The sequence below is a fragment of the Papaver somniferum genome, chromosome 11 (genome assembly GCF_003573695.1).
Source record: "Papaver somniferum cultivar HN1 chromosome 11, ASM357369v1, whole genome shotgun sequence".
NCBI lineage: Eukaryota > Viridiplantae > Streptophyta > Magnoliopsida > Ranunculales > Papaveraceae > Papaver > Papaver somniferum.
The window spans coordinates 23,777,341-23,849,429 of NC_039368.1; the positions used below are offsets into that span (position 1 = coordinate 23,777,341).

Here is a 72,089-nt window from a genome sequence, read left to right on the forward strand (position 1 = left end):
GAGGGCTGGACAAAAAGCCCCTTCAAATATTCATTTTGCATCCTTTTGCTTGCAAAATTGGCTCATACATGTTTTGGTGTTCTTATGATGGATTGTACTTACAAGACAAATAAATACAATATGCCGTTGTTCAACATCACGGGGCAAACATCGGACAAGGTATCATTCACACTGGCTTGGTGTTTAATGGAAAACGAAAGGGATTACAATTGTATTTGGGAATTACGACAATTGAAATTACTTTTCCGGGTAAATCATCTTCCGAGGGTCATCATAACCGATAAAGATGACGCATTAATGAATGCAGTATCCGACGTCTTCCCGGATGCACAAAATTTCCTATGTACATATCATATACGTAAAAATGTGACAAAAGCTTGCCATGCCTTGTTTGAACCCACTAAGGAGGATATTAAGAAGAGAATGATTGTTCAACTAGAGGAAGACGTTCGCACAAACAAACTATCACCCGAAGAAGAAGAAGAAGAAATAGGCAAGATCAAAGAGCGAGTGGACAAAGAACATGATGAAAATCATAAAAATTGCTTGGAATTTATAAGAGATTGGGAGAAAGTTTATTGGTCTCTCATCGAGGATATGTACGAAAAGAGTTTGGACAAGTTTATTGCCAATTGGAACGAAGTTTGTCCCACTGTCGCGTCGTATTGTTGGAATCAATGGTTGGATAAGTTCAAGGAAAAATTTGTGCGTGTATTGAAAAACTGGTATAGACACTACGAGAATGAAGCAACTAGTATAGTGGAATCCGATCATGAGAGATTTATACGTATCATCGAGTCTAACCAAGGAAACGTGGTTACGGTCACCGAGGATATGGAGCAATACTTTAAGAGTGATATCGATGGGATCAAGCAGGCTTCTGAGAAAAGATCAATGGAAATGATGACTCCATTTCTTCAATATGGTAAGTTGCTCCAAGGAATATAATTCAACGTCTATCATTGGGAAATAAAACATATGATCAGAGAAATGAAAAAGGAGATAAACTACGGAAAACCAGGTGATGTGTGTATTTGTCCCGACATGTCTTCATTGGGGCTTCCATATCATCTATGCTTGTGAAGTATGAAGAAGTAATAACTATTGAGGTTATTGATCCGTTTTGGAAGCAACTATCTTTCACCCCTCCCCATACGGAATATTCCGGACAATCACCATGGGATATTAACGAAGCAAAGGAATTCTTTGAAGCTTACTCACGTGGAAACTCGGCTAGCCGGCAAGTCTTGTTGAGCCAACTAAGGATAATTACTCGCCCATGGATCGCACAAAGTGAAGAGCCAACAAAGGGAGATCCTCCTAGAATACCACAAACCAAACAAAGAGAAACAAATGAAAGAATTAAAATAAATGAGTCAACGTGAATGTGAACTCAAGGCAAGTAAGAAACGAGATCCAACCGCTTGTGAGATTTCAGAAGCAAGGTTCACGGAAGCGCCGGTTGCAAACAAAAGGGGTAGGCCGAGAAAGGAACCGCTATCAAGTCAACACCAAACGGAGGATTCCCTATCCACACCAATAGCCGATGGATCGGAGGTAACAAAGAAAAGGGGTATGTCGAAGAAGGTACCCACATCGATTGAACAAGAACAACAAGGTCAACATTCCGAAGCCACACCCACAGTCGATGTAGTGGAGGTTCTAAAGAAAAGGGGTAGGCCGCCAAAGGTGCCAAAATCAAGTGACAAAGAACAACAAGGTGAGCATTCCGAAGCCACACCCATAGTCGATGTAGCGGAGGTTCAAAGAAAAGGGTTAGGATGCCAAAGGTACCAACATCAAGTGACAAAGAACAACAAGGTGACGAGGCAGCGATGCCAAACAAAAAGGGAAGGCCAAATCGGGAACCTACATCAAGTCAAGTAAATCAAGGTGAAAATTCTGAAGCCACACCAAAAATAAGTGATAGCATAGGTAAGCGACCCATATCTAGTCAATAACAACATGATGGTGACAACTTCGTAGTCACGAAAAAAGTTGATGTAGTTTCGGTTCCGAAGCGAAGGGGTAGGCCAAGGAAGTACGGACTCCCATCACATACTGAAGACATTGGAAGTGTAGAGATTGCAGAGGATGGATTGAATATAATTAAGTTAAAAGTTGGTAACATGAAGATGTTTAAGGATTCCAAAACAGGTAAGACTTATAGACATTACGATACCAAAATAGAGTCTTTTGTAGAGCAACTTCTCGAGGTTATTCGCGAGTACATTGTATATACAGATGATGTCGATGGAGATGGAAATTGTGGCTATCATGTGGTGACCGAACAATTAGGAATCTTTGAGAAGGAGGTTAGTAAAGGGATGACACCATGCCGATATGTTATAAAGAGGATGACCGAACAACTTATGAAAAATAATAGCTTTTATGAGAAATTGGTTGGTGATGATGAAGGGTTTGATAATATGTATGCTCAAGTGTTAGGGCCGAGCATGAGATGAAGTTCCTTCCTTCTCAGTATTGGATGAGAATGCCGCTTTGTGGGCATCTAGTGACAGATACATTTAATTGTGTTGTTCATTATTTTACACCCATCGTAGAAGTAACATTTACACCAAAGTGGCAAAAATGCGAAGGATCCCTTAAGAAGAGAAGAGTTGTTTTGGTGTTCGTGAACGACAATCGTTTCATTATTCTAAAACTCAAGGAAAATTGTCCATTGCCACCTGTTTGTGGGATGATTAAAAACAAGGATATATATTCCAATATCTGGAAGGAATGGATGGCATTGTATGAGGATAATCACCAATTTTGGGATGCATTGGCCTTATCGAAAAAACCTCTCCAAGAGAAGATGCAACTTCATACGTGTGGAAGCGATGATGAGTAATTTGGATATATGTGGTTCACTAATACGCAATATTTTGTGTTTTTCTTTTGGAAGTGTGGATTGTAAACACTAAATCATACTTTGATGCCAATGCCGACATGATTATGTTTCATCATTACAACGCCGGAACACCTGTACCGGCGTAGAACTTAACTTTTGAAATGGTGCCGGAAATTCAGAAAAATATCCAGAGAAATTAGTAAATGTGTCGGCATTGAAATTAAACTAAAAACATTGCCGGTACTCTGAAAAAAATATTTTGCACCTGGAAATTGTAGACTGCCGGCATAGTAGCCAAAAAAACCTTCAATGCCGAAACTCTGTAATTTTTGTGTTTTTGAAAATTCAAGGTGCCGGCATTGAGTTTACGCTTTTTGACCACGGTACTTAAGAGAAACTTATAACTTTATGTGATCTTGGCACATTCAAACTCTATAAAAGAGGTAATTTGACACTGATTTATCAACATAGTAAATCAAATAACAATACTGGATTGTATAAAAAACAATCGCAAGTTAAGAGGTTCCAAACCTAAAACAAATCAAACATAAACCAAATCAAGAAAAGAGTTTAGCAAGACACACAAACAAACACATTGTTTAAGACACACAAACAAACATAAACCAACCAGATTGTTCAAGACCAAACTAATACTACACAAGAAACACACTATCGCTCGGTCCTTGGCTTCTTGTGTACCATCTTCTTCCTTTATCCCCACAAGTCTTTTTCCTCCGGATCTTCAATTTTGTCTATCTTTTTCTCGACTTTCTCCATTTCTTTCTGGGTCAACACCTCTCCTTTCTTGTTCTTTTTCTTAAAGAAGTTTGACAAATTTCCTATCCGCTGACGCTGTGGTCGTATTTTTAAACATGTGCTTAGTATGTACACTTATATAAGTTCATATATATAGATTAAAAGAATAGGAAATGAACAAGGAGTACGTACCAACAACGTAAAGATCTTTTGTAGTCTGGGTACAGTATTTTCAGTCGGAGTAGTGGAGGGAGGATCTGGTTGTGGAGGAACTTCTACAGTAGTTGGGCGTATAATATAAAGATGCGAGTACTTCCGATGACCTCTGAGAAAGGTTGGTTCGTTCTCATAACTGTTTTCCGCTAATTCCCAACCAACCCTATCCAACACAAGCCGTTCTTCCCTTTCCCTTCAATGGGAAAGAATGGGATTTGGGTTGTAAACTACCAGAGTGTGGTTCTCATTTTCTTGGCATTGAGGAAAATCATGAGAGAATTTCTGATAAGATATATCCGTAAGATATTTCTGCTTGTACCCAAGTTGGCGCATTACACGCCGAGGGTTATGCATAACAAAGCCTTTTGGATGAAATAATGATCCGTTGTAAAATGAAACATTGTCACGCCTTGCAAAGTGAACTCCTCTGGCATTCCTATATGGGTCAAACAAAACATCTTGGGAAGTCGCGGAGTCCAAAGATATTCTCATTACGAATAATTGTTTCTTGTTATTGGGCTTCAGGGCATTGTTGAAGAAGTATTTCTGAGCTATAGGCTCATGCTGTTGATACTCACGTACAGCCTTTAATCCTTTATAGTTTATGAACAATTTTGGGAAGTGTCCATAAGCCCACACCTATGCCAATGAAATATCGTTAAAATGAAATGTATAAGTAAAAAAATAATTGGAAACTAACAAAATTAATGACAATGATGAAAAAATAACTTGTTCACTATACCTGAATTAAAGTGAAAGAACCATTAAATTGACAAGTGTTCGCCTTAGAAGCTCTACGCATTTCTGCCAAAAAATGTGCCAAGAAAGCAGTGCCCCATGAATACTCATGGACCTTATCCAAGGGATCCAAGTATTGTAGATTGTTCATATGCACCCTGTTACCATTAGCGTCAGGGAATATAACGGAGCCCAAGGTGAACAACAGATAAGCAACGACAGTTTGTCGAATTTGTTCGGGATTCAATTCCTTGTCCTTCGTATCCCCAAACAATCTAACGATATTGACGAATGTGATAGTCTTTGTCCGGAAATGGTCTGTCTTGGCTGCCATAGTCGTTTCCTTGTCCCACCCAAACAACTTTTTAGTCAGCTCATAGATCTTGTCCCATTCTATGTCCTTACAGTGATCTCTTTCCTTAACGGCTTTCCAAAGAACCTCTAGACCTAGTATTCTTTAGAAATCTTCAGGTATAATGGTCATCTCGCCAAAAGGAAAATGCATGGTATCAGTTTCACCAAAAAACCTCTCCAAAAAGCATATTATCGTGACGGAATCAGTGTTCACGTAATTTTCTACCGCGGGATACAACCTAGATGCTCTGACTATTGCTTGAACTTCGGGACACTCTAACTCCAAAGGCCATATATCACTTGATTGATGGCAGCTAACACGTAAGGATTTCTTGTGGTCCTATAAAAACACACCAAACTAAATTAAATTCACTTGATCACAGATAAATAATGTAATAACAAGATGCAAACATCTTACATAAGTTTGATAGATCCAACGAGCTCAAGAGTGCTTGTAGTCAATAAGAGTTGCGGGTTTATCGGTTGACCCCACTGTTTGCCATCATCGCGGTATGGAATCATGTCATATCTTATAGGAAGATTGGATGGGGTTCCCCTTTCCTTTTTCTTAGGGGCTTCATCTCCGACATCAGGTTGTCTTAAGCCACCTGCTTGTGAGGATGAGCCACCTTCTCTGTCCAGTTTAGGAAATTTTCGCCACTCATCATCATCATCATCACTGCTTGTGTCCCCCGTACGCTCCCGAATGATAACCTTAGCACGATCCGGATCAGATTGACTACGTCGAGCCCGAGAAGACTTAGGTTTTACTTCTTCAACAGCTTTGCCCTTTCCTTTCTTCATTTGTGCTGCTCTAGACCTACGTCCCAATATGTAAACTAAGTTATAAACAGGAAGTCGGCATGTATATTAAACATACAATCAATGCCGGAAGTTGTGCCGGCGTACTAAATGATTAAAATCCAATGCCGGTTTTCATGAATTTTATACAAAGAATTAACAAATTACGGGAATGAAAATCGGCATGGTTAGTAAACATATCGACATTGCCGGCAGTGGTGCCGATATCGTGAAATAGAGATATCATATGGTCGGAAGTAGTTGAATTTTGTACAGAGTTTCTAACAGAATAAGCAAATTAAGACGGCATGGCATTGATTAAATATACAAAACCGGCACAGAAAACCGGCATAGTATGCAATTAAATTTATATGCCGGCAGTTTCATGCAATAAAAGAGAGATACAAGACATATAATCCGGCATGGTTTTCAAATTGAATTTTACCGCGAAACAAACATGTAACTCAATTTCAATTGACTAAATTGCAATTTCAAAAAAAAATAAATTAGTGTAGTAGAAAGATTAATCAAGCAAGTTTCAATTTGTGTTTTCTAATATGGGATAAACCCTAAAAATGCTTCAATTCAACATAGACATCACTTACCGCATCAAATTTGTTATTTCCTCCTCACCAACAGACTCTTCAGGCACTTGTTGCGCTTTTGATTTCGATTTACCATCATCATCAACCGATTCTTGAGGATTGGGTTTGGGTTTGGGTTTGCGACGACCCATTATCTTTGGTATAAAAGATGAAACAAAAAGGGAGATTGAATACTTTCATTTCTATAACCGTCACTTAAATAGAATTAAGGAGTTTGTAACTGACGCATAAATGGTGTTAAGGAATTTGTAACCGTCACATAAGTGGGATAAAGGAGTTTATAACCGTCACGTAAGTGGAATTAAGGAGTTTGTAACTGCCATGTAACTTGAGTTTGTAACCGTCAGAATGTCGGCATAGAAATATGGTAAAGTTCAATGTCGTCATTCTGACAAAAAGTTTAAATTGAGTCCAGGATACCGACATTGTATGTTGACCATAATCAACGCCGACACCTGTGCCGGGATTGTCCTTCGTTATTATACGATGTCGGTATCCTGACGATCAGTTTAGATTGAGTCCAAAGGTTTAAGCAAGCGAACTGACCCAAACTGGCCTTCATATTAATCTTAAGGGGATGAACTTAAAAACATTAACCACATAAACAACGTTACACATAAAATGAAAGATCTTAAGCTAATTGCAACTAACATCACTTCTTGGAACGAGATTCAATAAACAAAGCAGCTTCGAAATGCCTAAAAGGCTCTTTTCTCCACTTGGTATATGCGTCCTGAGCTTGATACCTATTACCTCTGTGTCTTGCGAGAAACTCGTTGTATTTGCGACACAATTTTATGAGCGCAATTGTTCGATTCGATACAAATTCATCCCCGTAATCCATTTTGCGTATCTTGCACTTACCGTCCTCAAACTTCGGCATATAAGGACCAAAATTAACAAGACCCCAAAAAAGGTTTAAAGGGCGGTGATCTTCCAGAAGATTCGATACTATGTAGAAATTTTTAATCCATTCAGTTTCTTCCTCAACATCCGCTTTTGTCTTCGCTTGTTTTACACGTTCTTATATTTCCTTAGTTTCTTTGCGATATTTTGCTTCTATTGCTGCTTTTTCTTCTCTTTTCCTTTTAAGTATCTCTTCTTCCATTGCGGAAATTGACTTGATGACTTCCTTCCTTCTAAGTTTTTCTTGTAGAATGACAATTGAGTTGGTGGTGGATGATTATTGATTTTCTATCAGATTAGATAATTTGTTCTTCTAAAGTTTTTCTTTTTCCATGGCAATGATGAAATCGGTAGTTGGTGTTCGATTTTCCATTGGAAATATGTGTTGGATCTTACTTTTTTTTTGGAGGTATGAATCAATTTCTTTAAATAGATGAGGACACAACGGCTCTTTTCCCACTTTATCATGCTGGCATTGTCAGTGGCCTAACATCCACGCCGACAGTTCCCTTTACAGGTTTATGGTTTAAAAAAATAGACGTTGGGCATTGAATGTTTAATGCCGGTGTTGAATGGAGGACAAATAGAATGCCGATACGTAGTGCCGGCATGAAGACATATATACATTCTATGTCGGATTATGCGTTTATTATACATAGAAAACATAACATTTTGACAATCAATTCCGACATAAGATTATATATAATGTCTATGCCGGAATTATAACGGCATTGAATTATGTTAACATAGTAAGCCGGAACCATAATTTATTTCAAATGTAATCCTTGTCGCAGGAAGCACGGATGCACTTAGCACGTGCGTCAAGCCTTTAAACCACTTGGTGACCCAAGTGAACGAGTTATAGTCTCGTGAGGGTTTATATAGAGATCTACTCACAAAACCTTACCAAAAACTACCCTAAAAACCTAACCAAAAACCAGTAATACTATCAATCTTCTTAAGAAGAGTCCGTCTCCGATTCATGTAGCTGATGATACTCTGTGACTTTGGTAACCATGTGGTTCACGTTTTCGTCAAACATGAATGCTTCCCCCTTTTCATGTAAGTAACACGCTTTCAAGGCTTCATGCTACAAAAACAACACACAAACTTAGTTTGTTACACAAAAATTGAAAAGAGTTGATTGTGTCGAATTAATCATAAAGATACTTACGAGTTGTTGAGGGGACAATCTATTGTGGGTAGAGTGCGCGATCCAGTGTTTGATTTTTAAATACTCAACCGTCGTATCTAGGATGATGTCGTGCCGTTACTCGATTTGTTGAGCAGTTTTTCCTTTAGGGTTACCATGATCGTGAGTAAATTTGTTAAAAATCTTCAACCACATGGAATCCCGCGTACTGTTATCTATAGTTGGAGGACGAGTTTCAGTGTACCATGATTGGGTGATAGCTAAATCTTCCTCGGAGTCAAACTATGTCATTTGTTATATGTGGAGTAGGTTCTATACTAAGGTATTTATAGATGAATCTTCTAGGGTTTCATAAGAACACACGAGTTTTGGGAAATTAGGTCCAAGTATTAGCTCTCTTTATATAGAAAAAACCTCAACGGCTAGTTTTTTAGAAATCACATGTGCCGGCATTGACGCAAATATGAACTCTGACGTCGGTACCATCTTCCGGTATTGATTACTGTTAAATATCCATGCTGGTACTTGATTTTTTTTACAGAGATTGAGCCAAATCTGCAGATAATGCCAGCATCTTTCCAACAACATCATACAACGCCGGAATTAACTACCGGCAGGGATTATACTTCTGCGACCATGCCAGTACTGTGAATTAAAAAAAAACAGCTAGTTTTTTGAAAAATAAGACCGTTGGAGCTTCATTCTATATAAAACCCCCACATTCCTTTGGAAAAATTTCACAAAGAACCCACCAAATAACAAAAATTCTTCTCTCAATAAACCAAGCCTAAAAAAATAGATCAAGAAAGCACGGTTCAAGCTTCACAAGCGATGGGAGATTCATCAACAAGCTCTATTTCCAAACCACCATCAATCTCTACCTGCAAAGTAAGCAGATTCAACATTACTAAGAATATATGGATAGTTAAAATCTTCTCTACTGTGACGTATCACTAATATAATCTTCTCTTACAGAGTCATCATTGCACATGTCAAATTTGCAAGTCACCTTCTCATCTAGCCATTGGCTGTCTTTTTATTTATTCGAAGTGTAGAAATTATGATGGGACACGCCGGTTTTGCATTGCAAAAACTGATGATGCTGAAAATGGAAGAGTCTTTCTACGGTGTTTAAATCACCAAAATGCGAAAAGTTTCAATGGCTAGACAAAGCTGTTGAACTATCGGAATCAAGAGAAAAACACAAAGGCCAATGCAAGCCTATTGATGGGTGTGATGGGTGTTATATGAAGGGAAAGGAATATGTTGAAAGAGAAGATGAACCAATGAAGATGATCCTTGACACCGAGATTCCAGACAATGTCTTTGAAGATATTCGCGAAAGGCTCAAAGGTTCTGCAATTGTTGAAAAGGGATGAAAATAGATAATGAGATCATCTTTCACCAAAATTACTCCATTCCATATGTTTTTTTAGTATGTTTTAATTTAAAGTTTCGTGTTTTTTTTAGTATGTCTTAATTTAAAGTTTCAAATGTAATGTGATAGATTATCCTAGGAACGAAATAAAAAGAGCATTCGTAACGGATCTATGATCAATCCCGGCATTGTAGCTTTAATTTCCGAAGAGTTTTCAGAGTACCGACATATAAAGATATCTAATTTACCATGCCGAGTTTCTACTAAACTATCCAAGTTAAAAAAAAAAAACAGGTTTCCGGCATGGATATTAATATATATTAGCATGCCGGCACAGTTCAAAAACTATATAGGAACCTGGACCATTCATCTCCAATTCTCGACATGGTTTTAGAAAAACCTTCTATGCCGGTACCAGTTGTGGCATAGAATTATAATCAATAATCAACGCCGAAAACAGTGTCGGATCTGTGCAACCTAAACATTTTAATGTCGGCACCTTAGTGGGAATAAAACTTACAAGAAAAACAACATTTTACTAGAAATCTAAACATAAACCAAACAACTAAATTGTTCTTAAATGTTCTTGATCAAGGTATCATAAACCAAAACAACTAAAGAGTTCATCCAAAAACAAGTTCGAAATTGTGCAAAACGTAACAACCACCATCCAAATGAAGAAACACAACTAAAGAGTTAATCACTTGGTCTTTTGATTATTATGGACGACCACCTTCCTCGTTTTCCCGAACAAAGATTTTGCAACTGGGTCTTCAATTCTATCAAGCTTTTCCTCGACTTCCTTCATTTCTTCAAGGGATAACACCCTCCTTCCTCGTACCTGCAACCAAATATCTTCTTCAACTTGCCAAGCCGACGCCGCTAGTTTCATACATCAAACACATAATTATTATATATATAAATATATATGGTAATATAAGATTATGTATACATTAATTGACTAAAGAATTAACAATACTTACTAGCAATTCAACAGTTTTATTAAGCTGGGCCATCGTCGGTGGTGCCTCTGTAGGAGTTGGAGTGGGAGGGTTTTCCTGGGGTGGAACTTTGACGTTGTACGGTCGCACGACAAACGGATGTGACCCTTATAGGTAATAATACATGTAGTCGGGGTGAGCTTCATCACCGTTTTCTGCAAGTTACCAGCTAATAACATCTACCAAACGACGTGGTTCCCTATCCCTCCAATGTCTTGGTTCTGGAATTTCATCATACTCTACCCTCAACTTCGTCTTAGTTGAAAAGCTCAGAGAACGGTCAACTTCGTACCTTTCAAGAGAGGCTGTATCTGGATAAGGTAATTGCTTATATCCAAGTTTTCGCATGACACGTCGGGGATCAGCCATAACATATCCCTTTGGGTGGAACAACGGTCCATTGTAAAATGCAACGTTATAAAACCTCAAAATTTGGTGGTTCTCACTAGCCTCCTTGTAACGGTCGAACACAACCTCTTTGGTAGTCATCGCGTCCAGAGCCAATCTCATATTTTTCAATCGACGATTGTTACCGGGCTTCGTAATATTGTTGAACTCGTATCTCTTAGCTCTAGGATCCTCGGGTTCGGAAAGGTTTTTGATCTTCAAGAAGGGGTAGTCCGTGAACAATGTTGGAAAGTGTTTATAATCCCACACCTATACCAATGAGGAATGATACATATAAGAAGCAGTAAACTTTGTTTCTAAGTTCATAATAAGGGTACATGTGAAAAATATACATAAGAACATAAGTTTAAAAACAAAATTACCTGGAGTAGAGTGAAATTCCCGACAAATTGGTTTGTAACAGCCTTGGAGGCCCTTCTCATCTCCGCCATCAAATGTGCCATTACCACGGTACCCCAGGAATAGGTAAAGACATCTTCCAACGGATCCAAGTATTGAAGGTGGTTTGCACTAACCCTGTTTCCAGTAGCGTCAGGGGACACCTTAGTGCCCAAGATGAATAACAGGTATGCAGCGGCTGTGTAACGAATTTGTGCAGGGTCCCATCCATCCTTCAAAAAAATTTCCTGCGTGTTTTCAAAGGTCTTCTTAAGCAGCGTCTTTGCCATACTATTCTTAGATACACGGAAGTTTTGTAGTCCCAACCCAACAGCTTGTTAGTCAAAGCATGCAACTTCGACCATTCTAGGTCCGGAAAGTTGTCTCCTTCCGCAATTGATTTTCCAGTAACACTTAAGCCTAAAACGGGAAGTGCATGGTATCAGTTTCACCATGATACCTTTCGACGAAGCAATTGATTGTCACAAAATCACACTTCACATAATTTTCAACCAAACAATATAGACCAGACTCCCATGTTTGGATCTCTTCACACTCCGTAGACAAATCCCAATGAGACGCGACTTGGTTTCGGCAAACACGCACATCCTTCTTATGATCCTACAATTAGGAGATAAAACGATTAAGAGATTTTACATAAATATAAAACAAAACATATGCACAAAATAAAATATTCTTACATAGGTTTGATAGATAGTACGAGCCCACGTGTCCTTGTAGCCAAATAAGATTATCGGATCGTCAGCTTCACCCCAAATTTTACCACGATCAAGGTCAGGTATCATGTCATTAGTACGAGGAAGGTGCAAACCTTTAACTTTTACTTTGACTTTGCCCTTGCCTTGTGTCGGTTTTTGACTTGGCCCACCATCTTCCTCTAAAACTTGACTTTGGGTTTACTTGCATCAACCTCATTATCTTCCTTCTCAGTTTCCTCTTCATCTTGCTTATCGTGCTCAACTGTTCCAGTAGGTTCACGAATTACGAGTTTTCTACGGTCACGATCACTATTCCAAACTTCACCTCTTGTATTCGCCCCCAAACGCTTGTTGCGACCTTGTTCTTTCCCTCGAGGAGGCAGAGACCGAGGAGTACCAAGACCGTACTTCTTTCTTTTCTTAATGCCAACATATTTAGTTTTTCCTTTGTTAGCTTCCTTTGCTCTAGCCTATATCAAAAGACACACGAATCAGTTTCATTTTTAATACCGACATAAATATACTAAATAACGGCATAAAATCATCAGTATCGGCATTGATTCACGAAATATCAACCATGTCGAGACAATAAATGGCATAGTAAATTAGCAAATACGTTATGTCAGTACACTATTCCGGCAGTGCAAAGTAACTATCGACAATGCCTGTAGTCTTAGGTAATTCCTAAGCAGTTCCTGGATACCAAAAGAGCATTGGCGACATAAGCGTAAGAATTCATATTCATGCCGTAACCAAGCACCGACATGGAATTAACCTAAATCAGTACCGGTACTGATAACAATTTCAAGGGTTCTCCTGGATACCAAAAGAGCACTACCGGCATACTCGAATAAATGTAAATAAATGTCGTAACACACTACCGACAAACCTAATTTCAATGCCGGTACATGACATTTAGTTTCAGGTGATTTTAGCTTTGTTGGCGGCATTGTATTCATACCAAAATCAATGCTGTAACAGTATACCGGCATTGCCTTCGTACTAAGCCGTAACTAAGAACTGGCATTGTATTCATACAAATTTCAACGCCGGTACTCACTGAAACTCAACTGTTTGAGTTAGGGTTCGCGATTCTAACCTAAACCCTCCAAACACTTATAAACTAGTTCAAAATCACTTACCTTCTCACAGAAGCCATTTTTACGAGAGGTTGATTGTCCGAGTTCTCTTGTTCTTCTCCTTCTTGCTCTTGAGCAATCAAAGCAAGCCTTTGGTTTAATTTTTGTTGAGCAATCGATTTTGACTTCGATTGGGCATCTGATTTCTTTCGTGGAGGCATGGTTATGGATTCCTGTAGGTTAATCGATGAAGAAATTTTTGAATCGACGATCAATCGTCGATGAATAACGATGAAGAAGATAAAGAAAAAAAATTCGAAACCCTAAACCTATATGAGTGCCGGAACTGATTAAGAGAATGGGGAATATGAATTTGGTTTTTAGATTTTAAGTTTTAGGGGAAAGGGTAGTATAGTCTTTTAATTAATCAAAGGGTATTTTAGTATTTTCATACCCAAAAATCACACGTTAACATACATTATTGGTTGGGGAAAGTAATTTATATCCCAGTTAAGTTCCAAAATAACCATCAAATAATCACTTGCATTTACATTTATCCAACCTACTTTGCTACTCTTGATGTTCTCTATATGCCATATATTGTAGACTCTACGGTCTACACATGTATAAAAGATCTTTGGCAACAAAAGCAACCAAAAATTAAAAGATACTCCAAGAAGAGCATGTAGAATAATCCCATCGGCATATTCTTAAACGAAAGAAGAGTGATTATTGCTTTGTTGGCAAGTATCCTTCTCTTTATTCTCTTTCGTTGCAAATATTCGGTTGAAGTGAATGCAAATCGAATTATCCCAATATAAGAATTTTGATCCGCTGATGTTGGATCACTGATCCAAACGTGTTGCAATCCTAGAATGCATATGCGCCAAATGTTTGTTAACAGGTTAGCATGAACAGAATAACATATGCTATCAACTCAATACAGTGGAGACTCCGGCCCGGGGACGGCAAATTGCCTAGGATGGTGCATTATTAAAAAGAAATCATATCTCAAAGTAACGCGATTATCGACGATAAATTATCCACATTAGATTAGCACTAATAATTGAGTTAGTAATCATATTTCCTATAAAACTTCAGCCTTTCTAAGACTGAGTCACTGACGACTTCGTACATTCTACACCTGAATCCCGATGGCTTCCGATTTTTTTTATTAAAAAAAAAAGCACCAAACTTTTTTTTTCAAGTAAAATTGCGGTTAAACGAGGTGATATTGCACCTTCCGTTATTCTGCGCGGTGGACTAGTCTACCATTAAAGCCCTTCTTCCCCTCTCTTGACCTCTTTTTCTCTCTCAGAAAAACTTCTTCCGGAATCTAAACTCTTTCGTATATTTTGTTTCTTATTAGATCTATAAATATCAAACAGATTAGATTTTGGGTATTCTTTTCTATTTACTAAACATGGCATCTACAGAAGGGTTGATGCCAATAACTAGGGCTTTTCTTGCTCAGTATTACGATAAGTATCCATTAACTCCTGTTTCTGAAGATGTTGCTCGTCTTACTTCTAAACTCCGGTCTATGTCTGATGATTTGATTAAGGAACTTCCATTGACTGAAGGTAATTTCTTTTTTCTTTTCTTTTTTTTGAGGATTTAGTACTTGATTTTGTGATTTTTTCTGTTGCCCATGTTTCGAAAATTTTATCGGGAAATTGAGAAATGGGATTCGAATATAGTTTATTTACAATAGAAATGGTGATTATGATTTTTGAATGTTTTGTCGAAAGGGGAAAGTTTGACTTACTAGTGGAGATAACCCAAAATTGTCTACTTTAGGCATTCTACTGAAAACCCAATCACGAGAAGCAAACCAACCATTCGTTACCATTGGGATAGTTTTGTTCGAGAAATTGAAATATAGGAAAAGATGGAGTCATTAACTGAGATTGATCATCTTACTCAAAAATCAAGTATGAGCCCGATAATAAAGGAAATACTAGAGGTGTCTAATAGAAACACTTTTTTAACCTTGGAGTTAAGCTCATCTCTTGGATGGGTATCACAAATGTGATCATTCTGTGGTTAGAATGAAAGAGGTGTAGCCTCATAAACTCTTCCCTTATCAAAAGTGCATTTTGAGCAATTGCGCAAATCCATTAAGGGCAATGCTTTTAAATTTGATGCCATTACTTGATGTGATTGAATGGCCCATGCCATGAGGCGTATACCTGTAAAACATTCGTTGTTCTGGTATTCATGCAACAATATTAATTGTGATATTTATTTATACAAGTTATCTTTCTCCATTGTCCATCTACCTATGTGTCATTGTCCTTTATGTTTCAACTGCACATTCAGCTAACGTTGTTGCATATCCAAAACGGAAAACATTCAACTTTGCATTTAAGGTTGATGGTAATAATGCCTTTTTTATCTTTCAGCTGAAAGTGTTTTAGCTCAGGAAGTTGAATCCGCGACTCCACATAAAATCGACCAGAACATGTGGAAGAACAGAGAACATATAGAAGAAATACTCTATCTAATGGAAGGATCTCACTGGCCCAAAATGGTAATTATCTATTCTGTTAATTCTATAGGTTTCCTCATAGTGAATAACCAATTCATATCTTTTTGATCGTTTTAGTCGCTACTCCACTAGTTTGAAGAATTTTTAAACCCCAATTTTTTTCTTTGTTTTGAACCTCCTGGAGGTTCCTTTGAATTTTGAACCTCATCGTGGACATATTTTGCAGCTTCAACAGCAGTCTACTCCCGAAGAAATTGAAATTGGTGCTACTCTCAGAGAGCTCAAAGTTAAATTGCAGAGCACATTGAAAACAATTGAACAGTTCCACACTAAAAATTCTGATAATGTATTTAATACAGGTTGGTTTTTGTTTCTAATTTTTGCACCAGTCGAAAAAACGTTCTTTTTAAAGTTGATTAATGTTTTCTCTTTCTATATGTTTTGGTTCTGCAAAATTATACAATCTTGGGTCCACTTCCAGTTTGAGTGGCTTCTCTTTTTTGCTAATTCATTAAAGGCTTCAAACTTTAGTTTATTTAATTATTTCCTAAGCTTCCCTATTCCTGTATAAGTGTGGCTTGACTGAGTATATATATCTTTGCAATTAAAAGTGTAGATGAAACTTCCTACTAGCTTGAGTGTTTCTCGGTTTCAGCTAGATCTTAATCTAGAGGAACTTACAAAGAAAAACTGCACAAGTTAACCTTCCCAAGTTCCTGCTGGGAAGATGATGTATTGTTAACTATGCTAGATGTGTTAAATTATTAGCTGATGGTGCTAGTGAGCGCAAGGAAAATTGAGGTGTTTTTATTTTACAATCTGAAACCACCATGTAAGATGTGAAACATCTTGGAATTACAAATTGCTGTTTAGTCGTATTCACATTGATGTCTCGAAGGGTTCCTAATGTGTAAGGAAATGAAACGGAACATCAAAAAGATTTTACTGGTCATGTTGTTTCGTGCGGAGCTGCTAGTCTCGATAATGTGGTGCTAGTGTTGATTATGAAGATATCTCTCAGCCTTTGAGGTGAGGAAGAGAGGAAGATTTAGTAACTAGTTCAAAAGGAAAAAAGATAGTATGATACGGGTATAAGATTAAGTTATTAAATGAATGACAATAACTTTATAACCAGGCCTTCAAGCTCTAACCTTAAGTGAAATTCCAGCAATGCAAAAAATAGTTTTAGATATTATAGGAAGAATAAGACCTCAGATACATCTCTGTTGGAGTGGTTTTCTTAGAATTTATGATTACCATTGGCAAAAACCTGTGTTATATCTCTTTTTTTCTTTGGTTATTGCTATTAATATGGATCCTTTTTTTTATAGCTAATATTGATCCTTGCTCATACTTCGGTCTTTTTATTTTTTCTTGAGGACTAAAGAGTCTTAATTTTTAGCCTAGTTTCTATTTCTTAGTGTCCTTGTTCAAAATGTTTGCCAAGGTAGTATAGTTTGACAGGTACTTTAAGTAAAGCAGTTTCGCCTATTGCTAAGGTTACTTTCCTGACAATTGATCAGGGGATCTGTGAATATGTTTGCAGTTATGACTTACATGCCTCAAGATTTTCGAGGAAAGCTCATTAGGCAACAGAGAGAGCGATCTGAAAGAAATAAGCAGGCTGCGATTGATGCTTTAGTTAATGCCGGTGGAAGTATACATGATCGATTTGCTTTACTATGGGGGCAACAAATGGAAAGGTCAGTTGTTTATTGGATTTAATTTATCACAGTTTTCTACGGGCTGAGTTTATGAAGCTTTAACTACTGATGGATGTCCTTTTTTCAGACGAAGACAATTAGCGCAGCTTGGCAGTGCAACTGGTGTCTACAAGACGCTTGTGACATACCTAGTAGGGGTGCCACAGGTATATCCTGATTGATTGTTTGGTCATCTTGCTTACACATTAAATTTAATGTTCGTTTTAGACATCTTGGATAACCATTAATCATCACTGCTTTTCAACTTCACATCTGGTATCTCTAGCCTTCCCCTGTTCTCTTGGGAATACTAAACTAATTATTTAGAGGTTCACTAAATTACTCTATACATTTTCTCAATTATTATACTGAGGTTCACTAAATTACTCTATTTGATGTTTTCAATAGATAGATATGTTGTACATGATTTGTTTGTTCTTTGATGAGGCACTGTTATTGTTTTGATTGTGGGGTCTATATCAGTACTGAACTGTGTTATTTCTCTCTTATAAGTCCACTGTAGGCCTGTAATCCTTTATCCTGTTTAGTTTCTGGCATTATGTGGCAGTTTTGTCTTTTCATATTACATGTTACTGATGATTTACATAGTACGTCTGTCCTTTGGTTGCAGGTTTTACTGGATTTTGTTAAAACAATAAATGACGACGATGGGTAATCTTTCTCTTCATGTGAACTACATACCCTTGCCTTCTCTCTTTTTCTCCCATTAACAGTGCTTCGTGTTCACAAAATATAAACTGCTGAGGAGCTTGTACACGCAGGCCCATGGAAGAGCAAAGACAACGTTATGGACCATCTTTGTACACCCTTACAGACATGGCCATTTCTATTCGGTTTTATCTTCTTATCTCTTGGGGGCGGTATGAGACTAGGAAATTGTAAGTTATCGTATATTATCGTTCAGTTTATTGAGCTTTAATGGCACTAAGTGGTAAGTAGGTCATTCTCTTAATTTACCTGCTAGTTTTCCTAATAATACTTTCTTTAATTTTGAATTGAGCAGACAAAAGGATGAATTTCTTGTTCTAAAAGAGGCAGTGCATACATATACATCTGAGATGAATAGACTAGCTGAATTTTTCGGGTACTTTATTCGACACTCGATCCCAAAATTTCTGATCTTTTTCTAAGTTGTTCTTAGTGGACCACAAATAGTTGTTCATTGTTACTTCTGCTATGCTTGCATTCTCGAATCATGCAGTTCATCTTGTGAGTGCTGGTGTTTATTATACAGAAACTGTGTTACACTTGTACAGTACATATATATAATATTTTTATTCCTTCAGTAGAATTATCTGTAGGGCGAACTGCCATTGTTTTTAACTTTTAAGATGTAGTTTTGCTCTAGCTTGGTGGCATACTACTGAAGTGTGGCAGAGATATATCATTATATTGTTTCCCGAGAATCATACGGGTATTCTCTGCTGATTATGTGTTGTTTTTGTCTTTCACTTGTGGCTGTTGTAACAACTTAAGGCATACATAACTTTTTCTTCAAAGAAACAACAGTTGAACATAGATAATCAACTGGAATATACAGTTTACCTTGCATCATCTGCAGGTCGACAGTAGATGCACTGCCTAGATGTGAGTATGATATATCTGTAAAAGAAGTTTTTCTTCTTCGGTACCTGTCTTGGAATTTCTGTACTGAATGCTGTGTAAAGTGTAGTAGTTCTGGTTAAGTCTTTACCTTTAAGGTAAGGAATTATAAGTAGGTTCACCTTTGATAGGAATTTCTGTACTTAATGCCGTGTAAAGTGTAGTAGTTCTGGTTAAGTCTTTACCTTTAAGGGAAGGAACTATAAGTAGGTTCTCCTTTGATAGGAATTATAAGTGTAGTAGTTCTGGTCAAGTCTTTACCTTTGATAGGAATTATACGGAAGCTAGGTTCACCTAATTTCAATTCCCATCTTTTGTCTTGATTGTATTAAATTATACCTTCGATGAACTCTTTTTTTCTTAAAAAAGTCTGAATTTACCATCTTGTGATACATTTTTATTATGCGTTATTCGTTCCTTAACGATTCTGCACATTCTTTCAGAGAGGTGTTTGCAAACTCCCCATTCTTTATCAAAGCGGAGGATGCTGGCATTGGAGAGAACAGGTTGGCAATATCTTTCTGGCTTTCTCATGTAGGCTTGCTTTTATGATTTAAGTTTTACCTCCGAAACTTATTAAGCCACAACAAAGGATTTGATGCCGGGGGTATAGGTTTTCAAGATAACATTATTCTTTTTACATGTGCAGTGATGATTACAAGGAGACCATCATTCCTGTGGGGAAAACTCATGAGGTCCGTCTGTCTTGCTTGCAAAGTCTCTTTTTTTTCTTCTACCACTACTATAATGTGCAGTTTTTTATTTTCTGTGAGATACGACCAACAGGCAAGATAGCAAATCTCTATATGAGCAACTTAGCTTTTATTAGAATTTGCTAATATACAATATGTTTGCAAGTCTAATCTTTCTATGTTTAGAACTCGTTTATAATTTTTTTTTGTAAATTTGGCCAGTGTGAGAAACTGAGAATTACGTCTAGTTTAAAGCTCTTCCAGAACAATTCCTGTTGACCATTTCTACTATGGTTAATATATTATTTGGTCGTTGCAGAATCCATTTTCTTAGTTTGATAAAGTTGATTACTGCTGACTCTTATTTGTTATATATTCGGATCTGGGTGGATCTTTGTAGGAGTTAGCAGTTCACTTTGTTGTTTTGATATGCGTACACACATGGGCATGCTTGACAAAACCTAAGTTATGTGCTTGTATATATAACACAGCTAAATCCATCCAAAAATGTGGAACTCTTGTGAACGATGGAATTGTAACCACAGGGCATAGATTTGCTCGACTAGGTTATATTGTCCTAGCAGCCTAGCATTCTAGTTGAAACTGAATCTAGTTTGAGGTTTCATCTTTGGTATTCTTATAATTCAGTAATTGCTGTATCTTAAATATATTAATACACACGTGGGTTTTGGGGTTTCATTTTCAGTATGCTTATTATTTAATAATTATTAGTTAACTTATACTAGATTGAATATGTAATTGGCTGTGCATAGTTTTGCAACTAGTATGTACCTCTCTTCCCATCATGATGATGCCACACATGGACCTGTTCCCCTCTGAATGCATTTCTTAGGTTGTGAAATTTTGATATGAATCTGATTTGTACTTGTCGTGTATATTTTGTTTTCCTTGTCTCTTTAGGTTTCACTGCAGGTGGACTCTGTTAACTCGTATATCGGTTGGGATTTCTCATTAATCCAAAGCAAAGTAACCATGGTAAGGCCATGGAAACCTTTGCATTATCTTACTAATAGTACTCTAATATCTAGGCACTTGACATCTCATCTACTAGGTGGTCTTGTCCGTGTATTCTTGACTGATGAGCTTAGGTAATCATATATTTATAACTTCTGGATGTACCTTCTACATACAACTTGTGAAGGTAGATAAGATATGTCGACTACGATCAAGAGGAAGGTTATTATATTTATGCTTTCGTGAAACCATATATTCTATATTTAGTCTTTGCACAGGGATGGTTGTCATTATCCAGCTTTGAACATTTTTAAGTTTTGCTAATTTCCTGCATATCTTATGTGTACTTTATCTATTGATTACTTAATAACCTACTAACCGATGGCATTTCCATCATTTTGGGCAGGATATTGGTTTCAGTGTGGAGTACATTGGCCCCTCCGGGGAAAAAATAGTAAGTGGTTCTGTGTGTCATTCTGACTATTTCTTTCTACCATCAAAAATAAATTATAACTGTTCTGTGTCTATCTCTTCTCTTTTATCTTAATCTAATGTTGCTTGGTTTTGTTCTCAGATGATCTTACCGTACAGGCGTTGTGGTTCTGACCAAGTGAGTAAATGCTTCTGGTGGTCAATTTTTTCACACCTTAGTCCCTTGTTTGAAAGATAATGGAATAACATTGTTCATGCTATTTGTTTCAGGGGAATTTCAGCACACTCATGGCTGGATGCTACAAACTCATCTGGGACAATTCGTACTCGACCTTCTTCAGAAAGGTATGATTCTGCCATTTAGTGTTCACTTGTTGGCAGTGTAAACAAGTCCTTTTCTGTCATTTTTTGTTGCTTATGCTTTGAAAATCATTAAGATGGGATATCTTCCACTTGTAATTTCACCAAGATGAGAGGAGTTGTAGCTAATACCTCATGGAATCTGTAATTAGGACAAAATTATCTTGCTCAAGTTTTGATTTCCTTCACTCTTTTTAAAGAGTATGCCCCTTTTTCTGGTGTGGTGATCAATACCATTTTTGTCAAGCCACCTGTTGTTTTGTAAACATTCATCCTTTGACCGCATAACATCTTACGATCGGATGATGACAGAATAACATCTTCACAACCTGTTTTAGGTGCTTAGAACAACAATCGTATTGTGAGAAGACAGCCCACAATGTTGACGTGCTGTACTCATTTTTTGGTTTTCCTTTGAAATCTTATGTTCAATAAGCAATCACTTTGTGGGTTTTGCTCTTTAGGATTATGATCTCTGATATTACCACAAGCCTTTTATCTAATCATTATTCCTTTTGTTGCTGACAACCGTCTTGTGTGGATTTTCGAAACAGACTCTACGATTCAAAGTAGATGCTATTCCTCCTGTTGCAGATCCAGTGGAACCAGAAGTAGTAGCTGAAGCTGAAGGATGAAGAGAATGGGAGCCTTCTCTATATTTCTGACTGCTGTAATACAGTCCTTGACCTGATCTTATTGATTTCTGGTCAAATTCAAATGTACCATTGAAATTTCTCCCTCGTGTTTCCATATCCCGAAGATTCCTTTTACTTGACATATATGAGGTTATTACCTGGCAAGATTATGGGAATTTGTAATTTTATAACTCAAATAATGCTTTAGAGGCTGCAGGATGTTCAAATTATGAAAATAGTTACCGGTCAAATTTGGCATCTGCAAATGGCACAAATGCTTAGCTGACGCAAATCAAGGTTCATATAATTTTTATGGTGGTTATTATGAGACTCCTAAACAACACACTTCAATTTGAATCTTACCAGAACAAGGTGATCCCGGAATCATTTCATTCTTGAGGCTGTGAATCTACCAACACATTACCCGACTTTAACACAATGATCATAGACTTAATTTCAGAAAAGAGAGGTAGATATACAAAGAACGTGTTTGATACAACTTTCGGTATGCTGTGTACCGTTAATAGGCATATTTGTATTATCTAGAGTACTGATTCGATGAAGCAGAATATCTGTTACCGATGAAGCTACTTGATTCGTCTTCAGGGCACCCAAGCCAAAGCATCCTAAACAACATTTACATACCAAAGACGAGCAATTAGCAATATTACACAGCAGATTGTGCCAAATACACGTCTATGTTTATGGCAATGCTGTAATGCTTTACAAAAATGGTGAACATCAAAAGGGAGGAGAAAGACGTAGGATTACATAGCGGAACATCACTTAAAAGTATTACGAGCAAAGTTGGCGCTAATGGTCAAGGGAATCTGTATGCACGTTTGGCAGAGTCGAGAGTGTTTGAAAGAAGCATTGCGATTGTCATAGGTCCAACTCCTCCAGGCACTGGGGTTATCGCTGATGCTACCTTAATTGCTTCTTCATAGCAAACGTCTCCTGTGAGGGTGTAACCGCTTTCACTATCAGGGTCCTGCACATCATCCAAAATATACATATTTTGCACTTAAAAAATTAGGCTAAGATAATTCTTCAACTAATTTTACTTTTTTGAACCCTGTGTAATGTCGGTCTATCATGTGTAATATTCATCCAGACCTGCAAATGGACATTTTGCTTTTGTATGTTATTTACTTCACATAAGTCCTCGAGCAACAAACTTCAGTGGTTTTCACATGCCATGTTTATAAGGTTTTAGTCGCCTACATACGAAAACTAAGAAGAGTTGGAATATGAGCATTATTCGGTTGACATTGCGGTGGTTAAATGGCATGCATACAAGCACACATCTTAATTAACCACAACGATTTTAGCATCGATATTTTCATACTTAAATACTTTAATTTACGGAGTGCTTTTCGAGTTTTTACCTCAACCGGATTTGTCCCCACATCTATCACGATTGCACCTGGCTTTAACCAATGGCCACGGACTAGGTTGGCTACTCCAGCAGCAGAGATCACAATATCGGCTTCACGTGTGATTTTTTCAGGGTTTTTAGTGAAGGCATGCACGACGCTGACTGTCGCATGGTGCCTCTGTGCAAACGGAAAAATAGTGTTACGCAGCTGATGGACTGAAAGCTTCCCTATGATGAGCTATAACGGAATTACCTGCAATAGTAAAGAAGTAGGCAACCCAGCAATATTGCTCCTCCCAATCACCACTACTTTCTTTCCCATGATTTCCACATTAGAGCGGAGCAGTAGCTCAATACAGCCCTTTGGGGTGCATGGGATGAACAACGGATCTCTTCCTGTCATGGCAAGATTCCCCATGTTCACTGGATGGAAACCGTCAACATCTTTTTCAAGGCTCACATCATTTAAAATCTTCTCCTCGTTCATATGCTGTTGTCAAACATTTAAGTCAGTCGTTGATAACTAGAAAGAAGCTAGGTAACATAGTCAGAAGCACAAAAAGTAGTAAACCGAAGTCAACCTTTCTCCTTGTTTTGTTAAGAGTAAAACATATCCGCTAAAATGGACATTTGCAATTAATAGATATAAGCCGTCCCCAGACAGGGTATGCGTGCACGGCCATACATATGGTACAGGTAGGTCAGAATGTGAACTGCAAGCTTATTATTAATCTAGCCAAAATTTTGGCTTCAGCTTTGGTCGATGATTTAGGAATATGGTGGTTTGCCTACTAGATAGCAAGAATTTTAGATAAAGACAGAAGAAGTGAGGGAAAGTGAACAAGACCTTAAGAAGTTATATATAGCACAGTTCTAGAAATTACTTGGGGCAGAGGAAGTTGCACAAGAATACCGTGAACTGCTGGATCCACATTATAACTTGAAACAGCATCAAGCACTTCAATTTCTGTGCAATCCTCGGGTAGCTCTGTCATTAAAGACATGATTCCAACTTCTTCGCAAGCTTCTATTTTCTTACGGACATAAATTTGAGAATCTTTTCTTTCTCCCACCAAAACAACAGCCAAACCAGGAACCTTTCCGATTTCATTTTTCATCCTGCTAACTTCATTTGCTATTTCTGATCTTATTTCGTCTGCCATCATCTTCCCATCGATAACAGCAGCAGTCTGCTCTGAATATGTCAAAAATTGCAGGAAGAAACCATGCATTAGACACAATTCTTAATAACAGGTCGAAAGATAAACTAATAGAACCGCGATACTACTTCTTTTGATTTTTCTATCATATCATAGCAATTCATGGGAACTTAAAATTCTATCTTAATCATCTAAAAAGCTACATTATAGAACATTTACTAAACGCTAACGTATATCCACGCAAACTAATCAAATCAATGCCTGACTTGGCAAATTGTAAACAAATGAAAACCCCTTCTTTTATTCTGTTTATCAAATACTCAATATTCTAATTACAATTGAGGAAACTGAATTACATCTAGATGTGAATTTGATATAAAGAGAACAAAATTAGGTTAATAAGCAATGGAGGTTTCATACCCTGGTGATTAAAGATAAAAGGAGAGCGACGAGTATTAATCGGAGGTCGAGAAGGAGATGAAGGATTGGGAATCCAAATTTCAGGAAGATCAGGACCAAGGATTCGCAGAGAGTTATTGAGAAGAGTGGTTGAGAGAGAGTTTGTTGAATATGAATATGAATATAAAATCCTCGGATTTAAACACATCTTCTTCCATAGATTTCTACTGCCATTATGCATCATCATCATCATGATTTCTCTTTTGGTTTGAGTTCACAGATTCTAAACCCTCAGTAACTAGGTTTATGGAGGAGGAGGAACAGATGCAACATTGGGGACCTGGAATGCAACGTACAGAAACTCTTTTTGGGTCCATCCGTAGATCCACTTGATATTTGACTTCATTCCTTTGTTGGACAAATGCCATACAGGACCATCTCTCACATAGTGCAAGTCAAGTCTAGGGTCGGGAAGATTTGTTTCCAAGCTGTGTGTCAAAATTGATTCGGTCTTATATGAATCCCAGTTAAATGTTTCGATTATTACTAAAATTTAGTGATAGTGAACTAATGACAAAAATTGTCTTGTCATGTTAAAACAGACAAGGAAAGAACGTTAAACAATGAAATTGTCAAACACCAGCAACAGTTTTAATTGGCACTTAGCTACAATTTGATAAATGGTAATTACCCGATGTATAAACGAGGTTTTTAACTTTAGCAAATTAGAAGTAAAAAAAATAAAAATGAATCAACTTTAGAATGGGAATTCAAAGTATATTTACATTCACCTCAAATAATTAATCACTGCTTACTTAATATTTTTTTGATAGAGAAATCACTGCCTAATTAAGTTAGCGGTTGAGTAGAAACTGTAAAATTGTTGGACGGGTGAGATCTTGAAAACTGCATGCCCGTATCAATTTCTAAAACAAAATGGAGAAACTGTTCACCTAGACTCCTATAGCCTGGTGGAAAAGATGACACAGTGCATCGTCGAGGCCTAGGGTTCAAGTCCTGGTATTTGTGGTGGTGGTGGTACATCCATATGAGGTATTCTAAAATACCTTTTTTACAGGTACTACAATTACTGCTAGAGCCTAGAGGTGAACATAAGTGGGATAAAGGTTAATGGAGAAGAAGTTGGAGCTATGGAAAATATGTTTCTAAAAACTCAGAAAGGGGGGAAACCTAAGTCCTCAAGTACTACCAAACAGGAGGGCATGGAGCTTAGAAACATGTGCTAGGTTTTGTTAAAAGGACAGAGATGCTATGACTCTGTTGCTTCATTGTGAAAGCACATCACTGTTCAAACGTCAAACCTGGAATCATTTTGCTAAGGCCCCAGAAAATGAATGGGTGATGGCGAACCCAATGTGGCAAATGCTTGAACGATGGAACAGATGATTGTCATAAACAAGAGAAACAAACAAAAACGAAAAACAATCCTTAAGGGATAATTGGAACGACCAGTTTGCAATTTACACAATCATGCACCAGAGGGTTAGCATTAACTGAAAACAGACAGAAGTCAGTTGACCCCCACAATAAAAAAAATCATGAATTCTTTCACTTAGTAAGGTGAAAATCTAATGTACATAGATGAGAAAACACTAAAAATAAATAAATAACCAAAATAAAGTTGAAAATAAAAACTCTATGTACTGGTTATCGATAAAAGCTACCGAGTAATTTCTTCAAAGGAACTAGCAAACAACCGAGAGTTTCAACAGTCAGATCTCTGAAAAATATTTCTAGTGCAGCATATTGTAACTACAGTTAGGGTCTTAAAAAGCTCATTTCTGCCTGAATTTTCTGATTCATACTACGAACCATTTCATGTAATAAGACGCAAAGTATGTTCTTTTCCTTCTCATTCTACCAAGTTATGCTACTTGTGTGCCATTGAAAAAGTTATAGTACTGCTTCAGTGATTCTAAAAATGCTTTCAAAGTTATCATTTTTCATCTACAATTTTGTCACTAATATATACAAGTTTTCCACCTTTGTAGCATCCACAGGCAAGAATGGCTTGGAAGCCCATCTTACCAACTATTTCTGGAAAACAATAGATAAAATCTCGAACCTCATTGGTATCAGCAGCGAGAGATAACTTCAAAAGGAATCTTCTAAGACCTCATTATAACTTAAACCACAGCTTTCTTAATACATTTGATATCCCTGCATCATTGACACAAGAGTTGCGGGTTTAAACTGCAACAAGAAGAAGACTGCAAAATTTCACATAAAAGTATAAAACAGAACAAACAGGATGAAAGTGAAACCAATAACGCATGTCCAGAAGAAGTATTTAACGTGCATTCTGGTATAGAACATTAAGTCTGACAAGAGTATGAAGTAAATAAAGAATAAAATAGAGAAAACAAAGAGAAACCATGTAACCAAAGAAATCCACGGAACCCTTCTCTTTTGTATTTCCCAAGGACGAAGTGCGCATCTAAATTCCCCTTGATAAACTACATCACTTGCATTCACTAATTTTCTTCAAAAATGCGCAAAAGAAACTGATAGAAACATGAAACCTAGAAATTCTTACCCAAAACCATGGAACCATGAACATACAAAGCAGCTTCACAATATTGAAACTAAAGATGAGTTGACAATTCTTGACACTGGGTTGTAAATAAAGTGAACAGTTAGCAGTTTAGCATATAGATTTAGATTTACAGATCCCTATATATCTGGTCTCTGTAGTTGTTAATCCTAATCTTTCAATGTATTTACCGGGGTATCTACGAGGATAGTTCAACAACGTCAAGTCAACTGAGTAAAACTGAGATCCTCACAACACAGAAGATCTTGATTGCTTACACCATACTATGAATTTGAAAGCAGACATGAATAACTTAAGGGCAAGTGTTTCAACAAAACAAACTTTAGTTAAAAACCTTACATTGGCCGCTAGATTACTTCAACTCCTGAAGTTCTGATGGGAACATCATTCCGCCATCTCCACTGCGTCCCTAAGCATTCTCATCTATTAAGATAAAAAAAGAAAAGAAAAAGGGTGATGAGTGAAACCGAAGGAGACGACCACAAGCTTGACTCAAACCTTATAGAAAACTAAGAAAAGGGTTCAACTGAAACCTGATCAACTATTTGTAAACGGAAGATCTCAAGTTGTTCCACTTGCGCCTCATAAAAAGATTTTCTTTTCTTACACTCGAGTACGGCTGTTAGAACAAAAAAGTTCAGGTTTCAGCCAAAGTCCATAAGACATGAATTTTACCAAATTCAACGACAGTGCTTTCAATGTTTACAAAGAAACAAGAACCAATAGTTGCAATAAATAAAAAGAACATGTGGCAATTCAAATTTGGGAACACTTAGTAGCTACAGTTTAATGTTTCTCCGGAGGTCTCATTATCTACAAGGATTTTGGATCAGCAGGAAGAATAAGTACAAATGATCCGGCTGGCATTCAATGCATGCAATCTCACAACAATTATAACCAGTTTTAGGTTTTCAAGGAATTGTCATCAAGCTGATTCTTTTGATCTTCATTGTTTTCAATCACTTACATAAACGAAGTTCTTAGTTGTACATGAACCAGGGACACTACACTTGGACGCTCTAATAAAGATCATTGATGAACTGTACACATACTATGTTTTGAAAAGCCTTATTAACCTCATACAAGCCATCTAGAAAGATCGTGTTGCTTTGCTTGGTCGATGAATAGATAAACCTTGTCTAATTTGTGAGTCAAGGTCATAGTTATGAGTTCTAGTTTTATGGATTTGTTTATTCTAAATTTACAGAGTCGGATATTTCAAAGTTTGTCCGAACAATTTTTGAGTTCAAACACATATCAGGAATTTAAACAGCATCTACCAAAAAAGAAAAAGGGAAATATTTCTATGGGAGGTTGACAATACGAAAACCATAATGAGGAATTACTAAGACATGAATATTAGTCACATACCTTTGTTGTTTCTAGACTTGGTAAAATTCTTTGTCCTTTCATTCTCAATTGAAATTTTGCTCTGAAGAATTTTTTCTTTATCTTCCAGCTTCACTAATGACTGAACCAACAGAAACACACAATAAGTAAAAACAAAAAAATCTTTGAAAAATCCATTTCATAATTCAGTATTATATACATCTCAAATCTCATTGTAGTTTTCCAATAGTAATATACAAACAACTAAGAATAAAGATTAGTTCACTCCCACACTAAAATCAACCCCTACTTGGTTTAATTAAGCATCAGATTTGGTTTTAAATGGTGAATTTTAGTGTTCTTTTGGTGATAATAGCTTAAGTTAGGGCTTCTAGTTTAATGAAAATAACAACAAAAGGAAAAAAAGAAGAAGAGAAAAACCTCATTTAACTTAGAAAGACATTCACGTCTTCTGATCTCATCTTTGCTAGCATTGCTGCTGCTAAACCATTTCTTCAACTTCAGCATCTCTGTCCAGATATGGAAATTGTTTCGAAATTTCTTCTTTACAGACTTTTGCAATGGAAGAAAGGAGAAAGAAAAGAGAAAAGGAGAGTTCGATGTATTAGGCGGACTAAATTGACAAGTAGGAATTACCAATAGGTACTATTATGGTAGTCTTAGTTAATGGCAGGTCCATCCACTAAAGCCCAGTAACTAGATGGTGGTGCTATTCACAGCACAAAAACACCACACTACTCACAGCTCAGGACATCTAAACCCCACATCTCTAAAATGGTGAACCTTTTTATCCAGCGGTGGGTCCTGGCTGAAAGTCATGAACCAATACTCTTGCAACACCTAGCGTTTGAGCTGTGAATAGAGCTCTAAGTGGATCTGTGAATAGCATTTCCGGTAACTAGAGGTCCATAATAAAAAGAAAAAGAGAAAATTGGACCAATTTTTTTATCCCCTGGTCCGGTACACGTGCGGGATGTCATAATCCACTTTTAAAAATACCCAAACTACCCATTCCCTGATAGTACATATATATTTCTTTAAAAAAAAATCACCATTTTTTCCAAATCCGAGATCCGCTCTCCTCCTCTCTTTCTGCTTCTGCTCAAATTTTGTTTCTGCTTTTGGATTACGAGCTAGAGTTTTTCTGAAGATCTATTTGAAGATTTACAGGTATGTTATGTAATATCTTCTTCTGCTGCTGTTGTTTGTTTTTTTCAACTGAATCTGTGAAGATCGGATTGTTTTGATTACGTTTTCACTTTCTTGTTTCGTTTTTTGTTTGTTTTTTGCGTTTATTTTTGTTTTGGTTTGTTTTTGATGAATCTTGATCGTAATTATTCAATTTTTTGGTTAGATTATGATGTTTTTAACATATTTGAACTTTCGATTTGATTATCTTGTTGTTTTCGCTTTTTTATTTTATCAAAATCGTGCTTGTTTGTTGTTTCAGGGGTATTATCCAACAGTACATATGTTGCATACTGATACAAATTGCTTTTGATTCTGTTTTGTTCTTAGTTTTATCACTTGTTGTTGTTTGATTCATAAGTACATATCTTCGATACTGAAATAAGACTCTCTCGATTATGTTATTTTGATAGATTCTTTACATACAATTATTTTTTAGTTCATGAATCAGCAGTATATATGTGGCATACTGATACAAACTGTTTTTTTTTGTCTAATCGTTGTGGTGTTTGATTAAGATTTTGATCTCCATGTTTGATTTCTTGATTATTTACTAGATCTAGATGAATAATCACGTTTTTGGTTCATTTCGTTATTAGCTTTGATCATACTAGTTCCATTTTGTTGTTTTTAGATTTGTTTTTTTGTATGAAACAACAGTACGTATATCATGTATTGACAGAAACCTAGCTTATTTTGAATGAAGAAGAACAAGATGGTGCATCGTTATGATTTACGAGGAGAATATTTGTTTTCTGTTTCCAGGTATGCTTTCTAATCATCTTGTTTGATTATTTTGTTCGGTTTTTCTTCTTTTGATTTGTTTTTTTGATTGTATTCTGATAATCAAATCGATTTGATTGACGCTTTTATGGTTTTTAGGTTTGTTACAGTTGTTTTTCGTGTATGAATTGACAGTACATATATGGCGTACTGATACAAAACTCTTTTAATTTTGTTTTATTTGAATTTTTTCCAATTTTTTTGGTTCGATCCATGAGTATGTATGTATAATACTGATAGGAAGTGCTATTTGTTGTGTTTTTGCTCCTTTTTTAGTCTTACCCTTCAGTACTTATGTGAAATACTGTAATATGTCTTTCGATTCTCTTATTTTTCATAGATCTGTCACCTGTTGTTGTCATACTGTTGATTTGTAGTTCATGAATCTTCAGTACATATATCGCATACTGATAGGAAGTGCTCCTTGTTATGTTTGATTCAGTACGTATATGAAATACTGAAATAGATGCTCTTTGTTACGTTTGATTCAGTACTGGAATTGGATATGGAGATGATCTGGAGTTGCAGTTCAGAACTTATTGCAAGAAATGACATATTTTGAATGATAGGAACATGAGTTGTTGTTGGTTCAGATTTGCAAGCTTGTGAAATTGGTGGTGGTCTTGATGAAGTTACAAATTGGTTGTGATGTGTGTTTGAAAGAAGGTGTGCTGCAAATGGATTTGGAGGAACATAGAAGGTTGGGTTGCTGATGTAAACTGAAGATACAGATGAGATAGAGGAGGAATTGTAGGTGGTGATTACTGTGAACAAAATCAGTGCATACATTCTGGTTGGTGTGCACTAACTTGTGATTTCACTGTGATAGATACATTTTGTAATTGTGTCATTTTGAAAAGCACCAGAGCATCAAAACACTTATTCATGTCATTTTCCACCGGTAAATCTCATGTGTGTCAGTATAATTGCTAACGTCTCTTTCTGGGCTTTCTCGTCTCAACACTGTTTTGTTGTTGTTGCGGGATTAACTTCTTGAAATAGGTTGGGGATATTGTTGATGGGTGTCTTTATTATTACTACGGTAAGGATGGCAAGTCCAGAGTGTAATGGGTGGCTATATAAAGTTTGCAACTGAAGAAGCTGCAAAGAAGGTATACTTCCCAGCTTATGCTCTAGAATTAGTCAAATGTTATGTATATCTTAAATTGCACTCATGATTAATTTATTGTTGCAGGCAGTAAATCTTCGTGAATACTTGTTGGGTCCCCGTATTAAACTTATCCCTCGACTGGAAGACCCCGGAGCATCGAAAACACTTCTCATGAAGAACATACCATTTTACACTGTTAGATCTGATGTGTGAGTATATATATATGCGATTGTTGTACCTTATTCTTTCTAACATTTGTTACATTTCATCTTCTTAACACGCTTTTGTTATTGTTGTTGTTGGATCAAGTTCTTTAAACAGGTTGTGAAAATTATTGATGTGCGTTTCTTTTACGATAAGATGAAAAGTTCGGTTGGTCTGGCCTTATTGAGTTTGCAATGGAGAAGCTGCAGAGAAGGTAAACTTCCCAACTTATGCCCTAGAATTAGTTGAAAGTTCTGTATAGATTGTACTCGCAATTAATTTACTGCTGCAGGCAGAAAGGCTAAGTGGGGTAGAATTATCGGGCAGTCAAGTTGGACTTTGCCGTCAAGCAAGAGGCACTGGAGCATCAAAAACACTTTGTCTTAAGAACCTGCCATTTCACATTATGAAATCTGATGTGCGGGTATATATGCTGATTAACCTTACCCTTTCTGACCTTTACCACATTCCACTGTTTTAACACTATTTTTTTGTTTCTGCCATAGGATCATTTTCTTTGAAAATGTTGGGGATATCGCTGATGTTCATTTCTCTCGCGACAAGTATCAAACTACTTTAAGGAGAGTTTCCCATGTTGAGTTTGCATCTGAAAAAGCTTCGAAGGAGGTAGATTTCCCAGCTTATGCTCCAAAATTTGTTGCAAGTTCTGTATCTTAATTGTACTCATGACTATTGCGGCTACGATGTGGTTGGGTGACACGTACCATAAAGTAGTAAAAAACTTGAAAAACAGTTTTATTACCTAACTGTTTTCCTTTTTGTTTTGGTTTAACTTCCTACTTATTCTCAAAAAGAATAACAGTCAAGGGAATTTGGAGGGACAAGTATTTTATTTAAATAGGTGTCAAACAATAAAAAGGGGCCACATACAAAATGTGTATTTTAATTAAATAGGTGTCAAACAATAAAAGGGAAAAATATCGTTTGGTCCTTTTCTAGGTGGGTCCATGTCTGTTTAGTCCTTTTGTCAAACGCCTTTACTGTTTGGTCCATAATTATTTAAAAATATTTAAATGGACAAAAATACCCTTCCGTGTTAATTTTTTTCTTTTTTTTGTAGCAGTTCATTCTTCAAAATGAACTCCTGTTAATTTATACTTATTTTTTTTCAGAAATCACCTAAAAAAACAGAGTTCATTCCTAGAAATGAACTCCATATAAAAAACCTAAAAAAACAGAGTTCATTCCAGAAACGAACTCCATATAAAAACCTAAAAAAACAGAGTTCATTCCTAGAAACGAACTCCATATAAAAACCTAAAAAAACAGAGTTCATTCCAGAAACGAACTCCATATAAAAACCTAAAAAAATTCCTAAAAATGAACTCCATATAAAAACCTAAAAAAACAGAGTTCATTCCAGAAATGAACTCCATATAAAAACCTAAAAAAAAAAGAGTTCATTTATGGAATGAACTGCAGCATCATCATCTTCGTCGTCTTCAACAACAAAGCACGAGTTCATCTTCACCAACAACATCTTCATCACAAATCTTCGTCATATTCATCGTCTCCACCATCTTCAACAACACTAGTAGCAAGAAAATCAAGAAAATCAAGAAAAAAAACTCGTTTTCATCGTCGTCTTTATCAAACAGATGCAGCAGCAGATTACAATCAAGAAAAAAAACTCGTTTTCATCATCGTCGTCTTCATCAACTCGTGTTGTTTCTTTATCAAACAGATTTGTTTCGTCGTCGTCTTTATCAAAACGGATGCAGCAGCAGATTAAAATCAAGAAAAAACTAGTTTACATCTTCAGCAGCAGCAGCGACGAAGATGAACTTCAACAGTAGCATCATCACAAACCAGAGTTCATTCCTGAAAATGAACTCCGTCATCTTCATCTTCTTCATCAGCAGCATCAACTCATCTTCATCAGTAGCAGCAACTTATCTTCATCATCTTCATCCTCTCCATCATCAGCAGCAATAACAGACGAAAAAACATCAAAAAATCTTCATCACAAACCAGAGTTCATTCCAGAAATGAACTCCATCATATGCATCTTATTTTATGGATCCGAAACTTACCCAAGCATGTGAAGATGATAAAGGTTCATCATCATCGTAAATAGCAGCAGAATGTTCAACCTCACCGTCTTCATCATCAAAACAGAGCAAAACATCAAAAAGAACAAAGAAAAAAATGCAAAACCTTCATCGTATTCATCATCATCATCATCATCATCTTCATATTCATCACTAGCAGAGAAAAAAATAGAGAGAATAGAGAATCGTTCATCATCATCTTCATCTTCTTCACCACTAGCAGGAAGAAAATAAAAAAGAGAAAAAAAGAGAGATAAATTCTAGAACTGAAAATATAGGAGAGAGAAAGTAAATCTGAGAATGATTTCTTTTCTCTTACTTTTTTGACTATATATATGGTCCTTATCCAAAATGGTATTTCTGCCACTACAAGATGATATTTACATCATCCATGACATCACCCTAGGACCAAATTATAATTTTTAGGACCAAACTATAATTTATATTACCAAATAGGACCAAACAAATAATTGATTAGGTCAATCGGACTAGACTCTCTCTAATATATTATTCCTAGGACTATATGGTATTTCCTTGACAATAAAAAGGGGCCACATACAAAATGTATGTGGCATGACCACATCGTAGTCGGACTACCCGCACAGTCGAACACAACTTCAGTACAGACGACACCAAAGCTCTCCCACCAACAAAACAAAAATTAGCGAATTATTTTGAACACCAACAAAGGTACAAATTCTCTGCCACTTGAAGGCAGCTCGAACCAGACACCCCAACTTGCTATCACAGTTAGGTCGGACTTGTTGTGTTCATAACCATCTATTTTGATTCAATCCCCCTGAAGTTTTATCAATCCCAACTGACAGATGCATGCATAAGTAAGATGTGGTTATTAACGTATCATATCAAAAAGTTTAAAAAGATGAATTATTAAGGTAGGCTACCTGTAAGTATACCCCTGGGAGGGCATTATGGTGTGAAATACAAATCAGTTCGTATGTCACGTCCTTTGTTTAAACCCCTCACTGGATGACAACAGAAAAAGGCATAGGAATACAATCCAGAGATTTTACGAATAAAAGCCGATCGTGATTGCAAGTCTTAATCGACGTTAACTTGTCGTGCGATCTCGACGGGTGATCAGTCCTGTAAGCATCCGATGGCCATATATATATACAGACCGGTCGAAATTTAGATCAAGAGAAAGTTAGAGCTACAGGTTCATGAACATAGATGAGCACGTTGCGTACATGAGTTTGTAATCAGATGCGCGCAAAAGTTTACATTAATATTACCCTGTCTAGAAAACATAAAGTTGTCTCATAAATATATTAGGTGAAGAAAGTAGCGGTATTATGAGAAGAGAGATGAAGCATCGAAGTCACCGAGGAAAACAACAACGTAAAGATGTCAAACATGAAAACCTAAACGATAGAATGGAAATGAGAGCAAAAATCCACTAACAGTTACGTCAATACTGTGATTATATGTAGATCTCGATCTCATCATTCATAGATTATTACTATATACACGTCGTTTTGTTGAGTATGCATGTGCAAGAACATCGCACCCTCCTATATATGGACGACAATATGACATGACTACATGGATTACAACAACTAGATGGAAAAAAGAAATTTCCTAGCGCTACGGACATATGGCCTAGTAATGCAGGCACAAAAAAAGCCATGGCCAGGTATGTTTGGAAATTTGGAATACAGACAGTACGGGACGGGCGCTCGAATCACTCTTTAAATTCTTCTGCTAGAGAACTTGTGTAATTGCGCATCTCCTTGATGAAATCCTCCGGTACTAGCTTGGCATTAGCAAAAAAACAAGGACCTAGAGCAAATTATTTTTGTTGTTAAAAGAGGGACCAATAAAAATCTTAGTTCTGAAAGCATAATTAAATCGAAGCAATTTTTACGAACTAGTTTTGGTTCCACTACTCTTGAATTGATTGCTAGGAATTTCCTATCGAAAGTAATAATGGTTCATAAGCTTTTGTTTGATATCAATCTTTTCATGTACTATCATCGACTTATCCACTTCTCCTTTCAATCATATATGAATGATTCATCTTTTGAAAATCGTATAACACATGATGATTCCATGTATTCAATCGGTTGAACTTTTTTACTAGAGTTTTGTGTTTTCCTAGTGTGATATTTGGTTTCCCGGATATGTTTGCTTTGTTGGTTCATGGTTGGGTGATCTCGTTCATCTATTTTGGACAAACTAACATTAAATCGTAACACTGAAAGGCCAATAAAAGGTTTTAAAGTCGTTTGAAAGGCCACTTACAACACCAGTCTGACCGATCTTGGCCAAGGCCCTTGTAGGGTCGTCATATTTTGTTTTTCTAAACCTGTTCAGAAATGGTGCAAAAACCCCAGCGCGTGCAAACTTCATTTGTCTTTTGAAAGGTATTTCATAGAACTCAATTCAAAATACACATCAGGGATGCATTTTTGATTTGGTATGCGCGGGGCTTTGTCCCGTCCAGTGGGGATGTATTTTTGATTTGGCGTCCGCAGGGTTTCGGTCCGCCCCGTGGAGATGCATTTTTGATTTGGTGTGCGCGGGCTTCACCCCGCCCCATGGAGATGCATTTTTGATTTGGTGTGTGCGGGGATTCGCCCCGCCCCGTGGGGATGTATTTTTGATTTGGTGTGCACAGGGCTTCACCCCGTCCTGTAACGATGCATTTTTGATTTGGTGTGCGCGGGGCTTCGCCCCACCCCGTGGCGATGTATTTTTGATTTGGTGTGGTGGGCAAACACTTTAATAGGTGGATAATATGTGTATATTTTATTTATTTTTCATTTTATTTTCGCAGAAAATATGTGGATTTTTTTCCTCTTTAGATACTACATGCATCACTGATTTTCGAGTCTTGTCCAGGCATATGGAAATGCATTGGACTTGTACATAAGTCATTGCAAGCCTATTTCCAGCTTCCACAGTTCGCTTCACATTTATTTGAATGCGTGCATTGATCTTTTTCGTGCCAAGGATGTATCAGTCAGGCTTATGCTGTACTTATCTTGCAACATCCTTGTGATGCAAGTGGGTTTGTTTAAGATCCTCTAACTTGTATATCAGTTTAGCTTCCATTCCTGGTCATGCCCAATTCACAATTGGTGTATACCTACCCTGTGTAGCTTGTTAGGAAGTATGAGCATCCACTAAATGGGCTGCAACTACCTCATCAAGTATCGCGACAATCATCTCTTGCCTCGTATTGCCGAGCCAGATGATATGAGTTAACAAAACGTCGCAATCACCTCGTAATTAGATGATATGAACGATAAGGTGATAGCTGCAACTCATTGCGACTGCATGTGTACCATACTTCGTAACATGAGCGGATCAAGCACGGGCCATGGTTCATCTGTGTTGAAACTAGAAACTAAATCCAACTCGTGTTGCAAGGCGATAGCCTAGCAAAGCCTAGCCCGTATAGAACAAATGGTTATTTCACAAGGTATGAGAAAGATCGTGAATAATTGATCATTTCTTCGTAATGCATCACTTTGATGCATTCTTAGTTTAGCAACCATGCATCTTGAAGCTATTTCAAGTAAACAACCGTCATAATGATGCCTCCGCACCATATTTGATATATCGGCTAAGTTTTTATAGCTTAAGGATGCACCTTCAACCAACACCTCTTCCCTATATATGTCTTATTGATATTTCTATAAATGGAAAACATGAGAGGATAATCATGTATCAAAGTACACCTACTTTCGCTACAGCTAGTTTCCGAAATTGCACCATAGTGGTGTAATTCTAATTCTCAGCCAACGTTCAACTTGCGAATTGCACCATAGTGGTGCAAATTCGTTCTTGACCAGCATACCACTAGTGTGATACACCATGTTGGTGCAGTATCTGTTCCGGGCCAATATGCCTTGCACACGCAATAAAAGCTTGAGATGAAGCTTCCTCTTATTCAACGACGTATCTTTGAGCACGTGTCTGATAGACACATTTTTGTGTCCGATTTGTCTCGATTCTATATATTGTTAGGGCTCATTTTTGTACTTATTATGGTGTTTTATTTATTTGTAGGTATTTTTGGCCAATAAACATTTTTGGAAAAAATTGGCTCGAAAAATTGTCGGAAAGCACCCGGAGGACATTTGCTATACGAACCCCAGATTTGGCTAAGGGACACCCAAGGTTATGCGTAGCCCAAATTCATCCTCAGCACCCAAATTTGTCTATAGCACCCATTTGCTGAAGGCACCCCGAGACCGGATAGGGGGCAACCCTTCTTCTTCATTTCAAATTTCATTTTTGGCGGGAAGAAGAGTCTCACCCCTGGCAGATTTTTTCGATCAGATTTTGGATGGGTTAGAGGTAGACTGAATCGCTGAAACTTCATGGGTGGACGCGATATGACTATATAACGTTGGTATGGGTTTTATTTTGGACAAAATTTGGCAGAATCGTCGCGTGGAGAAAAACATAGCTTCATGAAGTTTTCACGGGTTTAGTTGAATTGCAGAGAGTTTCTCACGTGTTGGAGAGAGTCTATCCTGTTATGGAACATGATATGAATGAGATAAAGTGTGTAATACATATCTAGGCGCGTGGAAACAACAAAACAGGAAAGAAAATCTCCCCGAAAATAATTTGTATCACCCGAGTAATGAGATAATATTTGAGAGTTTAATGCGATATTTGGAGGTTCTGTTGGGTATATATAGGGTGTTGGGGACTCAGAGGGGTCTGGAGAGTTTTGGGAGAGTTAGAGAGCATCACAGAGCTGAAAAATCGAGTTGCAGAGAACACCATTTCTGCTGCTGTAGAACTGAAGAACACGAAGAACAGACTGACGAGGACAGTCGTTTATCAACAGTGACAACGACAGACACTTCAGGGTCGCAGAGAGACAACAACAACAATTCTCTTTTATCGTTCTTTGTAACAGTGTTTTGCAACAATTATAAACGTTGCAAATACCCGATTTTTCATTATTTTCTCTCCATTTCATCTTTGTAAACAAATTTTGAGCATGAATCAATACTTTGAGCAAGTTTATACAATGATGAGCTAAACCCATCCTCTGGGGCGACGGAGGAAGCTATTTCGCCAATAAAATGTGGTAATCTCTATTTTATTTAATTTATGCAATTATTATATGATTATTTGCCTTGATAAATAAATAGAAAAAAATGGTTTTTGTTAAACAATTGTTATTTCAATTGATGGAGCATGCTAGCCTAGGGTTTTGATGTCCCATACTTTCGATTTACAATTGTTATTTCTAAAAAAAAAAATCAACTTTTACAATATTTAGAATCAATTTGAATGAAGGATTTGCATAATTATAATTAGAGAATATAAAATCACTTTGATATTGGTAATTAGTGGAATCCATAGCCCCAATCTTCTCCATATTTTTCATATCACTTTTATTTAAGTTTCCTATATTTTTATTTAAAATTAAGTCTAAAATAATCTTCCTTCACAAGTCTCAACGAACCTTTTTATTACAACAACTTTGAAATTACACCAGTGTCATGCGAAAAGTACGGCTTTAAAAAAACAAAAACAAAAAAGACTCTTGGGAGAGTAGAAAACCCTTTTGAAAATCCATAACAAAGTAAAAGATTGAATTATAAAACCTAATTAACTTCAATTCTACTAAATTCGCATTCACAATAGCAACTAAACTCTATTTTTCAATCAAAGAAGCATATGCAGCATCGCCACAAGCTTTTTTTCTCCTGAAAAAATTGGATTCTATCTGATGTCGCACATGCACAAAATGCTAGCGTTAAAGAGACATGATAAACCTCACCATAAATTGAACAATGCCTTACACTAAAACTAATAGATGACATTAGATTTAGTTAAACTTGATAAGATAAAAAAATATATGACTGAAATTAAGGCTGCGGCCTGCATATGGTACGGTGCAGCTCAGGGCCGGCCATGAGGCAAAGTCAACAAAGTTTTACTTTGGGGCATCAAGGTCAGGGGGCAATAAAAAAAGTTTTCTTAGCAAGGGATGTTTGATGTCACACAAAAGAAATGAAGTCTGAATCGTGATAAATAGAAATATATATTATGACATTAAAGGAGGTGCATAATATAAATATAAATTCATTATGATGGTTTAATAGTAATTACATAAAAATGAGAAACAAAAATTTTCCTTACATCGTTCTCACTTTTCTCTCTCGGCACTCTTTTTCCCTCTTGTTTCGTTACAGTTAGAAAGGGTTTTTGGGTGAATGTCTCCACACTTGACCTGTGGAGGCTTGAATGTTATTTATACTAGAGATTCATACAAGCAGTTATAGAGATTAGAGGAAAACAGTTCAACAGCCTAACAAGTATATAGCTAACTTAAGAGACCGAGTTACTTGGCATTAGACTAGCACAGCTAAAAATATATGACGACTGACTTGACTAAGCACACCTAGACGTTGTATGTCTAACACCTCCTCTCAAGTTGTACTGGAGTTTACGGATGTGCAACTTGTCCCTGATGAAGTGAAATCTTGGTGCAGACAAGCCCTTAGTAAAAATGTCGGCTAGTTGATCTCTGGAACTGATGAAGCGTACGTTTAACTGCTTGTTAGCGACCCTCTCCCTGACAAAGTGGTAGTCGATCTCTATATGTTTCGTCCGAGCATGGAAAACCGGATTCGCAGTAAGATAAGTAGATCCTAAGTTATCACACCATAAGATAGGCGGCGAAACTGTGATACCAAGCTCATGTAACAGTGATAGGACCCAAATTAACTCTGATGTGGCAATAGCTACTCCCCTGTACTCAGATTCTGTTGATGACTTGGAGACAGTCTTCTGTTTCTTGGAACTCCAGGATATCGGATTACCCCCAAAATACACGCAAAATCCACTAGTTGATCTGCGGTCATCGAGATTTCCAGCCCAATCCCCGTCAAGTAAGCATGAAGGGAGAGATCTCTACTTGACCGAATATGTATCCATAATCCACAATGCTCTTTAGATATCAACCGATGCGTTTAACAAGTTCCCAATGCTCTATATAAGGTTCATGCATATATTGGCAAACCTTGTTAACCGCCACGGATATGTCAGGCCGCGTCAGATGAAGGTATTGTAGTGCACCTACTACACTCCTATACAAAGTTGGATCTTTGAACCTCTCTGAGCCTTGCTTGCGAAGTTTCGGATTAGGCGGCAATGGACTACAAACCGGCTTAGCACCATCTAGTTTTGTCTTCTTCAGCAGATCAATAATATACTTGCGCTGAATCAGAATCAATTCTTCCTCTTTCCATAGAACTTCAATACCCAAGAAAAAAGATAGATCACCCATATCTTTTAACGCAAATGCTTCTCCGAGTTCTGTAATAAGTTTATTAATCTGACCAGAACTCGAGCCTGTGACAATTATATCATCCACATATACCAGCACATATGTAACTGCAGTTGGAGTTTGAAGAATGAAAAGAGAGCTGTCTGCAATAGAGGCTTTGAAACCCAACCGAACCAAGTAATTACTAAGTTTCGAATACCAAGCACGTGGGGCTTGTTTCAGTCCATATAAGGACTTATGCATCTTACAGACATGACCAGAAAAGTTAGGATCCACATAGCCCGTAGGCTGTTTCATGTAAACATCTTCTTCCAATGTTCCATTCAAGAAATCATTCTCCACATCGAGTTGCTTTAGCTGCCAATTGTTCATTATTGCAATAGACAGAACAAGACGGATTGTGCAGGGCTTGATGACAGGACTAAAAGTCTCTCCATAATTAAACCCCTCCTATTGGTAAAATCCCTTAGCTACCAAGCGAGCCTTATGACGCTGAATAGTACCATCTGGATTTTGCTTCACCCTGAAAACCCATTTAGAACCTACAACATTCATTCCCTTCTCATACTTGACCAAAGAGTAAGTACCATTACTTTTAAGTGCATTGATTTGCACATCCATAGCAGTCCTCCATTTGGGATTCTTGACAGCATCAGTGAAGCATGTGGGTTCCATAAAATCAGACTCTGGCAAAGCATGCTTTGATGCATTCAAGCACAACTTCTGAATTGGCTTATTAATACCTGACTTGGCGCGAGTTACCATTGGATGAGACACAACATCTGAATGAGCTGATGTCACCTCATTCTGAGAAGTACTTGGTGCAGAAGACAACTCAGCTGAATTCTGCACAACAGCTGGTGATTCGTGAGAGTGCACATCACCATCAGACGCAGCTGAAGGACTTTGTAAAGTTGGAGAACCAGGCAGCATTGGTAATGGTTGCACAGGTGAAAAACTAGCAGATGTTGATGGCTCAACACCCTGCAACTGAGAAACTGTTATTGAAGCTTTCCTAAAAGGTGGAGATAGTAAAACACTAGTATCAGACGGAATCATACCTTGACTGCTTCGAGGAATTTTATGTTGCGTTGACAAGAACGGGAATGAGCTTTCTTCAAAACGAACATGACGCGAGATGTATATTCGATTTGTATGTCTGTGCAGGCATATGTAACCTTTCTGAGCACTGCTATAACATAGAAAAACACATGGCAGCGACCTTGGTTCTAACTTATTTGAGTTATACTGCCTAAGACATGGATAAGCTAAACATCCAAAAACCTTTAGGAACGCGTAATCTGGTTTCTTATTGAAAAGGAGTTCTAAAGGAGTTTTATTTTCAGAGTTTGATTTAGGGAGCCTGTTAATGAGATAACAGGCGGTGGTGAAAGCATCAGACCAAAAAGACACCGGCATATGTGCATGGAATAGGAGGGCTAGGCCAGATTCAGTAACATGACGAAATCTACGCTCAGAAAGACCATTTTGGGGTGATGTATGTGGACAGGAAAATCTATGTTGGATCCCTGAATCATTTAGATAGGCAGTAAATTTCTTAAACTCCAAGGCATTGTCACTTTGGAAAACTTTGATTTTATGCTCAGTAAGATTTTCTACTTTCTTACGAAAATGTATAAAGGTTTGCAGAGAATCTGAGCGTTGCACAAGAGGAAAAATCCAGGTGAAATGGGAATACACATCCATGATAAGTAAATAATATTTATAGCCATTTCTTGATAGATTAGGAGAGACCCAAATGTCAGAAACAACTAAGCTCAAAGGTTTATTATAAACAGTACTGCTAACAGGGAAAGGAAGTTTCTTACTCTTGCTTATGTGACAAGGGTGACAATAATCAAATTGTTTATTGGAAACAGTAAGGCAAAACTGATGACAAACTTTCGAAACAGTATGTAGCATAGGATGAACTAATCTCTGGTGCCACAGCGGAAAAGAAGATGAGAGGTAGGATTGTGGGTATGTTGGAGAACTGATCTTCTCTACTCCAGCAAGCATATAAAGCCCATTCCTATTCTGTCCTCGCAGCAGTATTATCCCCGTGCACTTGTCCTTCACAACAAAATAAGATGTGTGAAATTCAAAGAAAACATTATTATCCTTACAGAACTTTGAAACTGACAGTAGGTTTGTTTTGATTTGTGGGACATGGTAAATGTTGTTTAAATGGTAATCTCTATTCTTAAATGTAAAAGAAGCTTTACCAATGTTTGCAATGTTAAGCGCACTGCCATTGCCAACATGAACCTGTTCCGTACCATCATACTCATGTGGAATTGTTAAGTTCCTCATGTCCGCAGTCATGTGATGTGTGGCTCCTGTGTCGGTCACCCACTGATTATCTTGATATCCTCCAGGTAAGGCAATGTAAGCCGCTGGGGCTTTTCCTTTGTTGGTGTTTGGTTTATCATAACGAACCAGCATCTGTCACCTTTGTGGCCTTTCTTTTTGCAGATTTGACATGGTTCATCAAATTGACCGATTTTTTGAGGGTGATCACGACGATTGGATTGGTTGTTGTTGGATTGATAAGACCCTCTATTCTGATTGTTGAATCTCCTCGGATCACATCTGCCTGATAAAGTTGAGGAGGACGCTGCTACATTAGCAATGAGTGTCTGCAACAATGATAGTTGGTGCTCGAGCCGCAAGTCAAATATGATAAGGTGAGAGCAGAAAGTATCTATTTCCATCCCATCCAATGTACTTAAAGAAGTTACAATAGGATCGTAACTCTGGTTCAGTCCATTGCTGATAGCTTGCTTCTTTTCATCTGCAGGGACCGTGTATCCGGACTCTGCCAACTGAGCAAATAAACCCTTAACATCAGTTAAATATTGTTTCAAAGTTTTATTACCTTTGGACAAGCTGTGTAGCTGTTTTTTTAGACTCATCTGATGAGCAAAAGTTTTTGGTGCATACTCCGACTCCAATTTTTCCCATATTTCTTTGGTTGTGTCAAGACGTGCAACCGTACTTAACACTTCAGGTGTTAAAGTTGAATTCAACCACCCAACTATCAAGGAGTCTTGTTGTTCATACGCAGTGAAAGCAGGATTTATAGCTTCACTGTCTGGTAAAGTTCTTGCTGGTTTTTCTTTGCTTCCATCTATGAAGCCTGTGAGATCATGACCCTTTAGGATAGGTTTAAACTGAGCCTTCCAGAGTAGATGATTCGTCTCTGTGTGTTTTAAGGTAACCATATGGTGGATTTTTACTTGGCGAAGACTGTTTGTAACGTCTGCCATTTTTGATAATTAGGGTTTACGTATTTGGGGTGTGGGTTTTGTGATTTATTTGCGGAAGGTGGCTTGGATCAAGGCTGATACCAAGTTAGAAAGGTTTTTTGGATGAATGTCTCCACACTTAACCTGTGGAGGCTTGAATGTTATTTATACTAGAGATTCATACAAGCAGTTACAGAGATTAGAGGAAAACAGTTCAACAGCGTAACAAGTAAATAACTAATTTAAGAGACCGAGTTACTTGGCATTAGACTAGCACAGCTAACAATATATGACGACTGACTTGACTAAGCACACCTAGACGTTGTATGTCTAACAGTTACATTCTCCGCCTCTGATTACATGCAGTCAAATTAATTTTATGAATATATATAATCGATTATCATTTGTATTTTATCTAGTATTTTGACTAATTTAATCAAATTAATGCTTTCAAATGTTCTAAAATGAATTATCTAATAATTACGCATACGTATCGATACTTTTCATCGTTACATGATACAAGAAAATCAACCAAATCTCTTGTAGGTTCTTTGATGATCAACCAATAGTTGAAACTAAGAGCAATGAAAATGGTTGCTCAACTGATAATGGTATGAATAAGGACCTCTGGAATCATGGAAATAATGTGAATCAAAATAAGAATGAGGGCAATGCGCATAATGCTATAAATGAGTGCATTAAGAATGATTCTGTTCGTGACGGGAACAAGGAGAATGAAAATGTTGATGGTAAAAATAGAGATGCAAATGAGGATAGTGTTGATATTGATTTGAACAAGTGCAATAAGAATGATTTAGTCCATAACAAGAGCAGTGAGGATGAACGCGTTGATGGTGAAATATGTCAAATGATGCTAACATAGTTTACCTTATATATATGCTCTTAGACTATATTTTCTTTCATGGGAAGGGGCAACACTTTTTGTATCTGCTTTGGGGCAGCAAAATCTCGGGGCGGCCCTGGTGTAGCTGGTTTTTTTTACTTAATCATAACTAAAACTAGAATTTGGCTTTAATTAATGATCTTAAAACCGGTGTTGACATTAGTCGAATATCGCATGGTTTTGGTAAAACGATACAAAATTAAACTTTTGAATTTGTTAGGGAGGATGAAATACACAAAGTAATCAAAAAGAAAAAACTCGTAGTGAATATTCTTAGAATATTACACTATAACGGGCAGAAGAATGTTTCGCTGAAAAAATATGAAAGAACATAAATTGGTTTGACTAATTTAAGATTTACCGAAAAAAGATACCTATTGCGGTTATAATTTCTAACATCTACCATAATGTCTATTAAAATCTATTAATCGGTTTAAAGTTTAAACAGATAGCTTCACTTTGGTTTTAGGGATAAACCAGAACTGAATTAAGATATGTCAGTTTCCCATTATCTAATACTATTGATTATCTGGCGGTGCTATTTAACTCCCTATTCTCCACCTCTCTATTCACGTCCCTACAATCAAAACACCACATTAGGGGAATGGTGAACTCTATTTAAATCTGAATGTAGATTTCGATACAGATGTGTGACTTAGATTGTAGGGAGGTGAAGAATAGGGAGTTGAATAGCATTTCGGATTTACTATCATTGTAAATAATGATTTGGTTCAGATTGAGCGACAAACGTCCGATTCGGTTGGTTTCTCGATTTTACCTGTACCATGTATAGGTGGTAAAGAAGGGTGTGCAAAGGATTTGAACAAGAAGGAAAGCAACAAAAAAGACCAACTGTGACCCTTATCAGTAAAGAAGGGTCCGCAAAGTACAATTGTTCCATCCACTGACCCTTCACATCACCCAGATCATCTCTTCTTTCATTTTCGCGTCTCTTCTTCAAATCGAAATCGCCTTGACAAACTAGGTCCCCAGTGTAAGGTAGGTGCGCTACAACTACAAACTACAAAAATATTTGGATGCTCCAATCAGATGGAGTCAGAAAGCAAACAAAATTCTGAAAACCGTAGAGAATCTTTTTGATGAACGGTTAAAATTCGAGAGACTTGGACTTCTAATTTCATATGGCTGCTAATAGACAATTAGATGGTCGAAAATTTTCTTGATGAAAATTCAAATCGGGTATATTGAGATCCACTGAACAAGTGTACGAGGTGAGTGAAAAGCAAAGAGTTGAACAGGAGTGGGCCTGCCTACTACGACCGAACGTATACGTGAGAAAGAGAGACATGAAGTGGACGAAGCAAAAGACATTCGACTTTTTAAACATGAACCAACGTTATGGCAAATTAGATGAAAAGAATCCACTATCCAGGCAGTATTATAGATGACGGCCATTTACCATAGGACAAAAACCAAGTTTATTAATTAACTAACTAATAATAATATGTCTTGCAATATTTTAATGTTGAATTGAAAAATAAGCATACACATCGAGAAAAGCAAGAAAGGAGAAAGACAAAAGAAAAAAAAGGTCTGAAAGCAAAATGTCAAACACCACGTACGCTGCATAATTCTGGGGAAGGACTAGTCCACCGGGAATGCAAATCATAAAGAAGGGTGCATGTAACGTGGTGGTGGAAGGCCTAGTAGGACCACTTTGTTTTTGACAAGTGGCCTCTGCCTTGACCGTTCGCCCCACACATCAAATTTGGCCGCATCAGAGAATACGAGGCCCTGGTTTGCGTCCATCTTCTTCCCGTCCTTGAACTCATATTGGAAACTCAGGCGAAGCAAGCAAATTCCGGATTGTTGTAAACCATTTTTCACGCGGAGACTTATATGAACTCGGGATCCATCGAGATTCTTTCTTGGTAGAATAAGAAAAACAATTGAGAATGTTTGGATCATTATTTGGTGATGATGAGAATGAGAACAAACTTCAGCATTATTGGCTTAGGAAACATGTTTGAGCATTGAGCGCCATGTGATTGATATAGGGAGGACTAGTATATAACTATAATCTAATCTGCTATGCCTATGATCTAGTATTAACTAGTATAATATTTTTGAACCTCTCCCATTTATAAGGGAGTCGTTGTCTCTGAATCTTTTCTCCAACTCCATCTCTACTTTGACTCATTCGCGATCTTCTCAGCTAAATCGCAAGCAATGCCTACCTATACGCACATGCAAAAACGTCATTTAGTAGTGGGATTTACGAATGAATTCTGGAGCCATACTCCGAGACTACTCTACTCTCCCAGTAGACCGCATTGGAGCCTATCGAGCTTAGACATCTCGCCGTTTAGGCTACTATGTTTCCACTAACTTGAAAAACAATGCTGCTTGATTTAAGATTTAGGTGGTTGTGAAATTGAATGTTAGACACCCACTTGAGAACCCAATGTGAAAGTGCACATAATTATCGAGCCACCAAAGTCTACTTTAACTTATTTTGGAACCCATAGATCCACTTTGGCGAGTCTGATTTTGGAAATTTTCAATGAGTTCCAACCCCAAACGATTGAGATAGATTAGTTGAATGTTGACCTTAAGCTCAGGATATTGATTCATTGCATGCTGCCTTTTTGGAACCTTAAAAGTGAACTTTGAAAAAAACTCGACGGACAACTTAAAGTGGTTAATGCATATTGCGCTGCAGATCTATCAAAGTCTAGATTGGGAAATCATATGTATAAAAGGATATAGCTTTTCAAGAGATTCAAACATGTTCCCATTTTAACAAGGAACATATCTAGAACTGGGGAAAAGATAACATTCCCCGATGAGTGTAACTTTTCATACTGCGTAGCCTCAATAGTAAAAAACAAAATCAACTACTTAATTTAAGCGTCGTTCTCTCCAACACGATGACAATAATTAGTTTAATGAAATTATATCTAAAACGGCTTTGCAGTTTGCAACACTCAACATACGAGGACGGAGTTGGAACTTATGCCCTGTTTGGGATAGTTTTTTATAAAAAGCACTTTCTAACAAATTCTTTAGGAGAAAAATGTCCGGTAAACCTTTTTCTTTTCTTTTTTAAGTATTTTTCTCTGAAAGTAATTCTATTTTAGACCAATTTTCGAAAACTACACATTAGAAACGTAGTTTTTGAAAGCAAAAACTATGGATCTACTCGGTTTTAATTAATTGATTCTCTATCTTAGCCTGGTTATTATATATTGAAATGATAGAATTTACCCTTACATATTTTTTATGTGTAATTATTTCACTAATCAAAATTTCTTTATTTTTATATAAAATAACTGCAATAAAGGTAGAAACTCACGATAATACCAAACTCGCTTTTACTGTCGAAAATATTCTCGCATGATCTGACATGTTTAGGTGTTTGGGTGGTTGATTCCGCAGTAGATAAGGTAAAAAATACCTTCTAACTAGGTCATCTTGGGTGATTGTATGTGAAGATACTATTAGTTTTTTTTTAGTTTTTCTTTTTTGATTGACGAAATTAAAAATAGATTAAAGATGTAAAAGGAGTAGGTACAACCCAATGAAAGCAGGAGGAGTAAACCCTTGACCGAACCCAAAATAAACCACAAAATTATTTCAAATGTACATATTCGAAAACTATGGCGTTTTCGGTCTTCCAAATTCCATCAAATGTCAACTGTTATGAAAGGCCATAACTTCCTAACGATTTGACCGAGTTTCTTACATCTTCGACTTTTGATTATCGAGTTTATGCAATTTGGTAAAACCCATAGAAGAAGACTAGCTTCTGCTATAAAGTAACTCTAAATTTTGGCGGAGAACTTACAATGAAATAGAAAATGCGAACTGATTTTCCTTCGGAACAACATAAGAGGCATCTATTATCTGGAAGTTTAACTCTCTTGTAGAGAGTATCCACAATAACTAAACATTTTGTGTAACGCTAACGAAAGAAAATACCCGCTTTGTATTGCCATAATCTAGATCATGCACTTGGATTTAAAGTTACACCACGATTTTCTTTCTCCAACTTTCTATACAAGAACCGACAGTGCGATTATCTAACTTGGGTTCCAATAACTTTGTCTCCTATTTCGCTGTAGCAGTTGTAAATAACAGGGGTTGGAGCATAAACTTCCCCAATCTGGATCAAAGAAAGTCTTATATCAAAACCAAGTTCCAAGGCCCATCACTATTGATAATTCCAACACATTTCTTAACAGTCCAGTTTATATTGTATATGCAAAACATATGGACGAGAGAACATAGTATCCAAAGGTTGGTCACTCACCTAATGATCTTCCCAAAATATGGTCGACATTCCTTATCATACCTTGATCTCAAAACTTGAAAATTCTCGTAAATATTTTCCATATCCTGCACCAAAATGTTATCGTTTTGGAGATATAGTTTTATAGTAAAACCCCGAAGAACCGTACCTAGAGAATATTAATTAATGAGCTTGCTTTTATAAATTGAAACACCATCGCCATTTATAAATCAAGGTTTTATTCATAGGTTTGATGCCCAAACCTTCTTTAAGAAGCGGAGTGCAAAAAAAAAAAACATTTCACCAGGTGGCGCGTCTTTATGGCTTCGTCATTGTCTCCAAGGAAGTCTCTTATTACTTGTATTATCTTATTTATAAATTTCAGCAGAGCGGTAAATAAGGTAACGTGTAAATTAAAATATTTGATAAAAAATAAATCACCATAATGGATTTTCCTGTCTTGTTAAGGACAGATCTTTTCCATGAAGATAGCATGCCCTTAACTTTTTTTTTTATATAAAATCCTACTTTCTCGATTTTAAAGCATTTTCGGCCAATAGAAGCCTTAGATATATAGTTAATGGGAAGATAGTCGTGCCTACAACCCAGCATACATGCAAAAATATCTAAGTTTGTAGCTCCAAAGTCCAACCACTCTATAAATACTTAATTTCGTAAAGTTAATGCGAAGACCATAGACTTGTTTAAAGAGAACAAGCATATATTTTGAACAATCCACTTGCTATCTGGATTTATTAAGGAACTCTAAAATGTCATGTGTGAATTACATATGATCTATTTTAAAAATAATAGGACCAAGTTGAAAACTTTCCATCATGTCCAAGTTCATGATAGATTAAAACATAAGATAAATAACGTTGAATTATTCTTTTAAATGGGAAGTTGAGATTTGTTTGAGACGACTCTTACTGAGATGAATTGAGGGTGTGGTGAACCATTAGTAAGAGATAAAATAGGAATATTGTTGATACACCTTGAATTCAAGTTTTTCGTTTACAACCAAAACCCTTAGTTAAAACCTAATAGAGAAAACATCAGGAGATATGATGGAAACGCTTTCCCAATGTCAACATGTATCATGGTATTTAGAACTCCGTTGTTGATTCATAAATCCACACAATCATTTGCTAACAAAGCGCAATTCAAAACTTGAGAATCTTTGATGAAGACAGACAAACATGTTGAAATAATCTTATGAAGCACTAGCTTTAGCCTCCTCGATAAAACTTTTGAAATTATCTTATTGATACTGCCCATAAGACTTATTAATATGAAATCCTTTATTTATTCAACTACGTATTTCTTGAAAGCACAAAAACAAAAGTAGTCTTAAGTTTCAAATTCATGGTGCCTCATTTGTTGAAGTCGTTAACCACTTGCATGATGTCTTGTCCATAAAAGATCGATATTTTCTTATAAATATCATCATTTGTTTGTTGAGCTTCATGCGCATATTTGAATCAAGCACCATGCTCTCCGAAACCAACTATAGCCTTCACTAATTGGGATATGCTTGGTCAAAAGGGTAATATAGACGGACGGTGCAACGACTTTCTATTCCGAATTATGCACATTTTCATTGGAAAAAATAATAAGGGGAGACCAGGTTACAAGAAAACAAAATGAAAAAACAAAAACAGGTTTTGCTCAAATTAAATTTCCATAGGTGTTTTCTAACTATAAAGAATATTTAAAACTTTCTCTTTTGCTTGTTCTTGAATACCAAGCTCCTAGATAGATTGTCCACTGGCATAAAACAACATTGAACTTGTTCCAAGTTATAATAATTCACTGTTGAATTTCTTGAACTCGTTCTATATGTATACATCAATATTTAAATTCTCATTAAGCAACACCGACTTACTACTGTATATACAATATCTCCGTATAAACTTTCTCTGTACACAAGTTTGTCCATATAATCCTTCAATATCAAAGTCCTATTCACCAATGATGTGTTCATTCGCTAATATGAATTGTTGAATTTATACATAGCTATTCTTAGCTGACATATACTGACTTACCTTGATATCTCTCATAAATTTAGTTCGGAGAGTATCAGCTATATGACTCATAAAAATGCTAGTTCGGCGCTCGACAACGTAGTGCAGATTTATTTACAACGTTGACTAAGGATAACACCGAACTTATTCCTATCAAAACATAAAGATATCCTAACACGACGCCAACCTAATCTAATAAGGTTTCATCTTAGTCCTATCACAACATAAAACCTAATCTCGTATGACTCTAAACTAAGAACATCACGACGCCAGCCTATGCGTCGTACTGAATGAATATGGTATCAGCTTAATGCTGGTGTCAACCTAATCACCACGACACTGGCCTACTATTGTCGACCTTCTAGTATTAGCGCCTAATGTTAGTATTTATACCATCTATGTATTGACGTTTTGCCTTTTATCATTGGTGCAAGAAAATTTATTCATCTTAAGCTACCTTTTTAATGTGCTGAGTCACAAAAACCACTCTTTCCCTTTCCTCTCCTTTCTAGCGATTCAAACCCTAACTTCGTGAAAATATCATTTGCTCAGATTTGCTAATCTGGAGCACATCAGAGCAGAACAAACCGTCCTAAATCTCTTTTTTTTTTAAACCTTTCTACTCAAATATTATTTTTTTTCTTTGCAACAACAGTTCTTGCTTTTATGAATCGTCTTTTCCCTATTTTTTTTAGATCTTCTCCATCTATTTCATTTTAGGTTATTATTCATGGCTTTACCTCAAAAAAATCACTCTAAGACACTACAAAAACAACAGACACGACCATACAGAAGATACAAAGACTCCGTTCAATATTCAGATCGATTCAGACCACCAAAGACAGATTTCTATCGATCCATAAATCAGATGCTACTTCAGTTTAGATAGTAAGTATTATGTTATTGAAAACCATGAAAAATGGTTGGATAGCTTGATGATCCTCGCATATCTTCATTTTGTTGAAGTGTTATTTTGTTTTGTTTTGTTCCATTTCAACTTGTTCTTAGTCCGTTGTTACCTTTTTTTTCTGGTTAACATGTTTTTGGCTTATTAAAAAGCTAGGGTTTGTTGGAATGATTGAATGTTTGAATTTGTATTCATTGAGAAATGATAAAGTTGATGTAACTATTTTGAATTTTATTGATTCTGTAACTAAATCACCCAGTTACAATCCCGATCTCGAATCAGAGTTATTAATATAAGTTAGGTATTTTCGGTAAAAAAAGTGCCAGGTTATATATATATGTCCAATAAATGAGTCTCCCAGCCGAATTCACTTAAAATTATCAACACATTTGTAATTTATACTGGTACCGAGTATCCAACTTACTCAGATGCCTGCAACTTGCATCGTCCGATCTCAACGCTCAATAATATCATGATAGTCTAATCTTAACACTTACTAAAATTTCAAGCCTCTGATAGACTAACTAATTTTAGTATACCCGACATTGGTTAGTCTACTTAATTAAGCAGTGAATTGAGCATCTTGGCTCACTAATTAGGTAAGTCACTATTATGAATTAACCAATACTAATAAACGTAATTAATCTCTACTGTTAAATCCACGAGACATCAAATATCTACTATTACAAGTTAGTCCTTTACACAATAGTTCAACAATTTCACATTGCAGTCACGTCATACAATGACTTTTCATACTTTCCCAGCTCCCCTCCCCAAGATCAACCATTTTCTTCCTTTGTGACCAATGTAAATGCAATAGTGGTATTGTCAAATGCGACATTGTTGGCCATTGCCCGACAAAAATAATACAAGTGATACACTTAACGTATGAAGCTGAGCCAAACAACAGATCATGACATGATTGTCATGACTTTACTCGGATGTTGGTATCAAATGAGTTAAGTTCATGTTCTATACAAATGTAGCGGTAAGTTGGATGCACATTGGCTCGGGCCAGGTTGAGTGTAGTGCGATGTTGGATGGATATTGGCCAAAGCTATCAGTTATAAGTGGTGTGTGCATCACACGCATGTCAGAGAAAATAAGTTGGTTGAGACAGTTATAAAGAGGCTTTATAACTGAGTTTGGCATATTCTAACCACCAAGAACAGATGTAGCATAATTTGGCTTTACAATACAAAAGGTGACAGTTGAAAAGCAAATTGGTGGTTAGGAAATCTACCTTTGGACATGTGGCCGTCTGTAGGATATGCAAGCGTTTGCACAAAATTTTTGGCCTGATCTTTAGCATTATAAATAACCTAAAGATTAATAAGTTTGGTGTTGTTCAATTGGAGAAGAACCACTATTTTGTAGGTTTAGTCCATGTAATACGCTGTGTAATGTAATGTTCCTTAATGCAATAAAATGGGTTTATTGTGCTATATCTTTGTGTTCATTATGATGTTGATCTTGTGAAGTTGTTTAAGTACATTTATGCATGACAACCTCTTATGCCTATGGGGGAATAAAGAGTTAGAGAGAAAGAAGATGAAGACTTCTGTTGCGTAAAGCCTAAAAAGTGAAGGTCGATGTATGCTTTGATGTAAGTGTGCAAGGCTGAGTACTTGTGGGTGAAGTTGATTTACTGAACCACATAGTAACCTCACCCAATTTTCGCTTAGCAATCTGTATGGATTAACTCCAATATACTTTCAAGAGAATCAACTAGACAATCAGACTCAATCTTAAGAAAAAGTATATCAAAGAGTTATATCTCAATTTAACAATTCAATCCACAAGCAAGTAAATAGGAACTTGCGATCCTTATTATAAGAGAAATAACTTGAACGGTACCAAAGACCAATGTTCAAGGACTAATCAATTTAAATCAACAACCAAAGGTTGGATTTACCAATTGATCGATTCAACGCACAACCTGTGATATTTCAATTATATAACAAAATATAATGCGGAAAAGAAATAACACATACACTAGAAGTTTTGTTAACAAGAAAATCGCAAAAGCAGAAAACCGTGACCTAGTTCAGATTTGAACACCACACTGTATTAAGCAGCTACAGACACTAGCCTACTACCAATGAACTTCAGACTGGAATATAGTTGATCCCTAATAAATCTCACACTGATTCAAGGTACAGTCGTGCTCCTTACATCTCTGATCACAACAGGATACTACGCACTTGATTCCCTTTGTTGATCTCACCCACAACTAAGAGTTGCTACGATCCAAAGTTGAAGACTTGATAAACAAATTTGTATCACACAGAAAAGTCTAATGAATAGATAAAAATCTGTCTCCCACAGATAAACCTACGAGTTTTTGTTCCGTCTGTTGATATATCAAGGTGAACAGGAACCAATTAATAAACCAAACTTGTATTCTCGAATAACAACCTAGTATTATCAATCACCTCACAATAATTAAACGATTAACGAAACAAGATATCGTGGAATCACAAACGATGAGACGAAGGTGTTTGTGACTACTTTTCAATCTTTCCTATCACAGATAAAATCTCGAGCAAATCTTAAAGAAGATAGTACTCAATCACGATAGAAAAAAACAAGATCAGAACACACAACTACAGAAAAATAGTTGGGTCTGGCTTCACAATCCCAATGAAGTTTTCAAGTCGTTAACCTACAGGGTTTCGTGAAAAAACCTAAGGTTAAAGGAGAATTAACTCTAGCTTATGCAACTAGTATCACACAAGAGGTGTGAGGATTAGGTTAGAGTTATCCTTTATATACATTTCAAATCAGGGTTTGCAATCTAAGTTACCTTGGTAACAAAGCATTCAATATTCAGCGTTACATGAAAACCTGATTAGATTCAAGCTAATATCTTTCAATCGTTAGATCGAACTTAGCTTGTTATACACAAATGAAATGTAACTTCATTTAGGTTTGGGTAATCGTACCTAAACGTGTACACTTAGTCGGTTCAACAATAGTTAACCAATGGTTAGCATATGAGCACTTTCATATCAACCTTATTCATCTTTACCATAACTAGTTCAAATGACTCAAATGAACTAGTTAGAGAGTCGTTCAATTGCTTAGATCTCATAGAAGTATACAAGACACAATTGAAGCAAAATCGATTTTGATTCACTCGAATTAATTCATTAACTTCATAGCCACGGTTTGCAAAAGATTGCATTTCTTATTATATAAATGTTTTTTTTCATGAACAAACCGATTTTAGAAGGTAACCTACTTAAGTGTGCAAACAGGTATGCATACCTAAGTTGCCGGACCGAGTTTGGTTACGCCAGTACGTGTACGGGTACGCGTAACAATTCACATTCCAAACTCAAGCAGAAATTCACGGAACCCAAACTTCCGCCAGTACGTGTATGGGTACGCATATCTAGATTCCGAACTTCCAACAACCAACCAGTACGCGTACGGGTACTCATACTTAGGTTCCCGGTTATGGATTTTTACACAAATGTGAATACACACTATGCTTATATCCAAACATGGTTACTTGTTCTAAACTCTCAATTCAATCATTGAAACTTTCTTAGAGGATGACAATAGTTGTTATCCACAAACTATTAGCATCAAAGCGATTTCCAAGTTATTGAAATAATCAATATGACTTTCGTCAAGAGTAAAGATGAACTTGGTTAAAGCGAAAGATTACCAACACATATTTCTAGAAATAGATAAGTGGGTTAAACTCAGCTCGAAATAACAAATGTGTATAATTGAAGTCTATATAGTAATACTATTTTTTCCTAAAAATAGGAGATATAATAGATAGAATTTTGAGCGATAGATAAGTTCAAGTATCCACATATATTTTGTTGATGAAGTTCCACGAGTTCCCTTGAGTAGTTATTCTTATTCATTCGATGAATGTCGTGGAGTCTAAAGCTCAACTACACTTACTATCCTAATCCGATACATAGCTATAAGTAGATTAGAAATCAAGACTTATAGTTTTGGCAACTAAACTTGACAAACAAGCTTGAGATAGCAACGCTTGCGAGTTCGATCGAGCAATGCTCAAATAATCTCCCCCTTTGTCAATTTTAACAACAAAACTATCAATACATATGGAATACAAAATAAATAAACTTTGTAGCTTCTGATCCAAATGCTTGATCTCCTTGGTTCTTCAACATTACTCGAAATCTTCGTCACTTCCAAGTACTTCAATGATTCCAAATGTGTTGAATTCATCATCATCGTTGTTGAAGATACGTAGCTATAACAATGAGAAAATAATAGGTCTCAATCATTGTTATACAATGTCATAGTATTATTACATAACATCAAACTTCAATTGTATCACAACTTCGACAATAATACTATGGTGATATGTATCACTCCCCCTTAGTCAATACTTCCTCTCACATGAAAAACACTCCCCCTTACATAATGATTCGTAAACTATATGTATTTGTAGAGTGAACTACACATTAATTCTCCCCCTTTTTGTCAATAAAATTGGCAAATGTACGAAAATTAGTGGGATCTTATGAAATTTCCATAGAGACACTTCATGACCAAAATAGAAGCACATATAAACTTGTTTAGATGCAATAATATAGCCGAAACTAAATGCATTCATCAAGGAGTTTATAAAGATACAAGATAACCCCTATAATATTCCACAACCGCACTCCCCACAAAGATTTGGCAATTAAGCACAAGTTCAATTAAGAACTCTCCCCCATAAAATGTCATTCCAAAGGGAACAACAAGCGCGACCTTGCTTTTACAAAAAAATAAGGATTTCTTTGGGCATTAAAAAAAACTCATGAAACATGCCTTTTGTATCCAAAATACTCAATTAAATTAACCATAAGAGAACTCATGATTATTTCAATCGGAAATGCTCACATAAGAAAACTTACGGAGCCACACAGTATTTATACAAAATGTGGATCAGGGAAAGACCAATACTGAGGAATAATCAAAGATTCATTCTATTTTTCATCACTATTTTCATAGAGACGTATCATAATTTAATCTTTGTGAACAAAAGTTCATCCTATCTTCCATCAATATTTGCATAATGACATAATAGGCTTAACTTTTGTACGTCAAAAGTTCATTCAATCTTTTATCAATATTTGTATAAAGACATGTGAAAAACTTAACTTTTGACCATGTATGGTACAATCATAATTCACGGACGCAAACACACATATCCCGTAACAAGTTTCAATATAGCAAAATCATCTTCCAAATAAAATTTAGAATTTAAATAAACAAATCTAAAAACATTGCAAGATGAAAAACGTTTGAAATAGCTATGAATACTCACAATGATTGATATTCCAAACCCTAGTTATCCTTCTTAAAACACAAAAATAAATTCTCATAAGAAGTTTCCTAGACAAAAAAAAAAACTCTTAGAAAAGACGCAACTGAAACTCATCAGATATGACTAGCAACCAGAGATCGAACATAGAAAAGCTCATCAGTTGCTTTCTTCAGTTCGTTTTTCAGAAATTCAAGATTCTTTATTGCAATTTCAAGTTGTTCACGTACGACACCAAAATCTCGAAGAAGATTTCCTACCAGTTGAGATGACATCTGAACTGGAAGTTTGTTTTCATGATCAACAACATTATAGCAGGTAATGAAAACAGGGTTCTCGTGAAACTCCATAACCTTGCCTTAAACTTTGTCTTCCTTGTTGCATCCATCCATTGTGCACACCACAAAAATTCAAAAGAACTTTTCACTTTACAGAACTTGTATGTATTAGGGGAAGATAAAACACATGATACATATATATAAGAGTGTTTCATAGGGAGACCCTAGGGTTACTCGTATATGTTCGGTAATGGTCCGGTGCACATGAACTTATGATTACGAACCAAGTTCTAAACCAAGAGAATAATTGAGCCTTATTTAGAAGCAGTTTTTGATAAAAGAAAATCAAAGACAAACTCTAAACGAATTGACAGATAGTCTTAGTTCAAAATAACATAATATAATTGTTGATTAACAACAACTCACTCGTCAACGGGAAGAGAGAAAAAGTTTCTTCAAGGTAAGCAACAAAAAATCTCAAGAGTTATTGATCAAAAATATTACAATGAGTAATAAAATTCTGGAGCAGAGCTCAACAGTGCTATGACAATAATACAACAAAGACTCATTTCTCAAGACAGAAAAACTTCTTGAGAATTATGAGCATCCTCACATGGTTTTAAGGAGGATGCTACTTTGAGCAGTCAAGCTATACTTTGATGAGCATTTTTCTCGTCAGAAATATCGACATCTTCCCTTTTTCTTCCTTGAGGATCTTCAGAGGAAATACTGGGGTTAGTCAAAAAAGAATTATTATTAGGAGGACAAGAGATACCTGAGAATGTCGCCTTCCTTGCCTTTTTAATGCTGCATTTGAGTCTATTTATGCTTGTCTTGAGCTCTGAGACTCGATTATTGATGTGAACGAAGTCTGGAGCAGACATTTTAGATTCAAGACTTTCTTCAGTGAGAGGCAAGGTGTTTGAACATTTCTTCTTCCTTCGATGATATTTTTTCTTCACAGAGTACTTTGATGATTCACTTGTCCATATGACATTCTTACCTTTACACATGTAGACAGGATTCATGTCATACCTATAGTCAAGATATCGCTCATCACATCACTTTTCTCGATTGCAGACAAGACCTTTTACTCCAACAACCTGAGAAGCAGGCCTAATTACTTCTTTAGACATCCATACAAGAATGTTATGAAGTTTTTCATTCCGCACTCGGAAACGACATCTCCTTTCAAAGTGACCTTTGTTTCCGCATAATAACGGTTGTAGGGAATGTTCTTGACTGTTCTCATCTGAGTTGTTTTCGAAGGGGAACAATTCTTGTTCCTAGGAACATCGGCTACAGAAGGAAGTTTTTCACTTTTAATTTCAGTATGATTTTCACATAGAAGCTTGTCATTAGCACAAACAAAGTTTATCTTATTAGTACTTGGAGCGTCTATTCCTTTATAGTCCAGACTACGTGTATCACGATGTTATTTACATGCTGCAAGCATAGAAGATAATTTTGTAGAGCTAGCATTAAATATTTTCAGATTCTCTTCCAGTGAAATGACCTTATCAAGAGCTGCAGCTAGATCAGTCCCCAATTGTTTTTCCCTGGCGAGGAAGTTGATGTCCCTATCGTTGAAACATTTTTGTTGAATGTCATATCTTGCTTCAGATTCTGCAAGTCTTTCTTTCAACACGTAGAGATTACGACGAAGATTATCACATTCAGACCTTTTTGAACGTACATCTTCGTCACAATCTTTAACAGTAGATTGTAATAGTTTGTAACCACAATCATAACCTTTAAAGAGTTTTCTCAATTTCCTGTTCTCTCGACATAGGGGTGTCAGATATTTATCAAGGAAAGCTGTTGACATTTTCCTTTCTAAGATGTGGTCAAATAGCGTGATATATTGGGAGACTTCCTCATCAATACTTTGTCCTTCTTCCGAGTCACTTTCATCTGAAAGATTATCCAACTGTTCATCTAGGAATTTTTCCCAGTCGATCACATTTTCAGTCAAAGGAGAAGGTATGAGAAAATTCTTAGATAGCTCAGAACTTTGAACCAAATCAGAGTGCTCCTGAACTGGTGTTGCGTTGTCAGAGATAGAACAACTGTCCATAGAGTCAGATCGCTACAAACACAGACTTATGATATCTTAAACGTGTTTTCCTGCTCTGATACCAATTGAAAAAGCGGGGGTCTAACAACCTCACCCAATATTTCGCTTATAAATCTGTAAGGACTAACTGCAATATACTTTCAAGAGAATCAACTAGACAGTCAGACTCAATCTTAAGAAAAAGTATATCAAAAAGTTATAGTCAATTTCTCAATTCAATCCACAATCAAGCAAACAGGAATTTGCGATCCTGATTGAATATAAGAGAAATAACTTGAACGGTACCAAAGACCAATGTTCAAGGACCAAGCAATTTCAATCAATAACCAAAGGTTGAATTTACCAATTTATCGATTCAACGTACAACATGTGATATTTCAATTATATAACAAAATATAATGCGAAAAAAAAAAACACAGACACCAGAAGTTTTGTTAACGAGAAAACCGCAAAAGCAGAAAATCCCGGGACCTAGTCCAGATTTGAACACCATACTGTATTAAGCCTCTACAGACACTAGCCTACTACCAATGAACTTTGGGCTGTAACGTAATTGAACCCTAATCAATCTCACATTGATTCAAGGTTCAATTGTGCTCCTTACGTCTCTGATCCCAACAGGATACTACGCACTTGATTCCCTTAGATGATCTCACCCATAACTAAGAGTTGCTACGACCCAAAGTCGAAGACTTGATAAACAAATCTGTATCACACAAATAAAGTCTACTGAATAGATAAATCTGTCGTCCACAGATAAACCTACAAGTTTTTGTTCTGTCTTTTGATAAATCAAGGTGAACAGAAACCAATTGATAAACCATATTTATATTCCCGAAGAACAACCTAGTATTATCAATCACCTCACAATAATCTTAATCGATTAACGAAACAAGCTATTGCGGAATCACAAACGATGAAACGAAGGTGTTTGTGACTACTTTTTAATCTTGCCTATCGGAGATAAAATCTCGAGCAAATATTAAAGAAGATACTACTCAATCACGACAGAAAACAGCAAGATCAGAATATGCAACTATAGAGAAAATAGTTGAGTCTGGCTTCACAATCCCAATGAAGTCTTCAAGTCGTTAAACTACAGGGTTTCGTGAAAAAACCTAAGGTTAAAGGAGAATCAAATCTAGATTATGCGACTAGTATCACACAAGAGGTGTGGGGATTAGGTTTTTTAGTTGCTAGAGTTCTTCTTTATATAGATTTCAAATCAGGATTTGCAATCTAAGTTACCTTGGTAACAAAGCATTCAATATTCAATGTTAGATAAAAACCTGATTAGATTCAAGCTAATATCTTTCAACCGTTAGATCGAACTTAGCTTGTTATACAAAAATGCAATGTAACTTCATATAGGTTTGGGTAACCGTACCTAACGTGTACACTTAGTCGGTTCAACAATAGTTAACCAATGGTTAGCAATATGAGAACTTTCATATCAACCTTATTCATCTTCACCATAACTAGTTCAAATGACTCGAATGAACTAGTTAGAGAGTTGTTCAATTGCTTGGATGTCATAGAAGTATACAAGACACAATTGGAGCAAAATCGATTTTGATTCACTCGAATCAATTCATGAACATCATAGCAACGGTTTGCAAAAGGTTGCATTCCTTATTATATAAATGTTTTAGTTCATGAACAAACCGATTTTAGAAAATAACCTACTTAAATATGCAAACGGGTACGCATACCCAAGTAGCCGGACCGAGTTTGGTTACGCCAGTACGCGTTCGGGTATGCATACCAATTCACATTCCAAACTCCAGCAGAAATTCATGGAACCCAAACTTCCGCCTGTACGCGTACGCATACCTAGATTCCGGACTTCCAACAACCAACCAGTATGAGTAAGGCTACGCATACTTCGTTCCCGGTTTTGGATTTTTACAGAAATGTGAATACACACTATGTTTATATCCAAACATGGTTACTTGTTCTAAACTCTCATTTCAATCATTGAAACTTTCTTTGAGGATGGCAATAGTTGTTATCCACAAACTATTAGCATCAAAGCAATTTTCAAGTTATTGAAATAATCAATATGACTTTCGTCAAGAGTAAAGATGAATTTGGTTAAAGCGAAAGCTTCCAACACATATTTCGAGAAATAGATAATCGAGTTAAACTCAGCTCGAAATATCAAATTTGTATAATATAAAAGTCTACATAGCTATACGACTTAGTCTCATTAGGAGATAAAATAGAATAGACTTCTGAGTGATAGATAAGTTTTAGACTCCACATACCTTTTTTTGATGAAGTTCCACCAAGCTCTCCTCAGTAGATCTTCGTCTTCAATCGATGAACACCATGAAGTCTAAAGCTCAACTACACATTCTATCTTAATCCAAGACATAGCTATAAGTAGACTAGAAATCAAGACGTATAGTTTTAGCAACTAAACTTGACAAACAAGCTTGAGATAGTAGCGCTTGCGAGTTCGACCGAGCAGTGCTCTAACACATGGTATAATGTCCTATGAAAATTTTAGGCCGTTAAATGAGCATGTGACAGCAAGACTTGAATGACTATTTCTTGGTTTAAGCTTGTCTTGTGCGATTCTGATCTCTCGAATTCACTCAAGCATTAGCTTAGTTACCCCATATCCTTACCATATAATATTTTTAACCCAAAATTAATTTGGGAAATACAAGATTTTGTTGACAATCCAGTTTGAGACAGATTTCTCAATCTCGAAAAGACGAAATTTTACGGAAATAAATTGCTGAGGCAAGAATTTGTATGAAAATTTCTGTGTGAAAAATTAAAATTAACCGTGACTCACATGAAATCCATATTCTTTAAGCGAGTTCAATTAGTCTCGATTTTCAAACGACTTCACTAAATACTTGATTAAGTATTCCACCTAAATAAATTTGTCCCGAGTTGAGACGGAACAGAGACCTGAGATCCCCTACACATTCATATCAGATTCATAGGGTTGCCAAATTGGCATATGCAAACAAGTAGGGCTTGAAGTGACCAGCACCTTAACAAGGTCGGTAAAAGGAAAGTCAACCAAGTCATCAAAATCTCCGGGATTGGTCAACAAAAGGCAAACACACATCTCTAATCTCATACAGTAGCCGATTCAAAACACCATAGAATAGATGATAATAGTAAAGCTAGTAGATTCACCATGGAAGATGTTAAAATTCCAGTGAAGCTTTCAAGAAGAAGTAGTTAATATTGTAAGTTCCAATTTCAACAACTGTAAATGATTCCAACTTCACATACAACACGTACAAACACCATACGACGAACAAGCTCAAACACCTCCCTCCCTCCCTCCCTCCCTCCCTCCCTCCTCTTTAACTCTTCTTTTTTTAACTCTTTGCCAGCCCATCTCTCTGCTGCTAAATCCCAACCAAACAAACACAAAAAAAACCCAATCAGTCAAATAAATACTTCACCTACACTCACAGTCTCCTTATTTACTCCTCCTCAGTGATTCAGTCCTCCCCCCCCCCCCTTCTTAATTACTAAGTAGGAGTACTTTTTTCTTCTTCTCATCATCTTGATTCTTGAGAAATTAGTGTATCCACTTTTTCATGAGGTTGAAAAGTGAAGTAAATAAACAATGAATTCTTGGGAGATTGTGTTATGAGTTTTCAATAGAGTGATTTTTCTTTTATTTTTAGAGTCTATAAGGAAGAGAGAAGAAAAAGCCCATGTCTCAATCTTTTCACAATTATCTGTTTGGATGTCATCGATTCAAGAACCCAAAATTTCTTCTACTTGTTAGATTTTACTTATCAACAGAATCAATTTCATCTTCTTCTCTTCTACTTCTTCTTCATTCTTATCTACTACCACTACTTCATGTTCTTTTATTATTACACCACCTCATTCATTATCTTCCACAGCTGAATCTAGGGTTATTACTGAACTTTAATGGCAGCTTGTGTTTTACTCAACAACAACAACAATGGTAGTAGTAATGGTAACAGCAGCAGAATAGGAGGAGCAAGTGGAAACAGTAACAGCAACAGTGAAGATAAAAACAACAGCTTTACATCTTCAATGCAACAACAACCACAGCAGCAAGACCCAAAGATGGTGAGAAAAAGAACAGCATCAGAAATGGAAGTTCAACCTGATAATAATAATAATAATCAAAGAATTTCTCGCAGACCCAACAATTCCTTTACAGAAATCGGAAGAGCTGCTTCAATGGGTTATCATCCTCATCATCATCCTAATCCTAATGCTAATAACATTGTTTCATCATCAGACAATAACAATACAAATTTAAACCCTAATAATAATAATATCACTATCACTATCCCATCCAACCACTCCACTAGTACTACTACTACTTCCAATATCTTACCTTCTCCATCTTTGAATTCTCTTACGTCATTCAATTTTCCTTCTTCCAACTTCACTTATCTTGATCATCATCAACACCATTCAAATGTTGTTCTTCCATCATCACCATTACTACCTTCATTACCTGCTGTTTGTAACTTCTCTGGGTTACCATTATTTCCATCTGAGCAAGAGAATCGAATTGTTCATCAAAACATTACTTCATCTTCTGCTGCTGCTCAAATGGAAGAGAATAATAATAACTCAGCAACAACAGCATGGATTGATGGAATCATTAAAGATTTAATCAATACTACTACGAATGTTTCGGTTCCTCAACTTATTCAGAATGTTAGAGAGATTATCTTTCCAAGTAATCCTAATCTTGCTACACTGCTTGAGTTTAGATTAAGGTCATTGATGGTGGAGCCTGTTTTAGATCATCATCAGCAGCAGCAACAACATAATATTAATACAGATAATAGAAGGAAAGAAGTCACGGGTTATCAAAGACAACAACAACATCATCATCAACAGATTCCATTAAGCCCATTTCCTCTCTCAGATCATCCTTCTTCATCAGCATTACCACAGATTCCTTCAAATAATAATCACTTCTTGAACTGGTCATTACCAAATCCATCAGCCCAAGATTTGAATCAACAATTACATCATCATCCTCAGCAGCAAAATCCCATTCCCTCTCATATGCCACCAAAACACCACTATCACCACCAGCAGCAGCAACAGCAACAACAACCACAGCCAAAACCATCACCACCGCCACCACAACAGCAGCAGCAGATTCCTTCTCCTCCACAGCAGCAGCAAAGTTCTCCGCAATCAGTTCCAGCAACAACTACTACCACACCAACCACACCATCACCTTCAGTTACACAAATAATAGCAAGAGATAGAAGAGAAGAAATGAGACAACAAAAAAGAGATGAAGATGGTCTTCATCTTTTAACATTACTTCTTCAATGTGCAGAATCGGTTTCAACAGGTAATATTGATGAAGCAAACGCAATGTTACTAGAAATCTCTGAATTATCAACCCCATTCGGTACATCAGCTCAGCGAGTTGCTGCTTACTTCTCCGAAGCCATGTCTGCCCGATTAGTAAGTTCAGAAATACGATTATATGCACCATTATCTAATGGACCTACCCATAGTCAAAAAGTGGCTTCAGCTTTTCAAGTCTTTAATGGAATAAGTCCTTTCGTTAAATTCTCTCATTTCACAGCTAATCAAGCTATTCAAGAAGCATTTGAACGTGAAGATAGAGTTCATATTATTGATCTTGATATCATGCAAGGTCTTCAATGGCCTGGACTTTTTCATATTTTAGCTTCTAGACCTGGTGGTCCACCATTTGTTAGACTAACTGGTTTGGGTACTTCCATTGACGCATTAGAAGCTACTGGTAAACGCTTGACAGATTTTGCTGAAACTTTAGGACTTCCATTTGAGTTCATTCCAATAGCTGAAAAAGTTGGGAATTTGGATATTGAGAGATTGAATGTAAGCAAGAGAGAAGCTGTTGCTGTTCACTGGTTGCACCATTCTCTCTATGATGTTACAGGATCTGATAACAACACTCTTTTTCTCTTGCAAAGGTAAATTTACAATACCCTTAACTAGTTTAATTTTATTTTGATTATTACTGGAATGATGTTACATTTTTGTTTTCGTGTTTCTTTTGGTTGTATTCTTATTATCTATGAGCAACATTTCACTGTTCGATTTCTATGTTCATCCTTGGATATATGTTATTACTGGAATGTATTCTTTCATGCCTTGTTTTCCTTTTGTTTTCCCACTTTTCTAGCTCTAGGGTAGAATATGTCAGCTTTTACATGAGATCCTGATCCACCATTGTCATCACCACCTTCACTGTTTGCTTGATTGTTCTTTTATACCCAATAATTCTTTCACATTCTAATGCTTGGTGTTTATGCATATAAGAACGTGTTTGACATGTAGGAAATGAGACTGATGTGTAAAAAAAACTGCAGGTTGGCGCCAAAGGTGGTGACAATGGTGGAACAAGATCTAAGTCATGCCGGTACATTCTTAGGAAGGTTTGTGGAAGCTATCCATTACTACTCAGCAATGTTTGATTCACTTGGAGCTAGCTATGGAGAAGAAAGCGAAGAAAGACATATAGTGGAGCAACAGTTGCTATCTAGAGAGATAAAGAATGTGTTGGCTGTTGGGGGACCTAGTAGGACTGGAGAAACGAAATTCCAAAACTGGAGAGAAAAACTAAAACAATCTGGGTTTAGAGGAATGTCTTTAGCTGGTAATGCTGCTACACAAGCCACATTGTTGCTGGGAATGTTTCCTTGTGATGGTTACACTTTGCTTGAAGACAATGGAACGCTTAAACTTGGTTGGAAAGATCTTTATTTGCTTACTGCTTCTGCATGGAGACCCATTCACAGCAATATTCACAGGTAGATTCATTTTTTGTTCTTGTTTTTATTTCATTGTAGTAGTTGTGAAAATTTTGATGTTTTAATTTAGTTGTAGCAGTCTCGAGGATGGATGAATAAAAGTTGCATTTGTTTCTTCTTCCATGCTTCATTTTACTGCCACTTTTTACAGTTTCAGGTTAAAACTTTTGCCTCTTTTCTAATGATGATTTGTGGAAATTTGATTTTGAACTAGTTTTGGGTTCTAGTGACTGTGCAATATTAGAAAATATCTCTCTTTCTTTCTCATGCACTTTGAAATTTGTTAGTTTGTGAATCTCCTCTCTGTGACTGTCTATGATAAGTCTATCTGATAGGGTTATCATGCAGTGGTAGTAGTACTGAGAGCAACTGCAGTGGTGCGATCAAAACCAAAGATCAAAGATCAAAAAAAAGATCAAAATTTGGGTTTAGTCCGTGTTGTGACGCAACGGTACATGATTAAAATTTCGTCAGGCGGACTTTAAAAGTCCGCCCCATTTTTTTTGTAAAATTTCATCAGGCGGACTTTAAAAGTCCGCCCCATTTTTTGTAAATTTCATCAGGCGGACTTTAAAAGTCCGCCCCATTAAAATTTCATCAGGCGGACTTTAAAAGTCCGTCCCATTCTTTGTAAATTTTAACAGGCGGACTTTAAAAGTCCGCCTCATTCTTTTTTTTTTTTTATTTAATTAAAATTTCATCGAGCGTAATTTAAATCTCCGCCCGTTAACAAGCGTACTTTAAATTTACGCCCAGCAACAAGCGTACTTTAAATTTACGCCCGACTATATTAGAATTTGGGATTTGGTCGCGACCATATTTGATCTGGAATTTGATCTTTGGTTGGGATTTGATCTTTACTCCGTCCCACTGTGTTACGATCTCATCCCAAATTTTTGGTTATACGCGACCATATTTGGTCTGGAATTTGATCTTTGGTTGGGATTTGATCTTTACTCCGTCCCACTGTGTTACGATCTCATCCCAAATTTTTGGTTATACTCGCCCACTGTGGATGCTATGAGGGAGTAAAAGAAGGCTTTGGATTTTAAAGGTCCTTGCCTTTTCAAGCTTTTGTCTTTTTATTCATCAATTGGAAGGCTTCCACGGTGGTGCAATTGCCAATGCCTATGCCATTGTAGTAGTAGGTACTACTGGATGCACCAGTGATGATGAGGGTGGTGGTGGGGCTAGTATTGTGTTGGTTTTGTTTAATATGAATGTGAGGCTGGCTGCATCGAGTAGTCCTTTTGATTGATTTGGAGAGGAGAGAAAAAAGAAGAGGAGGAGATGAGTGCATTGGGAAAGTCGTGATAATAGAGGGTATGACAAAGAAACAACATGCAATACATGGAGAGATCATCATAAGAATAATAATGTTTTTTTTCTTCTGACAATATAGCTAGGCTAAGCTATGAAAGAAGATTTTTTATAATTTTTTCTAAGTGTGAAAATGACGAAATCAGCCAAGAAAAGGTCACGAGATCCTCTTGCTTTTGGTTTCAGTTTCTTCAACTTTTTGAGGGAAAAGATGGTTTGTATGCGATTAGATTATTGGTCCCTATGGAACCTAGTTTGACATGGCTTTGGTTTCAAACCCTCATCTTTTAGGGTCTTTTGACTTGGTTCACACAGTGGTCCCCTGTGTTTCTTATTTTCTTCATGTGAGCCATTCAGTCGACCGGAATTTCCACTCAAACATAATTAGAGGGTGTCAAGATAGAGAAAGGTAGAGGCAAATTTCCTGGTCAGAAAATGCTGACGGCTACAGGACCACAGGTACAATTTTGTGTACAATCATCGGGTGATGAAATAAACTCTTATTCCCTAGTGCTTGCAAGTGTTTAGGATTTCCGGCCATAGTTAAACCGTGATATTTTCACGTCATTTAAAAGTTTTTAGGTGAGGCATGGATTTAGTTGCAGTTAAAACAACCGAAGATATGAATTTCAATATCAGGTTGATCGACTAATTTTAGATGCTAATGCTAAAATTTACATCCATTAGTCATTTGACGACAAGTAACTCCCTAAAGGACAGGACTGAGTTTAACTTTTTTGACTTCAAAAAACAGGGGATTGTTCGCCGGCAACGGAGGTCTTAGCTAAATTTACCAGAGATGGTATTTCATTGATCTAAATGAAAACTAAACTCACAACACGTTTGTTTTTTCCTCTATATAGGTAGAGTGTTCTATATAGAGGTTTACCTCTATATCTATATAAATATCACTATATAATCTCTCTTAAAATCATGTTTGTTTGACCACTATCTAACAACTCTATATTGTGTACCCAATTTTATATATTTCTCATTTTAACCTTATAATATTCAAAAAATCCATGAATACCCATTACAACCAAAGATGTTCAAAAATTCCAAAAGGAAAAAAATGTATTAGAAAATATGATGTTAGTCTCCACTTGGAGACTACCCATAGAATATGCTCTAAGGAAGTCTAGTTATAATTTCGCAAAGACTGACATCATGTTTGTTTTTTCCTCTATGTAGAGGCTAACCTCTATTAGCCTCTATATAGTGGTGGGTCCCATTTATTTGGTGTTTGTTTTTTCCACTACCTCTACAAAGATAGAGGCAAATCTCTATCTATATAGAGGAAATCAAATAGCACCAATGAGGTGCTATCTTTGAGCCTCTACCTCTATTAAACCTTCAAATGACTAATATATATCCTCGAACAAACTTATCATGTCCAAAAATAATTCCTTAATTTAAAATCTAAAATTTTACATGTTTCAAGAAAAGTGATACTTTCACCCGTTTCAGAAAAAGGGATATTTTCGCGCTGTTTCAGAAAAAAGTGATATTTTGCTCCGTTGCAGAAAAAGTGACACTTTAGCCCCGTTTCAGAAAAAGTGATACTTCCCCTGTTTCAGAAAAAGTGATACTTTCACGCCGTTTCAGAAAAAGTGATATTTTCGCCCCGTTTCAGAAAAAGTGATACTTTCGCATGCCTCAGAAAAAGTGATACTTTCGCGCCGTTTCAGAAAAAGTGATACTTTTGCTCCGTTTCAGAAAAAGTGATTTTTTCCATGTTTCAGAAAAAGTGATATTTTTGCCATGTTTCAGAAAAAGTGAAATTTTTGCCCCGTTTCAGAAAAAGTGATATTTTCGTTCTGTTTCAGAAAAAGTTATGTTTTTGCCCCGTTTCAGAAAAAGTGATTTTTGCCCTGTTTCAGAAAAGGTGATTTTTTTTTTCGTTTCAGAAAAAGTGATACTTTCGCCCGTTTCATGATGGTTTTTCAAATAGTGATTGTAGTAGTGGTAAAAACAGGGTCTTTTCAGACTTGTGAAGAAAACAATTTTTTCTAGATTTAAATTAAACAGGCAACTAAATAAAATAATTCAAAGTTTTGGAGAAAAACACCAAGACTAGGATTCCACCAATGACCATTTTAATAGTAAACTCTAAATAGTTCTTATGCAATTTTATCTTTAAAATCAATTCTAATATTTACCTCAAATAAGTTTTTGAAGTAATAATTGTAATTAAAAAGTATAAAACATCAAAAGTTACTAAAACCCAGCATGCTTCATCAAGTCAATTCACAATTACTCAATAAAAACTATTAATTCAATTTTAATTCGTGCAAATAATCAAATAATAATATTGCAAATAAATATAAAAATTAGAATTATACCAATAAATTTTGTACCAATGGCTTCCTCCGTCGTCTCGGATAATGGGTTTAGCTCCTCATCCCAAAAACACACTCACAAGATAAATTCATGGCTAAAATAGGTGTATTTATTGATGATTATATGATGAAATATGAATTAGCAACGCTGTAAAAGTGTTACAGCGTCACTGTTACAAAGGGGTAAGTGCTGAAAATTAAGCGATACTTTTCTGTTGCTGTAAAACAACGACACAGTTTCTGGTTTTAAGACTGATGAAGAACGACTGCCTTAGCAGGTCTGTTCTTCGTCTTCTTCTTCCTCCTCGAACAGCAGCAGCAGTAGCAACAATAACTCTCTGTAATCGCTTCTCCTCGGCTCTCCTGGACTCTAAACTCTCTCCTCAGGGTTTCTAACCTTTCTTTAATGTAAACCAACACTTATATAGCCTTCAGATTCCCTAGAAACTCGATCAAATTCGAGAATAAATCTCTTATTCTTCACGTGCAGTTTGAACAATAATTCCATCTGTCGATCTTTGTATGCGTCTGTGAGCTATTCTATTGCTCCCAAAATCTTCTCTGACTTGAACTCAACTGTTTTGAAGTATATCCCACGCAAGAATCTCTCCCAAATCTTTCAAACCAATTCAAAACCCTAAACAGGGACCGTGTGCACTGTCTTGACTTTGTGTGGATTTTGTGACTTATCCAGCCCAATTAGATGGGTATAATCGCTTCTAACAGGTCCCTTATGTCTTGTAGAGTCCGTGGGTATCAAATTTGCCCATTGAATCGCCTGATAGGTCGCTCAAATCCTTGATCCAAAACTGTTGACGCTGCTGCCTTTTTTCCCGCCAAAATTTTCTTTTGAATTTGAGAAGTTGACCTCCCCTTATC

The 72,089-nt window shown here is 36.5% G+C and overlaps 4 protein-coding genes across 6 annotated transcripts; 2 read left to right on the plus strand and 2 right to left on the minus strand.

Annotated features, from left to right (window-relative positions):
• The first annotated feature begins 14,460 nt into the window (after nt 1–14,460).
• Nucleotides 14,461–22,523, plus strand: LOC113323443. Its single transcript, XM_026571761.1, has 15 exons — nt 14,461–14,929; nt 15,752–15,879; nt 16,064–16,196; nt 17,384–17,540; nt 17,629–17,707; nt 18,172–18,212; nt 18,323–18,439; nt 18,565–18,645; nt 19,607–19,669; nt 19,813–19,858; nt 20,777–20,851; nt 21,237–21,284; nt 21,405–21,440; nt 21,533–21,607; nt 22,177–22,523. The coding sequence occupies exons 1-15, from the start codon at nt 14,770–14,772 to the stop codon at nt 22,255–22,257; spliced, it is 1,320 nt and encodes a 439-aa protein (XP_026427546.1). The 5' UTR covers nt 14,461–14,769; the 3' UTR covers nt 22,258–22,523.
• A 163-nt stretch (nt 22,524–22,686) lies between these two features.
• On the minus strand, nt 22,687–25,582 carry LOC113323444 (bifunctional protein FolD 1, mitochondrial-like). Of its 2 annotated transcripts, XM_026571763.1 has the most exons (6): nt 25,216–25,582; nt 24,520–24,830; nt 23,889–24,125; nt 23,646–23,813; nt 23,029–23,248; nt 22,687–22,883 (listed from the first exon to the last, which is right to left on the minus strand). In XM_026571763.1, exons 1-5 carry the CDS (start codon nt 25,445–25,447, stop codon nt 23,078–23,080), a joined length of 1,119 nt encoding a protein of 372 aa, XP_026427548.1. In that variant the 5' UTR covers nt 25,448–25,582; the 3' UTR covers nt 22,687–22,883; nt 23,029–23,077. The 2 variants fall into 2 exon arrangements, with proteins under 2 accessions (XP_026427548.1, XP_026427547.1); XM_026571762.1 differs by having other exon boundaries at nt 22,687–23,248.
• Nucleotides 25,583–26,918: 1,336 nt separating this feature from the next.
• Nucleotides 26,919–29,720, minus strand: LOC113323445 (vacuolar protein sorting-associated protein 32 homolog 2-like). Of its 2 annotated transcripts, none has more exons than XM_026571764.1 (5): nt 29,540–29,720; nt 29,141–29,240; nt 28,303–28,388; nt 28,109–28,192; nt 26,919–27,375 (listed from the first exon to the last, which is right to left on the minus strand). In XM_026571764.1, the coding sequence occupies exons 1-4, from the start codon at nt 29,624–29,626 to the stop codon at nt 28,154–28,156; spliced, it is 312 nt and encodes a 103-aa protein (XP_026427549.1). In that variant the 5' UTR covers nt 29,627–29,720; the 3' UTR covers nt 26,919–27,375; nt 28,109–28,153. The 2 variants fall into 2 exon arrangements, with proteins under 2 accessions (XP_026427549.1, XP_026427550.1); XM_026571765.1 differs by having other exon boundaries at nt 26,919–27,408.
• Nucleotides 29,721–64,273: 34,553 nt separating this feature from the next.
• Nucleotides 64,274–67,674, plus strand: LOC113322350 (protein SCARECROW-like). Its single transcript, XM_026570424.1, has 2 exons — nt 64,274–66,711; nt 67,111–67,674. The coding sequence occupies exons 1-2, from the start codon at nt 64,676–64,678 to the stop codon at nt 67,553–67,555; spliced, it is 2,481 nt and encodes an 826-aa protein (XP_026426209.1). The 5' UTR covers nt 64,274–64,675; the 3' UTR covers nt 67,556–67,674.
• Nucleotides 67,675–72,089: the final 4,415 nt, after the last annotated feature.

Coding starts and splice junctions, on each gene's coding strand:
- LOC113323445 (XM_026571764.1), bottom strand. CDS start 29,626: ATGCTGAAGTTGAAGAAATGGTTTAGCAGCAGCAATGCTAGCAAAGAT. Junction 28,389..29,140: donor CAAGTCTAGAAACAACAAAG/GTATGTGACTAA, acceptor TTGTTCTAACAG/CCGTACTCGAGTGTAAGAAA. Junction 28,193..28,302: donor GTTTACAAATAGTTGATCAG/GTTTCAGTTGAA, acceptor TTATCTTAATAG/ATGAGAATGCTTAGGGACGC.
- LOC113322350 (XM_026570424.1), top strand. CDS start 64,676: ATGGCAGCTTGTGTTTTACTCAACAACAACAACAATGGTAGTAGTAAT. Junction 66,712..67,110: donor ACTCTTTTTCTCTTGCAAAG/GTAAATTTACAA, acceptor AAAAAACTGCAG/GTTGGCGCCAAAGGTGGTGA.
- LOC113323443 (XM_026571761.1), top strand. CDS start 14,770: ATGGCATCTACAGAAGGGTTGATGCCAATAACTAGGGCTTTTCTTGCT. Junction 17,708..18,171: donor ACCTAGTAGGGGTGCCACAG/GTATATCCTGAT, acceptor CTTTGGTTGCAG/GTTTTACTGGATTTTGTTAA. Junction 20,852..21,236: donor TCCAAAGCAAAGTAACCATG/GTAAGGCCATGG, acceptor CATTTTGGGCAG/GATATTGGTTTCAGTGTGGA.
- LOC113323444 (XM_026571763.1), bottom strand. CDS start 25,447: ATGATGATGATGATGCATAATGGCAGTAGAAATCTATGGAAGAAGATG. Junction 24,831..25,215: donor TTTTATCTTTAATCACCAGG/GTATGAAACCTC, acceptor TGACATATTCAG/AGCAGACTGCTGCTGTTATC. Junction 23,814..23,888: donor CTACTTCTTTACTATTGCAG/GTAATTCCGTTA, acceptor CCGTTTGCACAG/AGGCACCATGCGACAGTCAG.